Source organism: Corapipo altera, unplaced genomic scaffold (assembly GCF_003945725.1).
Source record: "Corapipo altera isolate COAL_440 unplaced genomic scaffold, ASM394572v1 0, whole genome shotgun sequence".
NCBI classification, from domain to species: Eukaryota; Metazoa; Chordata; class Aves; order Passeriformes; family Pipridae; genus Corapipo; species Corapipo altera.
This window is the reverse complement of record NW_020884872.1, coordinates 42706204-42778292: the sequence shown is the minus strand read 5'-3', so window position 1 is coordinate 42778292 and position 72089 is coordinate 42706204. Positions and strand designations below refer to the sequence as shown.

At 36.4% G+C, this 72089-nt stretch overlaps 1 long non-coding RNA gene across 1 annotated transcript; it reads right to left on the bottom strand.

Moving 5' to 3' along the window:
• Positions 1–29897: 29897 nt before the first annotated feature.
• Positions 29898–49879, bottom strand: LOC113948232. The gene is made up of 4 exons (XR_003528052.1): positions 49686–49879; positions 48778–48856; positions 48074–48115; positions 29898–29908 (listed from the first exon to the last, which is right to left on the bottom strand). It is a non-coding gene; the product is annotated as an uncharacterized LOC113948232 (long non-coding RNA).
• Positions 49880–72089: the final 22210 nt, after the last annotated feature.

Here is a 72089-nt window from a genome sequence, read left to right as displayed (position 1 = left end):
TCCAGAAAACTGGTCATACAACTGAGAAATACAAAGAAATGGAGTTCAATGGAACATGCAAATTAAAGTACATTACTGTATGAGAAAAGTATAGGTATCTAGTTATCCGTGGCAGAGAAAGTTCTGCAGGAAGTGTTGAGTCTAGAGACAGATTTTAATTACACTTATTTAAAAAAAAAACCTCAAAAAATCATCTACTATGAAATTGTTCAGATTAAATTCTTCACTGTCTCGTTGATGGATAAAATTGATTTTAAGCTTTGTAGCACAAAGACGACAAAAGAAACACTTGATTATGTTTAAATTACAGATGCTTATGATATTGACTGGAGTGGTGGAGTGCATATTGTGGATATTTACTCAATTTCACTATTCATTGCTTAGACGCAGATTTTTCTATTTACTAGGACAGCTGTGATTTCTAAATCAAATACTCAGTTAAATAACAGTGAATGCTTCTGGGAAAGGCAAGTGCTAAAGTAATGCAATTCCATGAAAGATGGATAGAGTGTTTACAAGCATTTGTTAACGTTGTTGAAGTTATAGAAGTGTCATATGATTGTCACAGAGGACTACCAATAAGGCAAGAATTTCCTGGTGATTCATCATTTCCTAGAAGGAGTATTCCTTGTGTCAGGACTTGTGTTTATTTATTTATTTATTTATTTGACAAGAACTCTCAAGAAGGCAGACAAATGAAATGTGTTTGCATAGGTAATGATGGATTAGTTTCTCTCAAAGGTTGGTACAAATGCTGAGTAAGGGAAAGCACGGTAAATTGAATCCTAATCAATTTGATAGAAAGCCCCTACGATGATACTGTTTGTTGCCAAGAGCAAGAAGAATGTGCCAAGGCCATATTTTTTAGAGCAAACTTTTCCACCTAGAATTGCAATCTGTGACTGTCCAGCTTCTTTTGTATTGTTTCCTTAATGAGTTCACACACCATGTGTGGTACTAATACCAACTAAAGCTAAGCCTCAATAAATTCCAATGCAGTTCATGAGATATGATTTGTTTGGCCTTGTTAATGTCTCCCCCCAACAAAAGTTATAAATGTTTCTAGCTTTTCAAGCAGTCATGTCAGTGATGCTCATGTTTGCAAACAAATTCCTCTTACCCTTTCCATAATATTCCCCTCAATATTTTCATTTACACTCACCCATTGATAGTGAGTGGAAAGTGTGTGAAAGATTTTTTAAAGACTGATCTTAGAAAGAGATGATATTTTGGATCAAATCTGCAATCACAAATATGTACAATGAATTTCTATATGTACACCATTCATAAACACTGCCACACTGCATCGCCTTTGCAGGTAAATCAAATATTATCACCACTTAAAAACACATACTTCTTAATAGAAACACTATAAGCTTCCCCTCAATACAGAATCTGTATCATACATAAAACTTTCATTTAAGATACAAGAATCCAGGATTAGACTCAGTGCAAGCTTGTATGGAGGTTATCTAAATTTGAAGATAACACCTTTATTTCTTTTCTTTGCTTCAGAATGTAAAGAGACTAATCTATCAGATTAAGATGCTCAGATTTAGGTGTCTACATGCAAACTGGGTGCCCAAATCAATGGAGATGTACAGTTTAATGTAGTGGCCTCAGTTAGGGCATCTACTTGCATTTGAGATATCCTAAGGTAACCTTTCAGACCTTAGGTTGACCTAAGGTAACCTCCAATCTTCACCTTAAGAGAGTCACAGATTTCCCCATATATCCTCAGCAAACCTGATAGCCTTATGTGGATATCTTCAAAACTAGCAGATATTTCAGATATCACTATATTTAGACATCAGCCTTTGACATAGAACAGGAATATGTCATCTGGGCAATCTGTTAACAGCTAAGTTTAGGGTCTGATTTAGCAGTTTTTCCACTCAAATACCTTACATGTTTTATATGCTACAATGTCCAATGAAGATTGACAGGATCAGGTTACACAAAATGTTGGATTTTTTCCATAAAGGTGGAAAGGTATATGATGTTCCTCTTTTATAAGAGGAACATAATATTGTTGAGCTTCCTGCTTCAACACGGTCTTCAGTATGTAGATACTTGTGTCTCCTACTTCCTACCAGTACGTCCTGACCTCCAGCAGATCATGGTGCACTTCCTATCTACCCACTTTAGGATATAATGCATAATGAAACATTGCCTTAGCCAAAGAGATTCAATATTACCATTAGGGAGCTCATCTGGTACTTATTCCAGATATGGCAATTCATATTATTAATATTGGCTAATAATTTCCTTTGAAAGAAAATGTCCACAGCTACAGGAAACTGTGTGTTGCTGATGTGTATTAGGTATTCTGAAGAGAGAGAGCCAGAATAATGTCTAAGGTGATATTCATTGACCAAATTTATAGTGTAGGTATCCACGTCAAAATCAGTTACCTGAAGTTGTCTTTGCTGTCAATAGGAAGAAATATATTGTTCTAAGGCGTAGTTCATCACCAATAAAATCAATGTTTATAAATGGATGATGATAGATAAGTCATCCCCAAGATAAGATCCAGTCCACCTAACTTTAGAAATCTAAGTTAGGAGAACAAATCCTTTCTCTGGTAGCATTAAAGGGAAACCATTAGGCTGTGTGTGCAAGGAATGAGTGATTGTCTTCAACTGTTTTAGGTCCCTGAAATCAAGGCACAAGTTAGGTAGTATTCTTCTCCCCATTGCTACATCTTAATGGAACCCATTTAGATGGGAAGCAAATCATGAGATTTTTAAACTGGGACAGCTCAGGCCACATTCGGAAGCATATCTTCAAGTTTCTTAGGAAATTCAGTGAAATGGAAAGGTATTTGGTAAATTGAGAGTTTTTCATGCGAGAAATGTTTTGAACTTTAGTTTTGGACTCAATTCTTAGTAAGGCTTTTATTAGCTGTTGCCTTACTCTCAATACACTACAACAGGAGCTTACCGACTAATGCAGTATTCTAGGTGACCGACTGCCTAAAATATAAGATGTTGATTTTAGGTATTGATGTCCTTGACTGGCTGCATTTCCAGTATAAAGAAACTGATACGGAAAGTATCAGTCACTGAGAAAAAAAATATGAGACTATCACATACAAGTGAAAACAGGTAGCTCATATAAAACACAGATTTAACTATGAATTTTATGATCACAGTAAGTAGAGTGTTCTTTCCTCCGAAAATATGAATAACGGTGTCAGCTTCTTACTCTAGCAGTCACTCACGGATTTGATAATAGAACAGTGATTGTTTATGTATAAGGTCCTCTTGGATGGTTTCTTGAAAGACTCAGTTGCTTGCAAAGGTACTAAGACTTGCAATAAATTACAGTTGCCATGCCAGTCTGTTCTTATAATAGTATGCCTTATATACACTTGCACAATTAGCTGAATCATACAAATTTTCCCTGCCTATTGTATTTTAATAATCATTATGAACTGGAGCTGCAGTGTAGGTTTGAGGTTACTGTAAAGCGTTCCAGATATTAGATTCACCCAATTTTCTCTTAATTCTCAATATGAAGCATTGACCTAATAAATTAATTTTGCCTAGTTGTTGGCTAGTAATTGCTTGTCTACCCTTGAGGACATATCCTTTGCAGTGGTATGAATGAAAATTGCAAGCTTCCGTAACAACCAGACCTAAACATCTGTCCAAGTAACAGAGTAAATTATCCATTTCTTCTTTTTTTCTAGCAGTTCTGGGTAAATTCCTAAGAAGACGTTTCTCTCTAACACCTGGAGTGTATTTGTAATATTAGATATGGCTTTATTCCAACAGTACAAATGCATCATCTTGGAGAAGTTCATACAGCTAAATGTAACGGCTTCTGATAATAAAAAATGCGTCCACATTTTTATTGGAACCATTTGTGTATACTACGTTCAGTTCTGTTGATGTTCAGATCAACTATACTATTATTTAGTGCCTTGGAAATGTTTTCTTTCGCACTGTGTAATAACCTTTTGGTTGACTTGGCCCCCATGGAAGATTTAGCCCTAAGTATATCCTTGGAAAAGATGACATCTGTGCCTGTAAAACTAACTTTGAGAAAAGGCAATTAAATAGTGTAGAACATTTGTGACTATGTAAACTCCATGAGGGATTCCTGATAGAACCAGGACCTTTGTGACATAACATTATGGTGATATATAAAGTCTTTAACCAGCAATTTCATTAAAGACATAGAGTATGAATCTCAATAAAGAGGAAACATTTCAAAGGAGCATTCATCCAAACAATTACAATGTTAAAAGACTATTTAGTTAGAGAAAAAAGGAGGAATTGAAAAATCATAGTAGGAAGACAGGTTATTATTCATCTTCACAGAAATTATGATTTACATAAAAAATCAGATCCTCCTGACAAATGAACTCAGGAGTGGGTGTCTAACTTACTAAGAAAGTGATTCACGCCTTTTAAAATATCAAAAAACTTAGAAATGCATTAACTTCTAAGCTTCCTTCATGTAATTACAGAACATATGAAATTGAAATTCATATTAAGAAATTGAATGGGTGACTGTTTTTATCTCATGTGGAATTTACACTGGTATTCGATGCTAAGAGGAGATAAATTTAAGTATATCATGAAAAACTTTGACCCCATCATTTAACATGAGGTTTATATGAAACATTGCTTTTTAGAGCTATAGTTCAATCTAGTACTTCCCTTATTCTAATTTAGATTTCAACAAAACAGATTCTGGGGTAGTAGTGCTTACTGTGGAAGATCTCAATCTTACAACATTAGCTTCAAGCATATAACTAACTACCACGTTCCATATAAATACCCTAATATGTGTATGTCGGATAAAGACCTAAATGAGTACAGTGGACAGGGAAGGGAAAGGAAGAGAAGGGAAGGGATCAATCTTTTGGCATCAATAACTCATGCAGTTAGATCATATGCACATAAAATCAGAGCCTTTTTTCAGTCTATTTTGTGAAACTTAGTCTTCATTGGCAAAGTAGAAATCAAAATGAGATTTTTTTACAGCTCATTGAGGAAACATTAATTAGTCACTAAATTACAGGTGATATTATCTAATCTAACAAGGAGATATCCCTAAGCGAGTGAAATAATGCTCACTTTAATTAAGAAGAATAAGCAAACTGCCTCCTAGATGAGGAAATGAAAGTTTCAGGTAGAAAAATTAAATTTGTCTGGACCCTCGGAGGATTCCAGAAGTTGGATTGGTTACTACAATTCAGCAAGAAAATCTAATCTACAGTTAATGCAAAAAATGTTAGCGCAAAAAGAGGAAATGCCTCAAAGCCATGAATTCTGGCAGAAAGTCAGATTGATAAAGGTGAGACAGAGTGCCTTTCATATACATTTGTAACACCATGATGCATTTGTAGATGTTATAGATAATATCTTTTATTTACATTCAATATTAATTTAGTTTTAATCAGGAAGAATTTTACTGTAATCACATAACATCATTTCTAATTTAAGAATTTGGAAAATCTATCAATGATGCTTCTTGGACATTTTACCGAGGAATTAAGGTATAAGTTATTTAAACAAATAACTTGAACAAGAAGTAAGTAACTTTAGTAGAGTTTTCACAGAACTTAAAGAATTCTCAAAGAGAATTTCTTCATTTCTCTTGCATTGACTGTTTGGATAGTTGTCATTACACAAATATGGAAGGTCAGAAGACCAGCAATAACTAAGAAAACAGAGTAGCATCAGGGAGAAGTTGTGCTTAATATTTGGAAGCAAAGGGTCCTCTAATAGTTTGCTACAGACTTTATTTTTCTTCCTCAAATTTAAACAAGAAATGAAACACAGAATATGGTAATATTAGGATGAAGATTAACATGCAGGAACAAATTGTCATTCAGTTTAGTGCTCAATATTTATTATACCACAGTGTAGAAGTTGTATTGATATCTGAAGTGAGGTCTTCCAATTCTCAGGCAACTGACATCCTGATTTTGCTATGTAAAACCTATAAATTGTACCAAATTCCCAAGAACAGCACTACATCCATTGTGAGGGAAGCCAATAATCTTAAGATCTTATTTCTTTTTCATTAACTACAGCAAGAAAAATCTGCACAGGACTTTATTACAAAGATTTGTGTACCATACATGGATTACAGAATATCTAACACGTCTTTTACTTATTGAAATCATTTTTTGTTACAAGTATTTAATTATATTCAAGATTTGTTCAATGGACCAAGCCAATGATATCTAAGAATTCCAGGCTTAAAATTAGGGCTGATATTTGCACCATTCTGGCCCTCAGAAACCTTTCAAGAAGGAAAAAAATTTCTACTGGGTATAAAATTTCCAGGCATTCTGGTACTAAAGTGTAGTGGAGCTACAAATCATCACAAACTCTGTCACCCCTTCCTGAAAATTAAAGTCACCTGCAGTCTAGCATAACTCCTCCAGTGTAAAAAGTGTGTTTGTCTTGCTGATTTTGAAGAGAAACAAATCTAGAAACAATCAAAGCTGCATGTGTGTTTTTAAAGAGACAATGAGAGGAGACATCTGTGAGAAACACATTTATAACAGATGTTAGTACCATTGCTTAGAATACAATAGGACACACACTGATGCAAAGAAAAAGAATAATAAAATATGAATATATACAGTATAGAAAAGAAAATGTTTTATTGTTATTGTTCAATAAATATTTTTTTCAAATCAGTGGCCACATGTTTAAAGCTTAAGATAATGCTGATTCATGAATTTTTGTCAAAAGTAGTTTATTATTCAGAAAATTTCCTCAAGCTCTATATTTAGTCTAAATAAATACTTGCTATATCTTCTGACAATTCTGTATCTAACCATTTCTTGTAAAACTATTTTGCATATATAAAGAAAGTAACAATAATTGCAGGGATTTTTTTTTTTAGGAGAAACTAACATTTGTGGTTAGGATTATAATTTAGTCTCAGACAGGGAAGTAGGTAAAAACTGAAAACAGTTCCACCTCTTAGGGAAGTAGTGGTATATGTTTATTTTCATTCCATTCTATTCTTTAACATTTTTATTTCACTCATTTCCTGATGAAATTTTTCATCAATTATAGTTTCTACATTGCACCAAGAGCCAATGTTTTTGCAATGTTTTTGCCTCTATTCAGAGGCTAAAAAGATGAGCTGATCCACTTCCGTACTTTCACAATCCAGTCAGTTATTTTTCAATCCAGCTAATTATTTTTATAATTTTTTAACATATTAATATTTGTTTGACTGTGGGTTTGATTTTTTCCTTGTGTTGTGGCTCATTTTGGATAGATTTCTAAAGTATTTTAGCTGGTTTTTTGCATCTAAAAAAATTCAAGTCTATAGCACTTCTCAAAGTGGCTGAAACTAAAAAGAAATTGTGTTCTTGGCTTGATCCTTGGGCTGTTTATCCATTTCATTCTAAACAGTAAGTTGATAAAAAGCAGAAATAACTGAAAGCACAAGGAATTTAACACAGTGCTGTGTTTTTTGCTAGATTAATTTTTTAAATAATATGTTACTGCACCTTTGTTTCCACAGCAGCCTAAACTGATGTAAATATGGGCTGCTGCAGTCCCACCCTCTGCTGCATCTCTCATTCATGCGTTCCATCTCTCTTCCTGAGCTGGCTTTGGTGTTTACTGGGCTATTCATTCACCTGTCCTGTGTTCAATGTCACAAAAATCACTATTTGGCTTTCAGGAGGAACCAACAATAACCAAATTGAGTACCAAGAAAGATGTACCAACCCACACACACTTGAGATTTGAGTTAGTGCAAAATTACAACAGCTGGCAGCCATTGACTCATAACCTGCATCATACTCTTCTTGATTGTTCTTCTCTCTTGAATTTTTGACTCTATGGGGATCTAAAGTCAGCTTAAAAGAACTGTGTTGTTATAGAGACTTATCTGGATCTCCCAAACTGTGGTAAGAATTTAGTCTAGGAAATTAAATAGTGGTTTATATAGCAGGATAGTTGATGAGCAGACTAGTTATTATCATTCTAATGACATAGCTTGCTGTATTACTGATATTTATTTTACCATTTTATTGTGACACACCATAACAACCATAAAATCTCGGAGTTGCTCATGTTAATGAAACAGCAAAAAAAGTGCACATATGCAGATATATAAAACCATACATATGTATTTTTAAATATGTATAGTTATATACACACACATATATATGTATACACATTAGTGTGGTAGACTGTTGTTGTGTTAATGCTCATTGCATCTGAACTGTGCCTGAACTGTGTCTATGCAGTTCTTAGTGTTTGAGGACAAAGAAAGTAACTGCTCACAGTGTATTTGGTTTGCCTCTGAAATAATAGCACAGAACTATTGACAAAAGGCTCACCTAACAGCAGAGCTGAGATTAGGTGCTGAGGGTTATTGTCTTCCTCTAGTCTCAAAGCTATGTGAACTGTCAGTTAATTGAAAATGGTAATTGTTCCACATAACAACATCAACTGTTTCATTTCAGGAAATGTGCTGCTCTTAAATTAATAGCCATCGATCCAGAGGTATTTCGTGATTCTTCTCCATCCCTTTCTCAAATTATCCAGCTATCAGTCCTTGGGAGAAAACCTATTTCACCATTTTTATTGACCATTCTTTACTGAGTGACCTGGCTTCCTGTTCAGATAGACTAAAATAGGTCTATCCATCTGAATGTATGTCAAGCAGACCAAGCCACCTAACTTTCAAAACATCTGCTACTTCTTACTATAAATACTCAAAATGAAAACTGTTAAGTAATAGTACAGAGTAGTTACATGGTTATTACTGATTAATACGATGAAGTACTCTCTCATGCTGGAAAATTGCTTTTGTGATAGTAAAAATTCTTCAAGTTTCTTCCAATAGTGCTCTCCAGTAAAAAAATCGGTTTGATTTTTTATGAAGAAATGCAGGTTATCTGGGGGATTTTGTTTGCCAAAGGACTATATTATTTTTACAACCTACTTGAGTAACAAATAACAATATATCTTCTGCAAAAGCTTTTGCATTACTTAGCTGTGCCTTTGAAAGCTTAATAGAGAAATTAAGTCGTGCAAAGGTATTCTTTTGTTCCATTGTAGAAACAGTTTACCTTCCTTGTGTGGTCATCAAAAATCCAAAAATATAATTCCAATAAGCAGTTGAAAACATTTATAGAGATAAAACTCAAAACATTTTGGTGTTTGCAGTTTGGTAAATTATCAGTCTAGTAAATTTAAAATTTAATTTCAAAATAAATTGTAAATTCTATCAATTAATTGTTTTTTGTAGTACTGAATAATAAGATTCATATTTTTTCAAAGCTTTCATTTCCATTTTAACTTGGAACAATTTCACTTTCACTGATAAATTTGAAAACTGTTAACTATTCATAATGTTTAGATTCCAAAGTGAAATCTACATAAAAAGAATAATTACAAAAGTGTACAGAAATATAAAGTTTTTAAATAAATGTATACTAATATATGGTTGTGCAGCAGCCTAGAAAAATGCCTCCTTTAATCTCAGAACAAAACATTGTACATTTTTGTCTTCAAGGGCTTTTTCTTATTTGGAGATACAATTTAATGCAAAGTCAAACAGTTGCTATCAGGAAAGAAAAAGCACTCTCGTGTAATATAACATACTTTGCTATTGTTTCAAAAATAATAGGCTGGTTGCAAAGAGTTTCTATGTGTGATCTTTAGTGGCTGTATTTTTGTCTTCTTTTGTTTATTAACAGACAGTTTTATATTAAAAATGGAAGGGAGAATCTGATTAAAGTTTCTAGGACAGCTACAGTATAAAATCAATTGAAATTACATCTCAATATAACATACATAATGAATTCAGATGTTATATACCAGTTTTAATGCTCAATCTGGAAGGTAAGGGAGCCAGGGAAGACTTTAAGAAAAAATTTACTGCAGCTCAGAGGGAATGGAAAAGATCCCCAGGCATATGGCTCTAAGTAAATGAAAGTGAAAATGACGGTTGTGAAGATATATAAAGGAGTCAAAAGAACTAGTCACAAAAGGTGAGCGAATTTTTGCATCATTTATGCCTGTGACAGTGAACATACACACAGTTCATCCCATTTCTTGTCAGTTCATCTCATTTCTTGTCATTTTTCCATACTTGCTCCTTCAGTGAATTTCAGCTGCATAGTTGCAAAGTACATCTGAATCAGAAATAACTGAATAAATGATTTGGTGGTTCTATGAAGCAAGGTAATTTTTAAGGCAAAAGTTCCTCTTCAAAATCAAAATATTTTCTTTTTTTTTTTTTTTTTTTTGCAGATCCTGTGTGAGTGATTTGTCTCCATGCTTTGTCTTATTCTGTTTCAAAATCTAAGCTTGCTCATTGTTTCATTCATTTTATTGGTTAAAAAAATGAACAAGGGTCATTTGAAATTATTGAAACTTCAGCATCATCCCTCATAACTTTAACTTCAAGTTATTCCAAAAGGTTACTATTTTTTTGAGAGCTTTTGGAAATCTGAACCACTTGGGCAAATTTGTGCAGCACTGATACTCAATTCGGAATATCTGAAAATATTTGCATATGTAAGCATATCTCTTTAAAGTTTATATTAGCAGTTAAAGACTGTCTTTTTCAAAGTAGTTTCACATTAAAATATCAGAAAAATAACATTAATTATAGAGATGAGGATTACAAATGTAGATAACAGCTGAACACTGCTAAACAAATCTGCAAGATAGCCATAATCACTTAATTAAAACAAAATGCATCTGTATCAAAGCACAGCAATAAAGGAAAAAGAGGTAATCCACAGTAACAAAAACATGAACAGCTCAGCTGAAGTATGTAAGAGTAGCATGTAATAGATTGGCTCAGGTAAGTCTACTTTGTGCCAACCTTAAACATTAACATTCTAATGGCTGCCAGAAATTTAGAATATGTTGTCTTTTGAATGCCAGGTAGTTTAAAGTGTAACTACCAATTACCCATAAACTGAGTAATTTCAGAAATGACTTCATGTTTTATTTCCTCCTATGGCCAAACTGGCTCTGATACCTTTGCAGTAGACTTCATTAACTCTGCTCCCTGATTTAAAGGGAAGCTGTCCTTTCCCACTTATCAAATGGACTGAAATGACCTCAACAGGGATCACTGCAAAGTTGGTGCCAAGAAACAGAGTTACATAGAGGCCTGTTCACGCTGGGTGATATTCTGTCTAGTACACATGGCTCACACATGGCCCATGCAAAGCTTATCTCCTGTCCAAGCCTGTTTTAAAGAAACCCTTACTTGTCTTAATCTTTACGTTCTGGAAAGGCAACTGTTTGTAATCTATATGCAACAACATTAGTGCTTAAAAAAAATGCATTCAATTCCTGTAACAAAGCTTAAAGGGAGTAGTATTTTCTCATCCAGATGTGGAGGGGATGAAAACCAGACTCCCTTTTTGTCAACCTTTCCTACACAGCATTTAGATGGAAAAAGGCCACAGAACCAAAGGTCACTAAAGATACAAACAGCAGTACTTGCAGTTGTTGTAGTAATCATAACTACCATTTTTGCCACTCTGCTTCCATCACAAACAGTGAGACCTGATTCAAGAAAGTACATAATACTAAAAAACATCCGGTTTTTGAAACATCACATAGCACTTGCTTTGTTTTAAGCAGGCATGTTAATGTCAAAGTGCAAGAGCAATAGCCTGACTCCCAATTATAGCAGCAGCAGGCCTAGACTACATTGGTCCACAATGTCTACCTGCAAGAAAATTGACTATCTATTTTATGTCTTATGCTGATGTTGGTCAACTAGAATGGATATACTGTAGGGACATCCAAAATATCTGATTCTGCATAGATATGCCTTGTTTTTATTTAAACATTAATATAATCCCTTGAAAACATAGAAATTAAGATTAGGGTTTTACTGTTGGTGGAACTTGCATCACTGTGATGGTACTCTGTAGACGTTTAATGATAAGAAAGAGGGGCTTTAATTTACATGTAGTGTACACATTACATTTCTCCGTGTATTATATTGAATATTACTATTAATATAGAAATCTGTATTGACCAAGATTTTTTTGAAGTGACAAAACTACACACTGTATCTAACTCACAAATTTTCATTATAATGCTAATTAATACTTTTCCTTCCCTGAAATATTTATCTTCACCTGAGAAAAAAAATAATTCCCTTTGCCTACATATGTGTCTGCCTATACAGTTCTCATATTATGTTCTGCAACTATTAAAAATTATCTCCATGAGGGAAAAATCTAATTACCTTTGTAAAGGATGATGTAATTTTCTTCCCTTGTTATAAAAAACTTTACTTTTCTATTTGAAAAAGTCTCTAAAAAATGTCAGTTTAAAATTACAGAACATTTGTTTCATGGAAAAGAGGAGTTACTTTATCTTAACAAAATATAAATAAAAAATGAACTTTTATGTGTTAAATTTTCATAAAAGTTGATTTTGCAGTCATTACCTATAGTCATACAGTTACTAGTAAATTCAGAGAAAGGCTTTGTATGACTGGGTGAATAAAAAGGAAGATTAGATCACTAGCTAGTGGAAATAGTGAAGATGCAGCCTGGATGGCTGCATTTAGAGAAACAAAAGAGCAAATTTTAAAGAAATATGAAAACAGAATATTGTATATTGACTGCTGTCTGTAGATGGATAAGAAGAAAAGTAAACTAGCTGTGTTGAACATTTGCCAAAACTAATGAGAATTAATTGTAGCACCCATAAATTCTGATAGAGTTTGAATACGCAAAGCATGCAGCATCACCATCACCATTGGGAGCACCCTCTCTGGAAGACACTTATCCTCAAGTAAACGTTAGTTTTCCATCAGTCTTTTTTGTTCAGTACAATTACTTTGCCAGGGCATCTGAACTGCATGAACTTTATAACACTAAGTTAAAAGGTCCAATTTTCCTACCTTTTTATATTGAGAGTGTCATCTTATTGAGAGAATTAGGTTTATGTGCAGTATACTCTGATAGAATATCAATTAAGTTCCACTGAATGGCTACTTCAGAGCTACTTCATTTTCAAAATATCACCGGGGTATAATTTAATTAAATTACATAAATTTCAGTCAGTGATGGAAGAAGTAATATTTGCTATAAATAGCTGTAAGTTTTTATTGAAATCCCTATTAGGAAAAAAAAATGTATGGTGATATATCACCAATGTAATTAACAGTCTTTTTATAAGTCATGGAGGAAGACACATCAAAAGTAAGTTACCTGTTCCCAGGCAGGTAAGCAGGACCATTGCTGTTTCTTCTTTCCATGCCTGTAGGGCAGAACTCATTCATAAGTCAGATAGTAAAATTTAATGATGTACAATCTGATATTAATTGTGCATATACTCATGGGTCACAGTAAGGGGTTTGTCAGAGGTGGCAGCTTGCCGCTAGTGTTTAATGTCACATGATTCATAGTAATGACTTGAAGCTCCTAAGTATCTGCAACTAAAAATAATTTCACTCTCTGCAAGTGCCCTCCAGAGCAAAGTGGCTATCTGTCAGCACAAGATAGTGGGTAGCGACTGACTTCAGTTAGCACCACCTACGAGCCATTTTTCAAGGATAAAAAAGTGATAATGGCCAGCTGTGTCATTAGAAACCATGTTCTTTGCACTGGGTTAATTTTTAATATTTTCCCTAACTAGTAATATAAAAAACTAGCTTCTATCATTATCATAAAACTGCAAAAGGACCCATAGGCCAGACTTGAAACAGAGTAGCAATTTTTTTAAGCTTCAACCCTATTTTCAAAGACAGAAGCTCTCTTCTTTTTCCCCTTTATTCCTTTAACTGAAACTGGAAGCTTTTCCTTCTGCACATCATGTCCAAAGAAAATGATGGGATGGGGGACTTTGGAGATTTTCCCTCCCTGACAGTGATAAGCACATTTGAAAATTCAGTCCTTTGACATTTTACAGTTGACATGACAACTCATGACAACTTCATGACAACTCATGGCAATTCATGACAACCATCTTACTTCTAAAATTTCTAGTGCACCTTTTGCTTCCAGTCCTGTTTAGAATGGAGAAAAGCAGTAACAGAAAGCTGAAAATAATGGTAAAAAGAGATCTTCTACTTTGAAAAATATCAATTCTTAATGACTTTCTTTTTTTTTAATAGGAACCATAGACAGCATATTCTTATTTCATATGAGCTATCTTGCTCAGCTCAGCACAGAAGATAGAATATATGTGCATAGAATAATTTTGGAATTGTAACTTTCTCTTTAGAAAGACCACTACTAAATATAAAAACTATGTCAAATGCTATTCTAGAATAGGGTTTTCTAAAACGCAGTAATGGTTAACCAGATTTCAGCATGTGTCTCTCTGAGGCAGACAAGGACACCTTGGTGTTCAAACCTTTTAAAGAAGATACCTTCCAGCACTTACCCTTGTCCTTCCAACACTGGCAAGGGGAAATACAGTAGACCTGCAGTATATTTGGCACTGAGACTTAGCGTCTGCAAAAGCATCATGAGCCAGTCAAGGGATATGATTGTCCAGCTCTACTCTGTGCTGATGCACCCTCACCTCGAGTCCTTTGTGCAGTTTTGGGTGCCAGGATATAAGATATAAAGCTATGAGAGCATCCAAAAGAAGGCTATGAAGATTGTCTAGAGGGGAAGCCATATGAGGAGCAGCTGAAGTCACTTGATCTGTTCAGCCTGGAGAAGAGACTGAGGGGAGACCTCATTGCAGACTACAACTTCCTTGTGAGGAGAGGAGGAGAGGCAGGCACTGATCTCTTCTCCCTTGTGACCAGCAATAGGACCTGAAGGAATGGCATGAAGCTGTATTGGGGGATATTTAGATTAGATATTAGAAAAATGTTCTTCACCTAGAGGGTGGTTTGGCATTGGAACAGGCTCCCCAGGGAAGTGGCCACAGCACCAAGCCTGACAAAGTTCAAGAAACATTTGCACAACTCACTCAGGCACATAGTGTGATTCTTGGGGCTTTCCTGTGCAGGTACAAGAGCTGGACTTTGATGATCCTTGAGAGTCCCTTTCTGCTCAGGTTATTCTATGATTCTATGACACTACAATAAGCCTAGGAGACTCTATAGCAAAATTTTCTGTCACATTTGCAGTGATGTTATATGTCAGTGTGCCTAAAGAGCATGAGGTACCTTCTACAACTCTGCAACCTGTCCTTTCACTAGAGGTTATTTGAACATCTGGGCATCCTCCAGATATCTAGAAATCTGGAAGATCTCTTCCCAAAGATCAGTACATAAAACTGACATTCTTTTAAGGCAGGGAAGGTACTCAGGGCTAAGTTAAGTATTTCAGATTTAGGTGTCAGAAGTTGAATTCCTCTGCCGGTGCTCAGTCACAAGATTTGCATATGTAGGCTCCAGTCAGTGGGAAAAGAAATAAAGATATTCTGGTAGTCTAGTTTAAGTACCCTGAACTGCTTTGTTCTGACTCTCCTGAGCAATGTTCTAGCAGTTAGTATAGTAAGAATAAATAGCAAGATTATTGGCAACAGGAAGATGCCTATCTCCAGCTGGGAAGGAAAAGTTTAAGGTGAATATTGTGCCACAAAACTCTTTCAAGCAGAGCAAACAGATACATGAGGGTTTTTTTAAAGTGAAGGTATGAACTCATGCTACTCCTTGTACAGTGCTTGTAATTTTGGAAAGTTTCCACTTTCTGCTGCCTCAATAGCTAATTGAAAGTGATAAACCACTCCAGAGAATTTAGGTCTACTAAATTATTCCCTGGAGGGGTGACTGGCTAGAGAGGAAAACCTTGGTAATTAAGATTGTGAATTAGACACTTCAGTTAAGAAGATTAAACACAAGCTAAGGAGATTTAAAGAAAAAATATAAAGCATTACAGCTAAATGAAGGCATTAATATTGTATATGAAAAAATGTACATCAACTGGATTTTTTTTTCATTCCCGTGGAAAACATTTTTCCTGATATAAGCATAATATGTATATTTTAGAGATCCTTCAGGCTGCTGAAACTTTTGATTTTATGTCTGTATGTGTAATCAATTTTTCATCCTTTTTTTATTACTTGTTACTGGTTATTCTAGGTATTCTTTACTATGACTGGGAGTTGGATCATATAAACCTAGAAATCAGTCATAAAAGTGCTATTGTCTGAGAAAGAGTGAAAAGGTAAACAGATACTGCTGGGTTTTTGCTAGTAAAATTGATGACACGAAACGTTACTTACAAATTTTGATAAATTTTATATATGTAAATATATATATATTTAAGAAAGAGTCTTTTTCAATCTGAAACCAAATGTGACCTTTAAAAAAAAGAGGGCAGGTGGGAGAAATGATTAACGATCTTAATGAATATGTAGAACAGGAGAACTGGAAAGGTTACAAGTTAAATTATTTTTCTACCTGTGAGTGCAAATAGTTCTTCATACAGTTGGTTAGGCAACACTGATGCAGGAATATTTACAAATATTTTCACAAATCCTATTCAAAAGCCGCAAAATGCCAGCACATACTGTTGGTCAATAAACAGATTGGAAGACACAGAGGGCAGTGTGCAATTAAAGGAAAGCATCAGAAGGCTGCTGTTCGGAGAGAGAGGAGGCGGAACAGAGCCAAGGAACTGAAGAAAAATGATATGCTAATGTATTAGAGATCTTTGTATCAAAATCTTGACAAAGTCTTCTTTCATAGCTTCTACATGCTAAAATTCTGTTGCTGTTGGAGAACTTGCTCCCTATAAACTCTTGGAAGTGGTATGAAGGTAGAAACCTTCTTTATTCAATGAAACACTTTAAGTAACTTATGATAAGAACAATTTATTGAAACAAAATAACATATTTTGGCTAAATCTACTTTTGTTCTAACACTGTTTGTAGTATTTATAGACAGGCTTTGCAGAAGTGCTCCTAATCTATTATCAAAACAGAAGCAAAATGTTGTGTAGAACAGATGTGTCATAGAAATACATATGAAGCATTAGTTGCTACATTAGAATCTGGAGAAGTGTATGACAATTTCAGAAATATTCTGAAGAAAGGAGGCAGAAAATAGTCTTTTGAGGCACATTGTAGACTCTGTGATCTTGTTGCAGCCTTTTTTTAAGCACAAAATATGGCAAAGGTTTAGAGATAATTTTGCAGATTGTCTTTAACAGTGCACACATTTGAATAATGTAATTTGGGAGATACTGACTATGCAACTTTCTCCACTAGAAATTATCTAGATCTTCCATTATTATACTGATTATTTTAATAATGAATTCACTCTGCTTGTGTAATTCTAGCTACAAGTGTAGTTCACTGTACCTGAATTTAACAGTTCAGTGAGAAGTAGATCATTCTAAAAGATAAACTACAGTCTGAGTGCTGTGCTTAACCTGGCCATGACTGTTCTAAAGAGACTTGAGGAAGATTGTCTTTGGAAAAGGTGGTTCTACAGTCACATACTATACCATTTACAAAGAGTTGGAAGGACATATGTAAGACTTTTCTGGGTGCAGCAAAATCAGCTGGCAAGGAGATATCACCTGGGAACGGATGTCAACTGGTAGGAAAAGTAAAGACAGAAAACAGAAGACACTGCAATCTAAATGTCTAACACATGCTTGTAACAGATCTGCTTACGACTTTGATCATATCTGTTACATCCTTACCCTGCACACCTCTTTGAGTGGTCAGATTACTCTTTCATCTTTGTACATTTGCTTAAAACAACCAGGTTAGTCAGACTAATAATCCCAATCAAATTTGAATAGAAAACTCACATGTTCAAATGATTTCCCTGGTTTCTTAAAATTTGCATTTGATTTCCCTAGAGGTGAATTTTTCTACATGGCCAAAGTAAAGTAATTTAAATTCTTCATTGGATCAAGTTGTCCCTCCATGTAAAAGAACCAAATAAATATTTGCAAGCAACTTATGATGTTATGAAACTCTTTTCTGTTTTCAACATCTAAATGAGAGAGCTCTGAACTTGGTATTTCTACTCAATAACAATTTCAACTTCACGGTTACTTTGAGAGCCAATTTTCAAACCCCCCATTTCTAGAGATACGTTAAAACTGCATCACTTGAACAGAATAATTCAGTCTTTGGATGCCCTGATAAGGAAATTACATTGCTATGGTGGTGCACTGGCTTTTGGAACCAGTTCACCACATAACCATTTTGAAGAAGAAACAGATGGTTGAAATGTTATACCTGTATGACCTACCTACACTCCATTAATTATTGTATTATGTGTTCTTAAAACTTACCCTGCAGCTAGAGCATTAAAGTTTGCACTTCATGATGACTATGTGGAGGAGTTATAGAAATCACAATTATTTGACATAGAATTAAAGTAGGAATAACTTTTTCTGTTATTATTTCTCTTTACATAAACACACAGTGCAGGTTCAAATGTAATTAATGGAGAGCACCCTAGAGGGAAAAAGTGATTTCCGTAGCTGAGGGAAAGTTACAGTATGAAGAAAAAAGATTTTTCTTATATACTGTATGTATTATGACTTACCACAACAGTTTACTAATGGTTAAATAAAATCCTGGAAATGGAAATTTAATAAAAAAGTTTTTCAGACTGTGGGCAGTGTTTAAAACTTAATTCTGACAGCCTAGAAAACTATCCACTATAATTAAGTAAATTTCTAACTAGCTAAGAGAAGTGGAACAGATTTGAATCTATGTGAGATACTTATCTTAATAGAATCAAATCTTACTGATTCAAAATTACCCATTGCAGATGTTGTAACTCACTGTAAGCTGTTTATCCTGTCTTAAAGCATCTGGAGGTTTGGTTACAATACATATGCAAAGGTTTCAAGAAGGAAATTAACCTGTGATGATCCTCTATTATGATGACAAGTAGCAATACTATTTTTCTCACTAAAGTGAGCTTACACATGCTTTTACAGTTTGTGAAGGATTTATTATGCTTGGCTGAACTTACATGGATAAAGTAGGAATCAGTCTGAATTTTATCCAATACCTGAACTGAATCTTCTGCATTTCTTTCTTAGAATAAACCAGATAAGATTTTCTACTTTGCACATATTGTTACAAGCCTATAAATTTTATGCATCTATAATATTGTGGTCTATATTTATTGTTGAATCCCTGCTTTTGTGCTTCCTATCATTACATGTTTTAAATGGTGGCTATTCATAAGATTTGCTAGTTGAGATCTGATGTTTCAAATTCGTTGATAACATGGTCTAAAAAGTATGGTATAAGTCCTCATATGTGTAGCAGGGCACTAATAGGAGTCTCAGAATACATCTTTCCACTCTGGATCTGTATATCAGTGTACATCCAGGGGCACAATTAACAGAAATCTCTTGAATGTTGGCAGATTTCCCGTGTGTTTTGCATTTTGCCAAACAGATGCAGGGTAAACTCCCTGTACTTCCTTCCTGAAAGAGGCAGAGAGAAAGAGTCTCATAACAATAATCATATAAATGAATGACATTTCTGCTTGAAACATTTTTGAGAGAGCACTATAAATATGCAATAAGCTGGTATAACTGACTGCAGACTGTAATTTAAAGAAATTAATACGATATAAAGCAGACCTGTCTTCCCTTCTAAAACTGAGTAAGGAGGTCACTGATTTAATTTTTTTAATGAAGTCTGTGACAGCTATTTCTGACAGAGAGCTAGTAATATCATCAAACCCAAATATTAACATTTAAGATGTCTAGCATAAATCACAGTCTTTTTTTTCTTTTTCTTAGAGATCTATTTCTTGCATGTTGTTTTTAAGCAATTGGCAGAAAAGTTAGTCTCTCAAGCTATAGGATCCACTATCATTTACACCAATTTTTTAGCAGAGAAACTTTAAGGTGGGCATTTCACAGTTCAGTGAATCAGGTAATTTTTCAGTTTTGTTCAGCTTCTTACAGAGTTCTTGTTTCTTTCACCATTCCTAGATAGTCAAGTTCAGGTAGAGGGCTCCAGGAAATATATGTCCACTGCTCCCTTGATTGATTAGGAATTAAGCAAAGTCATCATGGGAAGAAATTCTTTGCTAGGAAGAAATTCTTTAATGTGAGGGTGGTACGGCCCTGGAACAGGTTGCCCAAAGAGGTTGTGGATACCCCATCCCTTGAAGTGTTCAAGACCATGTTGGATAGGGCTTTGAACTACTCAGTCTAGTGGATCCACAATCCATAGCAGGGGATTTGGAATGGACTGGCTAGAGAGGCGGTGGAGTCACCATCACTGGAGGAGTTTAAGGAAAGTCTAAATGTGGCACTCAGTGCTATGGTCTAGTTGACATGGTGGTGTTAGGTCAGAGGTTGGACTGAATGACCTCAGAGGTCTTTTCCAACCTAATTGATTTTGTGATTCTTTGAATTAAATGGTCTTTAAGGTCGTTTGCAACCCAAGCCATTCTGTGATTCTACAATCATCAGGATCCTGGGATCATGACACCAACTCTATAAGATAAGACAAGGACAGTATCCACTGCACCCTTCCAGAATCCCTCAGGGATTCTGTGGTCCGTGTTACACCTTTCATGCAGAGTGTTTTTGAACAATGGGCTTTGCATCAGACTTTTAATGTAAATGGAATGTGCTCTGAATTGTCTTCTCTGCAAGTTGCAACCTGCACACTGTGCCAGTTTTGTTGTTCACCTTGTTTCAGTCTGTGTAAGACTTAAGTGACGAGTCAGAATATGCAGCTAGTTATTCTTACAGCTGATCATCCTTATTCTAGAGTAATATTTGAGTAGAATTATCTGTAAGCAATTAATATTTTTTTTAATTTATTTCCAGTTTATTTTTTATGCCTTAATGTATGTCATTAGAACATGTGTGTTTACTCCAGAGATCCTTTCTGTGCCTTGAAATCTCATATTGAGAATATGCAGCCCCTTTTAGAATCATGAACCATGTAGGAAAGTGCTTGTTTCGGGAATAAACTCATGGATGAATGGATTATTGTTGAGCAAGTGGGCTAAGCATTTCAACACTTTTTGACAATTGGAACCTCATTACCTTTTTTTGAAGATACAAGGCTTGTTGCAGAATTCTGATTTATTTGTTATTTTTATTCCTTATTGAACATACCATTTACCTACATTTGCCTTTTTCTATATGAGTCTTTTCCTACAGACTTTGCAAGTTCTGTATTTGGGACAAGTTCTGTCACATTAAAGGATATATGAAATTGTAATAAAAGTGTAAATGTGCCTCATGTGTATATCTGCATACTTTTACATAGACTTGTCTGGTTTCTATTCCAGGACTAGGAGGCATACAGCTTCATGATGATTTCTATAACAAACAGAACTAAATGGATATTTTCTGAGACAGCTTTCAGCAGAAAATCTATTTGCTGAGCCTAATTATTATTTTTTCATTTATTTTTATTTCTACCTCTTATTACTATATTTACTTCTATGGATTTTATAATAATTTTCTGAAATCATCCTTGGTCACATTCTTGCCTAGCTACCCTAGACCAGAAACTGAATACTTTTTTTGGGCTTAGGCAGTGTCTGGTTACTACAAGTTCCTGGTTTGAGACCCTAAAATTTTGGATCTGTGACCAGATCTAGGCAGACCACCTAGCAAGATAATTTTGAATTGTATGCCAGATGAACTGCTTATATGATGCCAGAAGCAACTATATCTAATACAACCGGGAATACTAGAGCATTTTTTGTCACAGAGATGGCAACTTAAAGAACCTGACAGACTTAAGCTTAGCCCTGGGTTCTGTTACAGCGAGCTTGGAGATCAAGAGATTTCTCTGATTTTCATCACATTATGAAAGGGTTTTGTATTATCCCTGTAAGGGTATATATTTACACAATAAGGAAACTGGAAATTAATTACATGGAAAATGCATTAGCCAATAACGCTAATACCCCCGATCAATCAGTGTTAGATGTGAGTACAACCATGTAGGTATGATTATGACCAGAAATCATTGAAAAGGTAGAAAGAAAGTACAAAGAACTTTGTTTTGACCTAAAAGTTCTGTATACAATGCAATTCTTGCAGTGAAAAAGCAGAATGCCTTCACTAAATTGAGCAAGATTAGAGAATGGACAGCTCTTTGTAAAAACAGATTAACAGGGCAGTAGCAAATATCTTCACGTTATCAGGACTGCCTTGACAATGGAAAAGAACAAATCGTACTCTGTGAATTTGAAATTGCTTTCCTAATGTTGCTTTCCAAACGTACCTGTTTATCTCTGGACTGTAGGAATTAACATCAAGCTACTTAATAGCAAAGGCTGACCTGTTGATTTATTTGAGGGATTAAGGCCAGTGTTACCATGTCTTTTGCCATAAAAGGAGGAGATGGGAGAGTAGAAGAAAGACTTGGAACCCTCAAAGTCATAACAAAGTAATCTTAAAGATACTATAGTTTTTGCGATTCGAGTTGAAAGATACAAATTGTCTTCCCAGATTGACAGTCCATTAAGAATTCAGGACCTGTTTAGTTCTCTAATTTTGGTTAACCAAGTTATCTAGTTTGTTTTTCTAGGGTGGTTAATTTGGAAGAATTTTCAATGTATGATGAAGTGAAAACTTAGTCTTATACATGTGTCCTCAACAAAAATCCCTAATTATACGTGATCAGGGAAAATATCTTTTATGAAATAAGAAAATGAGGCCCCGGGGGTTTATGTCTAATAAAATACTGGACCAACATGTGTGGTTAGGATGCTGGAGTTGAATCCATGAAACCAGATACATTTCTTAAAATCCTTACCCAGGAAGATTAATTGTAAATAGTTAACTCTCCACCTAGAATACGGACAGGGACAGATGAACATCTCAGGTTGAAGCTGGACCTTATTGTGCAACCAATAATGACAGGAAGATCTGGACCAGTGAGAAAAAAAAAAGGAAAGCGTAAGTGTATCATTGTAGATAGACCTTGTGGGAATACCAGGAACACAAAAAGGTTCTGTGTTGTGACTGTTTCTTTAATCCATTTATGAATTTTATCTCATGACTCTTGTGTAAACTAAATAAGTAATTTGACACAGTAGGAATTGAGGCACCTGCAAAAACTCAAACAAAATGTAGGTGAAGGGGTCTGGTTTACATTTTTATGTGTTAAATTTTGCATAAGTTGCGCTTGATTATAACACAAATTTGGATATAGCCCTGAAATTCTTCTGAATAATATTGTACTCAGAAATTATTTTTAAGTTGTTTATAACTTCCGGGTACTATTCCCTCTTGCTTTCTTCCCTTCACTACATATGCTTCTTAATTAGGGTTCATCCTTCTAGAAATTAGAAACTCCATTTGTTTTGGCCTAGGATTTCAATTTTTAGGGGAAAAGATAATGTCCAAAGTTATTACTGAGCAATATATACAGAAGTGTTAATTTGATGCTACTGGTTTGGGTTGTTTTGTAAAAATTCTTGTAATTCCTTGAAAGTTACTATAATACCTTTGGTACATATAATTTAGAGGCCTTGAATCTCCAAATATTTATTGTCATGATTAATTTTAAGCATCTGCTTAGCTCATTGATTTTTATGAAGTTACATTTACTTAAAGTTAAGCATGTGAATATTTTATGTAAGAACAAGGCCATGACTTGCTACAGCCTAGCAGGGTTAAATAATCAAAAGAGTTTAAAACACAACAGTTGAAAGACCTACATTACAAGAGCTCTGGTACATTAGGTTACCGCACTGTGTGAAATACTTTGAAATAATATTACTTTTTTAGAAGTGCTAAAGCCTTATTTTCACTATTTACAAAATCAAGTAAGAAATTAAAATGTAAGTATAAATATGCTGAAGATAATGCATACAAACAAATGGGGTTAATTGAAGAACTCAGGAATTTCTCCAATATTCTTTTGTTCAAAATGAGGTTTGCTGTTATATATATATATATATATATATATAATATATATATACTTACAAATATATATACTAAGCCCTGCACAGCCACTCACTCACTGCCATGCAGTGAGGTGGAGGAGAGAATCAGGAGGATCAGTGAGGAAGCTCTAGGGTTGAGATAGATACAATTTAATAGGTAAAGCAGAAGCTGAATACACTACAAGAAAAACAAAAGCTGGGGATGAATGCACCCCTCCACAACACAGGGATAGGCAATCTCATAGTCCTCAAGTGCCGTAATAGCGCAGCATATACCTGGCTGTGTGCCCATCTCCCATGGGCTGCCTTCAGCAGCCTGCAGTCTGTCCATGTGGTAGCTGGGTGCTAGAGACAGTACTGAGAAGAGGGAGACCTTCCCTTTCCCGCTGCTCATGGCCTTTCTCTGTGAAAGGATCACAAAGTCAGGCTGATCTAGGAAACAGTCCCAACCTGATCTTTGCATCCAGGACCAGCTATGTCCACAAACAGTGCATGTCCACAGCATCATGGAGGACCCCAGGGATGGCCAGGATCTCCTCAGTGAGCACCATTCCACAGGGTCTGAGCTCAGTGGACAAAGTTGGGACCAGCAGCAGGACCACTGACAGCCCCCAACACTGGTGCACCATGAGGGCAGACAGTGCCAGAGATGAGGCTCAAGATGAGCTGTCATGTGGACCCAAGAGGGAGATGAGCTTCCCACAGCATCCAGTCCAGGACTGGCTGGAGATAGCACATGTGGAATGTTGGGCGCGGGTACTTCTACAGGTCAGGGTACAGCCCAGCAGAACCAAAATGGGGTCTGTAGATCAAGGTCAAACAGTCCTGGGTAAGGCTTTCAGGGACAGTGAGTCTGAGTGGTGCACTCAGGGGCCTGAGACTACACGTGTCCTTAGTAGGTTTCTGTAGAGCTGTCTGGGCCACAGAATCAGAGAGGAACAAGGGACCTGGGAACAAGAGAATGCCAGCCCCTGGAGTGAGTGCTTGTGTCCTCCCACCTGCCATCACGTGGTTGAACTGAATGCTGAAATGAAACAGAGTATGTAATAGGAGAGGGACACTACCAAGGGCTTACAGGCCAAGAAGTGACACAAACAAAGAGCAAGAGAAAGGAATGACAGTGTACAGCTGTCATTAGGTACCTAATGTCATGTTGCTTCCATTCTTTCAATCATGTTATTTCTTCATTTGCTGCTTGGAGGAGTGTACCTATAGGAGGGTTGATTTTCCTGTTGAAAGCTGAGTGGGCTAGCCTGTTGAATATTTGGGAAGATGAAGTAGTCTAGAATGTTGCTGGGGATTTCTAACTCTATCTAGGGCTACATCAAAAGATGCAGGACCAGCAGGCTGAGGGAGATGATTCTCCTTCTCTACTCCAGTCTCATGAGACCCTGCCTGGAGTGCTGTGTCCAGGTCTGGGGCTCCCAGTATAAGAATCACATGGACCTGTTGGATCAAGTCATGAGCCACGAAGATGATCAGAGGGATGGAATATCTCTCCCATTAAGACAGACTGAGAGAGGTTGTTCAGCCTGGAGAAGAGAAGGCTCCAGGGAGACCTTCTAGCAGCCTACCGGTACCTAAAGGGGCCTATGATAAAGCTAGAGAGGGATTTTTTACAAGTACATGTAGTGATAGGACAAGGGGGAATGGCTTTAAACTAAAAGCGGACAGGTTTAAATTAGATATTAGGAAGAAATTCTTTACTTTACGTGTAGTGAAGCACTGGAACAGGCTGCCCAGAGAGTTATTCAAAACCCACCTAGACTCAGTCCTGTGAAGCAGGCTCTAGGATGACCCTGCTTGAGCAGGGAGGTTGGACCAGATGACCCACTGTGGTCCCTTCCAATCTTACTCATTCTGTGAAATGAAAATTTCCAAATCTGCAGGAAAAAATTCAAAAATATGACTTTTTAGAAATATCTTAGCACATGCAGAAGGACCTGTCTGGGAGAGTTCCTGTGACTGCCTGACAGTATACCCAGGGTATTTATCAATACATCTATCCATACAAACAGTGCCTAACAATTGGTCTAGGTCCAACAACAGCTACCTAGAGTAAGGCTATGATGGTAAGACTGTCTGAGATTCAAACCTGAAGAGGTTCTGTGACATTTTGTTGAATGCATTGTTTGAAACCAGATAGCAGTTCAGTCAGCCACTTTGTCTCAGATCAATTCCTTGTCTCATCTTTGCTAACAACAGATGTAAAGTTCTGGAACCACTCAGGGAATTGATGGCTGAGTGTCCAGGGTATGTGCACAGGCACAGGCCTGACATGCTGCTCATCCACAAATATAATTTGAATTTCCTTGTTATACAACAGTTATAACTTTCATTCAATAAATTTTGCTAGAGAGTCAACCTGTTTACAAATAGCAATTTTTTTTCAAAGACTGATTTTTTAAATACAAACAAGATAAAAAAGTTATCTCCATGTAAATATATTAATTTTCTTTTGCAAAAGCTGAATTTAAGTATTTAAATAGCAATGTCTTTAGAGTCATGCTTAATACCATTTTTCTCTGTTTCTTAATGGGCATATGCAATCTACTCCCAGGTGTAATAATGAGCTACAATTAGAATTACAGCAGTTGGAGAGGTATTCTTCCACTTTATTGAGTTAATCTTTATCAACTCTAGCAAGGTCATGCCTGACATATTTTGTCAGATATGGTCTTAAGGGCTGCCAATCTTGAGTCTCTACAATTTAACTCAGTAACCTATTTAGTTCTTAGAAATCCTTCTAATAGAAAATCTTTCTCCAAGTCTAACCTAAAGTCTTCTTCCTTTATTTTAAGTCTGATACTTTTTGACTTCTCCACTATGGACATTGAGAACAGAAGCTTTTTACATACATTAAGGCAGTTATCATGTCTTCAATTTTCTCTTCAGTCTATAGCAACTCCTCTTACTAAAACTCTTTCACTAAGCCATAGGAGTTGGAACTCTACCACCCTTATGGCTTTTTTTTGTTGGATTTTCTCTAACTGTACTACATCTTGGGTCTGAAAATATCATGAACATGCTATCTTTACAATAGAGGAAATGTATTTTGGGAATAGAAAGCAGATTTCTAAAAGGTTAAATTGCTAAATGAAAGATAAGTAAAAAAAATTATAGAGTTTTACATAGGAAATTATCATAAAACATATGGATAGAAATAGTTTTAATTGTGCGGGTTCTGCCAAATCCAGCTTTGAGTTTGAATTTTATTCAGTATGGCAAAAAATTCAGGGAACATCATCCTGTAGTCACGGATTCAGCAAAGTTACATAATCATGTACATCAAAAGTACCGTGGGAAAGAAGCTGATTTTTCATTAAGCAAGTGGACTGATGAACTGGTTCATAAAAAAAAATAGGCTAAGGACTCCTGGGTTCCATATAGTAATGTTTATTGTTTTCTTCTCATATCTTTGCCATCCTTGCCAGCAGAAAGCTTGAACATCACCTCTGATCATACTCCCAGGGTCAGTTCCTGGTTGCACTTTGTGATTTAGAATAGAGTTCTAACATGGCAGATACAGAAGGAAGGAAAGTTAGAGGAAAATATTTGTCTTGATCATTTTCCTGAACATTTTCTTCCCAGTGTTTGGGATCATAAAAGCAGCAGCAATTATTTTAGGCACATAGTTTATTGCATGAAATTCTTACACAATACTTATTCTTCCACCTAGAAAGTTCTTAAATTACCATTTGTCAGATTTTTGAGAGGCAATCTAGGGAAAGATCAATTTATACTTTCCTGTGTCTTATATTCTTTACCTACATATCTGCAATGGAAGAAAGAATGAGTTTTGTTCCAGTCCAGTATCATGGTTCTCATATTATTACATTATAAGTTTGTTTTAATGATCACTTCATTTTTTATCATTTATTTCTCTATAACAACAATCAGAAGCCATAGCTATTATATTCATCTAACATCTTAATGTTTTCCCTTTTGTCACTAAATCCTCTTCTTCATTCTTTGCTTTTTTTTGTCTTTTCATATTTTGCAGTTTCCTTTTTTCCCATTACCACTTGTCTGTTTTGTTTCACAGATAAAGGAAAATAAAGACAAGGACATAGAAAGCTATTTCCACTTTTTTTTTGGTCTATTGTGTTTCTGTAATACTTTTGCTGTCCTTATTCTTCATCTGTCTATCTTTCTTGTGTACTTTTAGGACAATGACTGTGCTTGTTTTGCTAATACTGCTAACGTTTTTAACAACAGTCATGAAGTTTTAATTTCTCTATTCCAGTTCCTATATTAGAAAAAACACACTAATAAAAACCCCAAGCTCGTACTGCCAATTCCATCTGGTATGTCACTGAGATTACACTCAGATGACACTTAGAAAAAGCATTGTCACAATGTATAAAATTCAGCAGGAACAGTAATAACTAGGATAATAATTTTTATTCCTCTGATTATAGTGGCTTTCTTGTTATGCTGTCACTGTTGGGATAACTTCTTGTTCATATTTGTAGCCTCTCTGCTAAGATGACTTTCAGCAACTGAAAGAATATTTTTGAATGTATAGAATTAGAAGGTAACATGTGGTCTTCATGGATTTAACAATTAGCCACTGCCACTATAATGCCCTTCATTTTATCTAAAAGTTTGTCCTTGAACAAATTCTAGGCCTCTTCTGTTTTCTTTGTGCTTTGTGATGATCTTTGCCTTTTCATTGATTCAGCACTTACCTTTGAGCCTTACTTTTCAAATATGTTGAATTTGCCTTTTATCAGCTTAAAAATGTGAATCTCATGCATATTTACATTGCAAGCTGTGACAGCTCTGGAAGAGGTCAGTTGTGTCAACTGTTTCATACGTCCACAAGAAATTCTATTATCTCTTGAACAGACACAGTTTTATTATGTGTAAAACTAAGCATATTTATTTTGAAACTAAGAGTTTGGGGGTATAGTTTTACAGTTTTAAATAAGAAGGGTCTTAAATGAATGCTGAAAAAGAAGAAAAGTAAAGTTTGAATGAAAAATCCACTGTAGTTTTGTGGCTGTCACCAAGGAACAGTGTTAGTTTTAAAATGATAGCTGTGACTTCCTTGTCATTGTGATATCAGGTTTTCTGATTACAGGATGATAAAGGTAAACAATTTTGATTAAAAAAAAATAAAAAATCAGACAATCATTGTTTGATAATCTGTTGAATCAGATATTTCATAGGCTAGAACCTGATTCAAAACTGTTCTTTGCAGTACAAGGACACAAAACATTTGTATGTCTTTGCTTTTAATTTTATCTCTTCTTTTATGTAGCTGGACTTATTCTGTGAACTCATTTTAAAAGCATGCATTTGTTTATGATGATCACCACTGGGGTAAATTATTGGTGAAATTGTGTTTTGTTTTGAATTGGATTTAAAGGTCATGGGGAGAACTGGGGCAAAGGAAAAGTTACTCTAGTACAGAACCTGAACTCAACCCTGACCTTCAACATTTCAAAGCAGGAGTTGCATGAAATAGGAAAAGATAAGGCTAGGGCAGCTGAAAAGCTAAAATGATGAGAAACAACTCAAAGTTTTGCAAAAATACCTAATAAAATTAACTCCTGCTGGGAACTGTTTTATTTGGTTTAGGGAAATCCTTACCTATCCATAGATATGTTCTTATAGCAATAGCAAAGTGCTGCTTGCACTGTTCCCTTTGTCACTATTTTGTTGCTTGCTATGAACACTGTGAGTGTTATTGATCACTTACTCTTACATGAACATTTCTCTCTCTTTTACAGTGACAAGATACTCTTTTACAGTGCCAATATATTTATTATGTTAAAAGATATAAAATATAAAAAATATTACGAAAGTATTTTGGAAGCATTATGGTGCTCTGATAATGACAGGCTGAATTTACCCAGAAGGAGGCTCTAATATCCAATGAAAAAGAAGCTCCAACTCTTCCCAGTGCTGGGAAAAATATTTAGAAAATATTAATCATTGACGGTATCTGGTAAACACTTTAAACCCTGTTGTGTAGCTTTAAATTCTATACATAAGTTAGTGTCGTGGCTTGAACCCTCCAAAAATCCAATTTTTAAACCTCCTACAATTTGCCTCAATGTGAGAGAAGGTTTCAGACATAACACATCTACTATCATGAGGAAATTATATCAAAATTTATTACTAACACAATAGGTACTATAATACATTTATATACAACAATCCTAACTATCTCTCCTATGGTAAAACAATATATTTACATATATCAAATTCCTCCTTTCCCTCTAATAAAAGTTCAGAAGGAAAGATGAAGATCACTTTCAGAGCAGCACAATCTCTTCTCTTCTAAGCTGCAGATTCACTTCGTCTTAGCTGGAAAATCTCTCTCTTTCTCTTCATTACAACACAGGGGTTTTCTCTCACCCCTCCTGGCCCTTCGGCTCCAACCGAAGGTCTCTCCCGTGGACTGCAAAAGCAGGGACAAAGTTAGCTTTACTACGGTCATATCACAAAGTGCAAGGCATTTTGTGAAAGTCCCTTCCTCGGGGGGTCAATTTCCCTCGAGTTAGAATGGTTTAGGGCTCTCAGTTCAGTTTTTGCCCCAAGTGTTCTAACAGAGCTCCTTTGCTCTGTCTCAGCTGCCAATGTGGCGGGGAGGGGGAAAGGCTACTTCCGTCACATTCCGTCCTAGTCCAGCTCACAGGACATCTACTAGTTCTCAGCTCTTCTTTCTCTCTCTAGTTGCTGCTGCATTTCGGGACTCCATAAAAGTTTGGAAGCCCACCCCTCCTCTTCAGGAGGTCTCTGGGTTTCTAAAGGGCTTTGGGGACATTTAATTCAGTCTTACCCCAAAACATTCTCTACTGAGTTTTCTCTACTCTGTTGCCAATTCTCCCTCCTGCAGGACATCTCTGCGTCTCTCAGCCTGGCTCTGTGCCATCTCGCTGCTTGTTGGCTATCTTCTTGGCTTTCAGCCACAGCTCTTCACTCAGCACTGCCTCTGCTGCTGCTCCGGCATCTTCCTGCCACCTACTCACAGTGGAGAAAACTCCCCCCAGCCTTTGGCCATGGCACTCAGTCCAGTTTTAATATTGTTCTGGGTCCTCCCCAGCCTGGCCGGGGCCTGGGGGACCTTGGCCCCCGGCGGGGCTCACTGGTCCCTCTCTCAAACACATGGTGTCTCAAGCTATGGCTGTCTTTCCTCCAACTACGTAATCAGGTCCTTTTCCAGTCTTAAACCAATTAATTTCACAGGGGTGAATTATAGTTCTACACCAAGAACACCACCCCCGGGGTTAACCACTTTCCAACTCCATGACAGTTAGCAATGAAAAATTAAAGTTACTAACTTAGGGAATTATTAAGGGAGATACTTTAACACAAAAATATGGAAAAGAAATTCAAAAAAAGGAAGGCAGTACATGACATTTTTTCATTGAGTTAGAACAGATTTGTGACAATTTCATAAAATATTTTGATAGAAGTAAGAACCCTTTCATCAAAATGTTTATTTTTTTTTAAAGTTCTTATTAATACATTCCTCAGTCTCCTGTTGGACTGTGGAACATATTGTTCCATGGTCTAATATAGCAGAATTCAGAAAGGATTTCTCTGTCGTGTAACAAATAATGGCACTTATTTTATATATTACGTAAATTTCATATTTGGAGAATTTACCTTCATTGACATATTGGAAAATATTCTCTACTATAGGAAGGAAATTATTACTCTTCTTCAGAAGGAGATGTTTGAAAGGACAGCATAGGAATCATCAGATATGTTTCTCATGTCACAGAACCTACATATTTTAGAAAATTACCAGTGTTATGTCTTCCATTTCTCCAGCCAAATTAAAAAAGAGAAGGGAAAAGGGGTTTTAACGTTGTTTTAGACAAAAATGTTTACTGCATTTTGAAATGCATTTTCTCAGATTTCCCTTTGGAACTTTTTCATTGCAGGAGATGCTAGGAAACAAAGTAACTAGACCTCAGTGTAAGTTCTTTACCCAGGACTGTTCATTGCACTGGGTCACTTCTTCTGCTACCATTCATGTTCTCACAGTTTCATCAGAGATTATTACAGTGACAGGGAAAGCATTCAAACTGATACAAAAACCAGCAAGAAACACATTGGTTTATTGTTCCTGTTACATATCTACCCAAGGTGTCTTTCTGTCACATTCTGATCTTTTTGGTTTGCTTTAATTAATTTGGTTTGCTTTGTTTCATTCCTATTAAAGCACAGGGTTTAGTATCTGTGGAAAGAAAATAGATATACTTGAAACAAACAAAGAAAATATGTTATTCCAAATATCCTTCATATTCTGCATACTTTAGAAAAAATATTTGCACACATTTACAGACTCATATGAATGACTTTTAACATTTTTTCATATCAAGCAGCCTTACCTTTGGTAATGAGCGTCAGTGAAAGGATCACTGAAGTAAAGATGGCTTTTATTATCAGTAACTATGAAAATCTGGTTCTCACACATCTGACATCTGTTTTTAAACTACTTGGTACCCTTAATTAGTATAACAAAAGATTAAACTTTAACCTTGTTTTGTAGACTTTTAATTTTTAAGGAAGTGATTCTAAATGGTCAGAAAGCATAAGGCATACTGTCATTGCCAATCACATGAACACTGCACCATAAACATGAGCCAGGTGCAGATTATGAAGGGTAGCTAATTTAGTTCTTCAATGTTTATAAGCACTTCCACTAAACTACATGCTATAGGGGGAAAAAGTAATCTTTTTTTTCTCTGTTAGGAAGAAAGTGGAAATGGTATTTAAAACTTAGTTGATATCTAGTAAGGACTCCATTTGGTCGCTGCATTTTTTCACTCTGTTTCTTTCTATATTTTTAATTTGTATTTTTTAATTTTCAGGGCACTTTGAAATTAATAATTCAATGTGAATTATTCCTCTATTGGAGTTTCTGCAATAAGACTGCAGTGAATATTGCTGTTTGTAGCAAAGGCTCTATCACAAGTCAAAGGAGCTTTATTTCTTTGTGTGTGCATCAATTGAAACAATTTATTTGAAGACTTTGAGAGTGAAGGAAAAAGCTACAAGCCAAAAGAGGCTAATAAAAGTCAATATCTTCCCTTTGAGCAATGTCAATCAATTTGAGTGAAATAGATTCCCTGCTTGTTCCATAAGAAAAGTACTTTGTGTCACAAATGACATGGAGAATTCTTGGGTGTCCTAATTATCAAGAAATACCTGATGTTTTGGTCTTGCATTCCCTATTTAATTGGTAAAGGATTATTTGTCTTAAGCTATCTGTTTCCATTAGAAAATTTAGAAAAAATATAATTTTATAAAATTATGTTGCACTGAAAGATAAGTAGCACTTCCCAGGACAAAAAGTGCTATAGTAAGTCTGGAATTATTTGGCATTAAAACAGCATAGTAAATTGAAAGTGTATAATGGATGTTTAATCAACTCAGCAAAGACAGGTTTGAAATTTTTGTAATACTTTGTCCTATCCAAAGAGAGATTCCATTATATTCTTATTCTCTCTTATCTGGTTCATATTTTAGTGGTAATTGTAGTAGTAAAAAATAAATGGGAAAATGTAAATTTACTTAAAGGATCTTTTGCATTTAAATGTTAAAAACATTCAGCTGGCATACCGAATCCAGCTTTCCTGGCAATATTCGTTATGTAAGTAAAAGTGAAACTTTATGGAAGTAGAAATATTATTTTAAAATACATTTGGTATTTTAAAATAAATTATTCAAATGAATATTTTATGTTTAGGTAACAAATCTGCATCTAGTTACCTAACAACACTTTTTTTTTTTTTTTTAATGTAACATATGGTTACTATGTAGTTAGGACATCAGGCTACAGTGGGCTTTAGCTGGGGAATGCTAAGGACTGCTTTGTCTGAACTTTCATAACAGGCTTGTTTTGTCTGGTTTTTAACTTAATAATTTTTCATTGTTTTTTGGTTTTAATTTCCAGTCTTTTGGCTTAGTTTTTCCTTCTTTATTTTGCTGATCAGTAAAAACATACAACCTCTATGCTAAGCAGTGCTAGAGATGGTTCCGCTGAGGCATCTAATGAGATTTTTTGTTTGTTTTTTTAAGGCTATTTAGAGTGTTTCTTAGTCCTTACTCACACCAATCTTCTTGAGGGAGACATGATAAAATCCCACACATTCTTTTTCATCCCTACCATAAATGTTATATAATACACACACTACAATACACAGCTTGACTGTAATTTGGTCCCTTGTTGATGACAGGCTCCAAAGATCTTGTTTCTGCCTATAACCCTTCGACAAATTATCCTCTTACTACAGAACCAAATTCTCTGCTAAATACTCTATTATTAATTCTGGGTAGGGGTAGAGAGGAAATAAATGTCTGGCAAAACTTCCTTATAGATATTTGATATAGGATAGCGTACCTGTTTTCAGGAATGAAAAAATGTTATATATGGGCAATTGCAGACAAGATTTGAATTATTGAAAATACCTGTGCCTGTTGGTGAAACACTAAAAATGTATTCTTAGATGACTTATCACTTTATCTTTCCTTCTTGTGGTGCTGCATGGAGGGTGTTGTATTCTGGACTATGTAATTACTCTTGTCCTTCTGCTTTGTTATTCCTACACAGGGAAAGACAACTGACCTACACAAAATTTCTTCTACAGGCCAAAAATAGGTTAAATATCTCCAACTTGAAAACATTGCATAGCATTCTTTACCCACAAGGCTCCATCTGCTCTTCTTATGGCCATGTCTATAGAGAGTAGAAGTATATTAACAAGAAATGGTTTTCTCAAACATTCACTATTTAACGGAAATTCCAAGGTGACATATGTAACTCATCTTTCTCTTCACCATTGACAACGTCTTAAAAAACACTCTGTTCTGTCATTTGCTTCACTGAAAAATACGAATACAGTTTGCCACATAGGTTTTGTAAACAAATGCTTTTCATAAGTGATAAAAAAGCTTTATATGCTTTTCTATAGGTGATAAATGAAAATGGTATTTGGTCCTGACATAGGTTAAATAAACATTCCAGATGTTCTGTTTTTTTGATTCAGCTAAAATATCCTACAGTGGGTTCAACATATGTAGAAAAGGAGTGTCCAACCAGTATCAATTAATTTAGTGCATCTTGTGCTAATATTACTCGTGATGAGTTCATTTGCTATTCCTGTAATTGTTTTAAGTGCTTTGGTAGGATTTCTAGAAAAATTCAGTATTAATTAAGTGGATCCATGTTGTTGAGAATCCCCTGATACACTGAGTATTTCAGTGTAATGGAAAACATCAAAGTCCTCATCAGAATGAACAAATCCCTTCTTGTTCAGAAAAATAACTATGCAGAAAAGGAAGTAAAGAAGTTGGGGCAGAGTAAGCCTTCCTTTCTTTCATACTCTGTTTCAGATTCTCAAACAGTTCTTCAGAGTAGACATTGTTCTCCTTACAGGTGATGACAATAAAGTGGTCATGATGGCTGAGTTACAGAAAGTTATCTAGTTCAGTGTTGTTGCTATAGGGTGGGCTAGTAGCACTGCTAGGACTTACTGACAGAGACCTTTCAATGAAAATGGGAATAGCAGGATCGGGTCTCTTATTCAGTAAATTACATGAGTGACTATTTGTGGTAGTTTGGTCTAGGCCTTCCTTGGTGACCAGTTTGTAACCAGGGAAGGGTCCAGATTTACCCAGTGTTCCCTACGATTTTTACGTAAGCCAGACTATAAAAAGAAAGAAGAGACCTTCACTCTCTTTCCTTCCGGTGGCTTGGAGGTGCAGGTTCCCTGCTGTTGAGTCTGCCGTGTTGGGGAGCGAGGCCTGGTAAGGCCTTGTCGACCTTGGGAGGCGGAGGTTGCCAGCGATCGTTCCAGAGAGACTCTAGGTTGTCCCAAGGAGAGTAGTGAGATATTTCTTTGCTAAGTCTTTTAGTGCTAGATATTGGGCTACTAATAGGGATATATATATATTATTATTTTGGTTTTGTTCCTTTTCCCTTCCCCCTTCCCTTTCCCTTGTGAAATTGTATATATTTCAATTGTATATAACTGTAACATCAGTGTAAATATATTTATATATATCACTTTAACTGTCTCTCTCTCGTTTCAGGTTTTCTTAGTTGTTTTTCTCCCTCTTCTCCCTGAGGTTTGGGGGGAGGGGACTTCTTGTGGTAAGGTTTGGAGACTTGGCAGGGAGCCAGCTTCAAACCATATCACTATTCTTTTGTCATGTTTAAATGCAAAATACATGAAATATATTTTTGTTTTCAAGTTGTTAAGTTATATGTTAATGCACCCTGTGATTTTCACAACCACGACAAAAGTTTCTTGGCATTCTAGATAAAAAAAAAAAAAAAAAAAAAAAGACAAAATTAAACCTGAAATAATTCAACTGTTGTTTGAAAAGTGGCAATCTGTGACTGAGTAGAAAACTAAGGAATTGTAAAAGGGGGAGGGATAGGAAAAGGATACTCTTGTACTGTTATTGTGAGTTATATAAGTATTTCAAGGAGACATTAATGTGCAAAACAAAAGCTGTCTTTATTCCAGTTTTCTTTACGGACAAGAAAGAAAACCAAACCAATCAAACAAAATACTGCCATTCTGTGCAGAATTGTAAAGGAGAGAGAAAGTGCCTTTCCAGTTTTCTGCTCCTATATTTCCAGAGAATTGAGATGGTTTTGCTTGAAAAGAAAAATCCCTTTAAGTAAGATTTTTGTTCCATTGTACTGGCATGCCTCAAACATTCTTCTAAAGCAAACCCCAAAGTATGGCACACCACTAAACTTAAATTTCTATTTCAGTGTTTATTGTTGGATTTTTCAACTGTATGCTTTCCTTCAGTACTTTAAATTAACTTTTGTAAGAAGAGAATAATATGTTGCTCTGTTATGTTGACCCATCGCACAACATAAAATGATGAGAAATTGAATATATAAAATGAAGTGACTCAGTTAGTATTAGAAGGGTGACCCTGAAACCTGCCATAAAAATATTAAATATCTTTGTTTTATTCCTTTTGTTAAGACACTTTTGACATGGCTTCTAAAAGGATGAACTGCAGGATAATATTGAAAATCTTTCTGGCTTAAGCTTGAGAATAAAATAGGAATTACGATTTCAAAATATCTGAGTGTATCATTATTGTCTGCTTAAAGAAAATAAAACTTGACAAAAGAGAGATTGTATAATGCAAAATGATGTCAACAGAACACATGGAACTTCCAGAAACTAGAAATTAAGAAATTGATAGGAAGTCAAGGAAAGGTTCCATGAAGAAAATCACATATCTTTGGATGCATCTGAGGCATGAGAGTAATGAAGAAAATTTGACAGTGATGCAGTGAAGAAAAATGTAGGTGGACAGCAATGTACTCTTATCAAGCTGATAGCAGAGATGGAAGAGAAAATATTGGAGGATGAGGAAATAATGGAGAACAAATAAATCAGAAAAATTAAGTGTGATTTCTGAGCAAAGAGTGTATTACCTAACACTGAAGAGAATAGTGGATAATAGGAAGTGGACTTAGGAGCTGAGAGTTCATGGAGAGATAGTAAGCAAAAAGAACAAGAATTTAAATATTTTAAAAGTACTTGTAGAGATTGCATGCTAAACAGCTGTTTGATTTTGGTTTGAGCTGAGTTTTTTGTTTGTGGATTTGTTTTCTTTTTTACTTAAAAGAACATTTCTATAGTCAAAAAATTACTTAATAGTGAAGGTTTTGGCAAGGAGTTCTTACTACTAGTTCTTTGTTGAGCTGGCATCTACCCAGAGTCTAAAAAAGACATGGTAAATCTTCTCCATTTGATTGAGATTTAAAGCCTCCTTTTTGCAATTATTATACTATATTTCTCTTCTATATCTCCTTTAGAAACCATTGCATGACCCTGGGTGGTATATAAGAGTGTTATAAATCATGGAGGTAAATAAGGAATATTGTCACTATATCATACAATATGAGAACATAGAAGGATCCAAAGAAATTCTCAGGTAATAGGCTTGAAGAAGGTAACTTCAATACTTTTTCACTCAGCAAAAAACTTTCCAAAAAGTAAAGAAATGTTTCAACAATTTCATGGAAAAATGGTCTGGCTGTGCCCATCAGACAGCACATTTCAAATACAAGTGAAGCTACAAAAGACCCACACTGTAGTTTTCTGGAAGAAGAACAAGGCCCTGTGCACATCCTGTTTTATATTCTTCCATACATACAAGTTATAGCCTGCTAATAGAGGTGATATAATTTACTATTACTGCACTTACAGCTTTATACACTTAACTTGGTAAAACTTAGGTAGCCCAGAATTTGAGAAATAATTTATTTTGGAAATAACTAATATTTGATATCCAGATGACAATTTTCTCATATAACTCTGGTTTTTTTCCCGCTACAGGAACTTTTTCTCAATAATTTCAAATTTAACTCTGTTCTTGTTTTGACTTAAAATGAGCTCTGTTTTGATTTAGCAGTGACTGGTCTCATGTTTAAACTCTTTTTATTAATAGTTTTGTTTGTATGTCTGGAACGATTCTCAATACATGAGTTTAGGAAGGAAAGGGCTAATATCTTAGGTAATGTCTAAAGTCTCTAAAAGAAGAGCTAAATCAGGTCAAGCTATAAAACACAGACAGAAGCATGTTTCATAAGGTAGTATTTACAGTTCTACTATTAGAGGAATTTATAGCATGGAGTGTCTATAATTCCTAGAAAGATTTAAATGTACATTTGCAAATATTCCAAGGACTGTGAAATACTTAGCTACTCAAAAGACATTATTCCTGTCCTATGAGTTAGCATGTAGTGATCTAAATTTATAAAACAATGTTTCTGAAAGATTCATGTTAAGGTTAATAATGAGTTTTTTATCCAGACTGCTTCTAGAAATATAAATAACAGCAGCAACAAAAAAAACAAAACAAAAACAAAAACAACAACAACAAAAAACCAACCAACCAAACAAACACATACATTGTATTTTCTGAGTTCAGATTGTTTTTAAGTAACCAGTAAATAAACAGTTTCCCTGGTATGAAAGAACAAACTTATATGTACCTGAAAGTGCCCAGACTCTTATAGTAAATGAAAAACTATATAAGGCTCAGAAAAAAGTTTCTCACATAAAACCCCTGGTCATACAAAGGTGAAGTCAAGAGAGTGGAAAAGCAATCTGTCTGAGCATTTCATCTTATAGCTGTATTGCTAAAGTTATACAGAGAGAATATCTTCTTTCTAAAAGAATACCTCATTGTTTTAGTTCATTCTTTCATTATATTACAGAAAGATCACTTTTGACATAAATCCTAGCAGGAAGATAAGGGACTCGACTGTACATTTTCAAATTACTTTAAAAGAATTATATGTTCCCAAGAAACATCTATTTCCCTAAACTTTTTACATTAAACAACTCTTCATAATACCTTTCAGTATGCCAAAAAAATAAATGGTTATCTTAATAATAATTCAACCACAAAAAATATACAACCACATTCTATAGAAGGTGAAGCAAAATGATACAGAATATGACTGGGAATTATATTATAAGTTATGCAGATATAAACTTATGAATCTTTGAATGATAATTTTTACTGCTTTTACAGCATTGCCCTTGAGAGCTAAAAGCCAGGGTTTTTTTTTAATAATGTTATGTTTGTAAATGTCTAGGATGATAACAACATATTTCAAGTTGTTTTCTAAATTCAAAAGAGCTTTAGATATCTGAACAGAGAAAAAAAAGTATTTAAGCAGGGAACAGACATAAAATTTACATATACTTTCTTCTCCGATCACATGATGAGGAATATTACAAGCTTCTGGCTGAATTATATTTGTACTGCTTATCCTTCATAACAATAATCAACAAGATACAAAATATTTACTAGCAGTATTGGATAGAGAGATTCTCTTGTATCCCAAGTTACGGACTTGAATCATACATAGTGTTCAGAAATATATTTAGGCCCTGGTGCATTATACCACTGAGAAATATGGAGTAAAATTCCATCTATAGATGTCTTTTAGTATCCTAGTCTTTCCTTTTCAGAAAAAGGCACATACATGTGCATGAACAGTGTTTAAACAAACAGTGCTGAAAACACCACAAATGTCAGTGTTTGCTTTCCTTGTAACTCTGTCTACCCATATGTAAGGCAGGATCAGGAATGTGTATCCTGAGAAACAGAGCCCTGAGAAGCCAACAGACCTTGAAACACTGTGATACCCTTTCAAAGGAATGGACTTTACAAGGTGTCTTCCTCTGACCTGTTTGGTCATTGCTGAAAGGCGATAAAACTAGTTTAAATAGATCTTTTAAACTGATGCTTGGTCAGAAGTTCAGACTGGCTACCTTAGTTCCTATAGTTGTGTATGGAGGGTGTGTGGCAAGGTTTTAGAAGTGGGTAGGCTGAAGAGTGACCTACCCTGGCTATCCTGTTTCCAGCTGGCTCCATGACACATCCACTGCAGGACACAGCTGAGCCCATCAGCCAAGTGTGTGATGCCTCTGAAAAGATGTTTAAGAAAGGGAACAAATGCCAGACAAAGAGCACTGTGAGGGGGTAAAAAAGGGAAAAACAACAATGCAAATGCCAAGGTTAGGGATGGAGCTGGGAAGGAGGTGCTCCAGGCACGAGAGAAGAGATTGCCCCGCGGACAGTGGGGGAGAACATGATGAAGCAGGTTGTCCCACTGCAACCCATGGAGAACAGTGCTGGAGCAGATATCCACACTGTGACTAGTGGACAACCCTATGCCAGAACACATGGATATTTCCTGAAGCCCGTGGAAATACACCTTATGAACAGGGGAAAGATCTGAAGAATGATCAGCAGAGAGGAGGTGCTACAGACTGATCATGATGTCCCATTCCCTATCTCCCTGTGTCACTTGAGGTAGGGAGAGGTAGAGGAGTGTGGACTGAAGGAGTGGAGCTGGATCTGAGGAAAAGATGGGGGGAAGGTGTTGTTTTAAATTTTACCTTTGCTTCTCACCATCCAAATCTACTTTAATTGCCAATAAATTCCATTAATTTTCAAAAATAAGCTTAGAATTCACCTCTGTTAACATAGTCAGTTAACAGCCCTGGTTGAGACTGTAATGTGACACCTTAAATAGCCATACTCCATCTGCTTCCAGAGAGCGGGCCAATTTACACAGGAAATGTGTCTCATCACAGATCATAGAATTGTTTGGGTTGGAAGGGACCTTTAAAGATCATCTAGTCTGACCCCTCTGTCATGGGCAGGGACAACTTCCACTAGTTCACATTAATCAAATCCCAACCCAACCTAGTCTTGAACAGTTCCAGTGATAGAATATCCACCAGTGTTCCACTACTCTCATCATAAAATCTGTCTTTATGTCCAATCTTAATCTACCTTCTTTTAATTTAAAACCATTGTCCCTTGTCCCATCACTACAGACCCTGGTATAAAGTCTCTCTTCATCTTTCTTATAAGCTCGCCTTTAAGTGCTGGAAGGCTGCTATAAGGTCTCCCTGGAGCCTTCTCTTCTCAAGCCTAAATAACCCCAATTCTCTCAGTTTTTCTTCAAAGGAGAAGTGTTCCAGCCCCCTGATAATTTTCATGGACTCTTGCTCAAGTGAAGTCTGTTTTGCTCATTGATAAGTGATATCTCTCTTTATCTTACGCACTATTTTCTCCCCCTCTCCTGTTGTGGAGTGGGAGTGACAGAGCACCTGGGTTAGTGTCTAGTGTGTTTCTATGTATCAGGACATTAAAGCTAGCAAAATTCCAACGCTGCATTGCCACACATTTCCATTTATTAGTTGTTTATATGGCATTATTTATAAGTGCAGATGAATCATCTCAAATACAAGTGGAAATCAGAAGAAAAAAAAGAGTGTAAACCCCCCAACAATAAGAAGTTTAAAGTTCCCATTGTAAGGTAAATTGTAAACATTGTTCCCTCTGGATGAGATCTACATGTTTTCTGACAGTGTTATTTCCAGATCCTTCTACCACCACCCCTGCAGTTAATATAGACTAGCATTATACTTATGTCAGTAAAGGATTATCTTGGTACATCAACATGTTTTATTTGAAAGCATTTTATTTCTATCTCCATTGTCCACTTCCAGCCAATTAGAAAATCAGTGGAGGTATTCACTGACATGCTATTTGAATTGTTATTCTTAGGCAGAATCTATGATTATGAAGTATAGTCAGATCATTGATGTGATTTTCTAGTTGCTGTGTGAAAAACAACCACTTAGAATCAGGTGGATATTTTTGGCTACAGCTCAGTCTTTATTATTGTATACTTTCTTTAAAGTATGGTTAAATTACTAACCCTGGAATCTATAATAATGAGTAAAATATTGCAAAATACAAATGTTTTTATGTTATTAAACTCATCTAGCAGCTCTGTAACAACAATCTTGAATTCATACTGTAGCATGGATGTTAATAGTAGAAATTAGAGCTGAAAATAGCTATTTGATCTTCTATTTCATGTAGTCACTAGATTGTTCCCTAAAGAATATTTTCCAGTGCTTTGTCTCGTCTAGACTTAAATGTACTTAGCAATAAAGCTTCTACTACTTTCCTTTGGAGACTGTGCCACCATGTAATAGATTTCACTACTGGGAATCTTTACCCTATTCAATCGCAGTAAAATATTGCACCTTCATTGAAATGGGAAAGAGGAAAAACATAACAAAATCAAAAATATGTATTGGCTAGAATCTAATAAGAGAGATCACTACAAACCAGGGATGTCACATCTCTTAAAAGCTCATACCTTCTGTGATACTATTTTAACTTTCTGTGAAATCTGCTGTTGCATTTTTAATCACATTTTCCTAAGTAAAGGTAAATCCTACATGTCCCTTTTGACTATATCAGTTAGCTCTCATTTAGTATTTCTTATTTGTAATTGCAAGATTGTCTTGCCCTTGAAAATGAACTGCTGAAATATCCACATAACCATCAAATTTCTGTAAGTCAGATTTATTTAAAAGAGAGAAAATGGATTTAAGACAAATGAAGTCAAGGACAAATGGATGGCTGGGCCTAGAGAGTGGTGGTGAACGGTGCTGCATCCAGTTGGTGACCAGTCACTAGTGGTGTCACCCAGGGATCAGTGTTGGGCCCAGTTCTGTTTAATATCTTTATTGATGATCTTGATGAGGGGATTGAGTGTACCATTAGCAAATTTGCAGATGATACCAAGCTGGGAGGGAGTGTTGATCTGCTGGAAGGCAGGAGGGCTCTTCAGAGGGACCTGGGCTAACTGGAGACATGGTCTGATTAGAATGGGATGAGATTCAACAAAGTCAAGCGCTGGGTCCTGCACTTTGGCCACAACAACCCCAGGCAGCGCTACAGGCTGGGGACAGAGTGACTGGAGAGCAGAAAGGGACCTGGTAGTTTGGATTGACAGGAAACTGAACATGAGCCAGCAGTGTGCCCAGGTGGCCAAGAAGGTCAGTGGCATCCTGGCCTGGATCAGGAACAGTGTGGCCAGCAGGACCAGGGAAGTGATTCTGCCCCTGTCCTCAGCGCTGGTGAGGCCTCACCTGGAGTACTGTGTCCGGTTCTGGGCCCCTCAGTTCAGGAAGGATATTGAGATGCTGAAGCAGGTCCAAGAAGAGCAACAAGGCTGGTGAAGGGACAGGAGCACAAGTCCTATGAGGAGAAGCAGAGGGAGCTGGGGTTGTTGAGCCTGGAGAAGAGGAGGCTCAGGGGAGACCACATCACTCTCTACAACTACCTGAAAGGAGGTTGTAGCCGGGGGGTATTGGTCTCTTTTGCCAGGCAACCAGTAGCAGGAGAAGAGGACATGGTCTTAAGCTCTGCCAGGGGACATTTGGGTTGAATATTAGGAAGAAATTTTTTAAAAAGAGGGTAATCAGACACTGGAATGGGCTGCCCAGGGAGGTGGTGGATTCACCGTCCTTGGAGGTTTTTAAGATGAGACTGGAAGTGGCACTTAGTGCTATGGTCTACTAACCACAGCAGTGTTGGATAAAAGGTTGGACTTGATTTCGGAGGTCTTTTTCAACCTTCTTGATTCTATGATTCTATGATTCTATAAAGTGTATCAAGGTGTCGTAACCTTTATGAGGCATTATCTTCCTAGGCCCCAGGGAGGGAACAAACTTCCATAAGTGACAGAATAAGTAATTATTTTTCAAATTAATGGAGCAAGGACAAAGATTAGGATAGTAGTTACACACATTACTAGACCACTGATTAGAAAATACCAAACTGACTGACAGATATACATACAGTCACCTATTCCTAACACGTTCCTGGCACACAGCACGTAGAATATTTTGACTGGTGCTAGGATTCAAAAAAATATGTGTTCTGGGTTATAAAATAGTCTAGGCACTCTACAACTATATGATATTAGGATACATGAAGAGAACAGAGTAAGGTAAAGGGTAGGGGAGGAAACAATAGAACTGTTTATGTAGAATAAGGCTTTACTAGCAAGTTAGTGTTACAGAGAAGAAATACATAGAAATTGCAGGGAAGGAGATACACACACACGTGAATGCACATGCACACCCTCCCACACCCTTCCATGCACAATCCTGGACAACAGCCTTAGCAGGTGTAATGGTTTGAAACAGGTTTTCCCCCAGAGGCTAAAAAAAGGTGGTAGCCCCCAAGGGGTGGTGGCACTTGAGCTTTGAACCAATCTGCGCTCCTGTGAAATATAAACATACCATGACCAGACCGGAAGAGAAGAGTTGTAGTTTTGGGTAATAGAAGTGGTAGCCATGTTCTGACACCACGAGGAAAGGGGCTCTGAGCCCTTGGGGCCTCTGGGGCCCCCCCAGCCCCGGGCTGGGGGAGCTGCAGGGATCTGGAACAGCATAAAGCTGGGCTAGGTGCCTGTAGCTATGCTGGGAGATGTTTTCTCCACCGTGGGCAGCAGAGACAGAACAGCAACAGCGGCAGTAGAAGCAACACTGGCCGGAGAAGGTGGTAGAGAGCCAGGACAGATAAGAACTGAACTAAACAGCAAATGGTATGCACTGCAGAGAGGACTCCTGGAAGGAGACAGAGAGCCAAGAGAGAGCCAACAGCAGCAGATGAGAGCAGAACTAGTTCTATAGAGAGAGTTGGGGTAAGAACTGAACCAAAAGTCCCCAGACTCCTTTGAGATCCCTCCAAAATGGAGGGGGTGGGCTCTTACTGATTAGAAGTCCTAGATGGAGTAAAGGAGCTAAGAAGCTCAGTCGTCCTGAGAGCTTAGCCAGGAAGGTGTGTGGAGGTCGACCTTGAGGCCCTCCATTGCTGCAAGCTACAAAGAAGCTCGCAGCCATCTTGAAGCAGGGCACAGAGGCTCTGCAAGGAACCTGAATTCCCTGAAGATACCAGACTGTCATGAAGACCCCCTGGGCTCGTGATATGACTGTGGTGGAACGACCTTTGTCTGGGGTGACGTAGCCCACGGAAGACCCCTTTGCCTGCGTCAAGGGGCCGAGGGGGATACCCCCTCGTGAGTGCTGGCAGAAATCCAGCCACAGCCAATACATGCAAGAAAAGAAGAGAGAGCTGCTGCTCTAAATGTGGAAGGGATCTGTCCTTCTTCCCTCCTGGACTTTTATTTGGAGAGGAGAAGAGATTTGATCCATTGTAAATACTTATGTCATGGTAGAGATAGTTGAGCTCGTGTGTAATGTATATAATATTTATTTGTACAGTCATTGTAATATATTCCATTTCCCCATTTTGAGTCCGTGTGTTTTGTCTGGAAAGAATCATCTCTCACTGAGTTGAGATGTGGGAGGGGGAATGTAGCTAGGGAATTGGATTTTGGGGTATCTCAAACCATGACAGCAGGTCAAAAGAATGAATGGTTCCTGCAACAGGCAGAGAGAGGGAGAGCTGCTGCTCTTGGAGCAGGCAGCAAAAGAAGACAGCTCCCTCACTATTCCAATGATCTCACATCAATTCTGCAGGAACAATTCCTATGATAAATACTTCTGTCTCCATACCCCATTCCAAATCCTGTCATTTTATACAATGTTTGTACTTCTTGGCAGTTTTAGCCTTTAGTCTCTGCCCACTAGACTGCAATGCAGTGAGGGTGTTACTTTCATAGGTAGATGCCTTGCCCTGTTGCTCAGCTATTTTTTCTTGCTTACTTGTTTCTTTTCTTTAGTATGCTGAAAGCAGTGTTTTCCTCACTGTCAATGTTGTACTTCTTCAATGACCAGTAATTAATTGGCCATCTATGGGTTGTTTGTAGGTCTAAGTCCTCTGCTTTCAAATAAGTTTTCAAGGCACTTGCTATTATCCTGTGTTTAAACCTGACATCATAACAAGAGACACCTGGTAGCAAGCTCAAGTTCACACAGTGAGTTCTCATAACAAGTTGGTAATATGCTTCAAAGATCAGGACAGAGTATTTGCACATTTGGCATAAGCTTTCATTTGCATTTTTACTGGACCACTGTTCTCTAAACTAGAACTTCTTTTTTTTGTTGTATACATAGATGGTAAGGAGTAGGAGGGAAATAAAAAAAAAAATTAAGTCACCTCCATTATCAGTGGGTGCGTCCCTTATTGAAAATTTAAATAGATGCTTTTCTACCTGTCTAATCAGGTCAAAATATTTCTCATCAAAGATCTTGCTCTGTTCTTGGAGAAGGCAGTTTCTTCAGTTGAAGTTTTCTACTCCAGACAAGTTTTGTACCTTAATTAAGAAATTGAAAAAGAAAAACAGGTGTTTCAGAAACATGTACTGTTTCCATTTTCAGCTTTCAAAGAATTAAACCTGTTGTCCTCCATTTCATGCAGTAAAACCTAGCTTGGCAGGCTTCATTACACTGCTCTCCAGAGCAACAGAACATGTGGAGAAGTACCCAGAATAATTACTATATCTCAAGCCCACAAGAGGCCCAGGAGAAATGCTGGGTGACAGAAAACACCTAGTCCTGAGTAGGATGCTAGGGCGTTTTCTACAAGGTTAAGGCTGTGTACTGGCAACTGCTTGTAACACAGATGAGGTGCAGAAGCTGCACTCAGAGGAGTGTTCTAGTGAGCAGGTAGTTCTGCATACTCTGACCCTACTCAGTCTCACTCCTTCAGCCTCTAAAGAGCAGCAGCTCTCTAAAACGTAATGGATATGTTTCTTAATGTAACAGGAAAGCAGAAAATCTTGAACCATTGCTAATTAAAATTCCCATTTGATTTTCTCATTAGTGTAAAAAAAAAAAAGAAGGCAATGGAAACCCAATTCTTGTGATTTAAGACCAAATCACAGTGTGGATACTGAATGCACGTGGATACCAAAATACTTTAATCATAGATATATGTAACTTTATGAATTACTCAATGTTCATGTAGCACAGCAGTCCCAGCCATGTGATGTGCATTTCTTGGACTGGGCCACAGGGTCTGAGGTGTTGGAGTCATGGTCATGGTCCCAAATCCTGTTGCACAGTCACAGGTTCCCTTCAGTTTCACAGGATCTTCTTTTTCTGGGTCCTGCTGGAATATCCTCCTCTGGCATCTCCGACTACTCTTGATTGTCCTCATTTATAGAGCTGGGTAGAAAATATCTCATTGATGATTAGTCTGATCAAATCGCACTCTTTTTCCAAATTGCAGTCAGTGTTGTGTCAGTCTGCTTGTTCTGGATAGTCCAAGACATGTTTGCACTTGATGATCAGCAGGTTGCTTTTATAGTTTGGCTATCTATCTCATTGAACTCAAATATTCTGTTGTTCGGAACAGATGGATTGTTATATTTTGTTTACCTCTACTAAAAAAGAGTTGTTACACTGCTTTTTGCTAACAGTTAGGCTAACTAGGCTAAATTCATTATACCTACCTGGGTGGAAGGGGAGAAGAGAGGTCGTTTCTGTGTGAAAAATTTTGAAGACTTTTTCCTTTTCTGCAGCAAGTATATGTATGTCTTTCTGTGAGTTGTGTTCCCACTTTAGCTTCTGCCCACAATCCATAGGCAGTTCTCTCAATAAATGGAAAAATTTACTGTAAAATACATCTGTCCATTAAAAACTCACTGAATGTGAAGCTTTCTGACATTCAGAGGTGTTTCTGTTGTGGAATGTATTACTGAAGATACCATTGCATATTGCAATGAGGTATGTTCTGAGTTCTATAACAGTCCACCTGTTAATGTGTTTTATGATCAAATGTCAATAAAATTTGAAATTGAACAGCTTTTAATGTTTAAAGAAGTAACCTTCATAACCCATGTTTCTTCACTAGTTCACTAGTTTCACAACAGTTAAAATATACTTCTTATTATCAACTTTAATTAGGCAAGACATTGCTTTGGACGTTTTTCCACTTGCCTGTGTAGTACACATGGAGGACTCATATCTTAGTCTCAAAAAGTTGACATGAACTAACATTAAAAAAGGGAACATTTTCTGAAACTGTACAAGAAAGTATACCTTTCTTATTTACTGACATAATAGTCAAAATTAAGAAGAGTATCCTGATATTAACTCATATATATCAGCTTTGAAGACATAAAATTGGTCACAGAGCTAGTGTTTAGCAATTTTAAGAAGATAATATACCAATTTTGAACAACAGTTATCTAATACTTTTTTTTTTAATCACAAGTAATTGTACTTGGGTGTGCAGAGGAGCTTTACAATGCACCCAAATTCTCTTAATATAAGTGGTTTTTCCACAACTGTTGAATCTGCTATTAAAAATATATATAACATTAATTAAATTGATAAGGTAAATTTCTCACGATTATTTTACCATTTACACTTCTGATATATTATACACCACTCGATGATATAAACTGTGACATGTCTGTGGGAAATGTTCTTATTGTGCCATTAAACTAAATCCAATATGCTCTTTATCGAACTATAGATTGTTAGTCCAGAAGTTTGATGGTATCTCTTTCTATTTTTTATTCTCAGTTAAACACATAATACATGATGTCTTCTTTTTAAAGATATGTAAACTGTGTGGAAAAATATTTGAAGCATGGGGGGAAAAAATTAGTATGGCCTCTATGTGATTTATGAAAAATGTAGTACCTACCAACTCCAAGCAGAAAAGATTTTTGCAGAGAGACTCCATGTTCAATTTCATCCCACTGGTATGAGGTGTTCCATCTGGACTATTGGGAGTTAAGAAAATGTAGTTAGTGTGAAATAGTTGAAACTAAAGAACAGTCCAAAAAAACTTATATTAAAGATAAAGGATTTTGTATTCTTCATTTCTATACTTACATGAAATTTGACAGCTTTTCTTGCTAAATTAATAGGAATTACTGTACCAGGGAAAAACTGATATAGCTGGACTGAGCAGTAAATATTTTGTTTTCCTCAGTTTTTGTGAAAGTCCAGTTATTGATTGTAAAAACATCAACAAAGTATTTTTGCTTCCCCAAGAACTACTTTTCTAATACATTTCAATATTATTTCTATTCAAACACTGATTTCCAAAGACCTGTCACCTGAGTTTCAAGTACTAAATGAACTCTTATATCCAGAATTCTTAAGCTTAGATTTCTCTCATTTAGAATAAACTTCAATTATTTTTTTTAAAAGAGGAAATCTACAAAACAGATTTTGAATGCCTGAAGAGGAGCAGAAAGTAAAGAGCAAAGAATGTTTTATGCCTCTGAAAAAAAAAATGAAGAAAGGTAAAGGTTTTATCACAATAGTAGACCTCATACTTACTATAAATCCCAGCACATAGAAATATTTATTTTTTTTTTATTATTTTAACAGCTTTGTTGGGGAAACAGACAGTGGGATAGAGGATCCCCTCAGTAAGTTTGCTGATGACACCAAGCTGTGTGGTGTGGTTGACATGCTGGAGGGATGGGATGTCTTTAAGGAGCTTGACAGACTTGAGAGGTGGGCCTGTGCAAACTTCATGGGGTTCAATAAGGCCAAGTGCAAAGTCCTGCACCTGGAGTAGAGAGTCACAAACATGGATACAAGATGAGTGATGAGTGAACTGACAGAAATCCTGAGGAGAAAGACTTGGAGGTATTAATGGATTAAAAACTGAGTATGAGCCAGCAGTGTGCGCTCACAGCCCAGAGAACAAATCATATGCTTAGCCAGCAGGTTGAGGGAGGTGATTCTTTTCTACTCTGCTCTTGTGAGAACACAGCTGGAGTACTGTGTCCAGCTCTAGGGGCCGTAGGATGAGAAAGACAAGTACCCCTGCTTGACTGGGGCAGTGGTTTTAAACTGAGAGAGGTGTTTAGAATGGAACCTATCATTGTGATTAAATTAGTGGAAGGTTTCCCTGCCTATGACAGGAGAGTCGGAACTAGATGATCTTTAGGGTTCTTTCCAACCCAAATCATTCCATTTTTCTATGATCTACACATATTTCCACTGTAAAATGTCCCACTCTCTGGAAGCAGATGGAGTATGGCAATTTAGGATGTCATTTTACCATCTCAGCCAGGGATATTAAGCCGCACTGTCTAAGTTATAAGAGGTGAATTCTTGGCTGTCGTTTTTCAGAAGCTCTGGGGTTGATATCTCTAACTGATAAGGCTTGGAACCATCTCTGAGCTTTAGATGAGTTTGTACCATTTCTGACATAAATACTACCAAGAATGCCATTACTTACAAAATCCACTATTTTTCGGGGTAAAACAGAGGAATAATATTAGATATTGAGCTCTTGGAGAACCCAATGAAATATCTCTATAATTTCAACATTGATCAATACTGGTAACATCCGTCCTCACAAAGGTAATGCAGTGATGGCTGCAAGTGGTGATTCTGCCTAAAGATGGGATGATCTGTGTTATACTATACCTACCTAATCTTTTTCTTTTCTGTCATCTCTCCATCTATAAAGACAGTAATATACTTCCAAAATAGGGTCAGGAATAGATGACAACTCATTACCTCTCTACAAATTTGCCATCACTTTGTTACAATATTCACTTTAAATTTAGAGTACTGAGGAAGAATAAAGAATCTATTGTAATCCAGATGAGGAGATGAGGATATATATTCTCTGCTTAATGTATTCATTCTACCAGTAGCTAATCTTTTAAAATTCTGAATGTTCTATGACTGAGGTGCTCATAAAATAATACATAAGGAATGGGAGTATGGTTATTTTAGCACAATGATAAGAAAACAAGTATCTTTTTCTGTTGTTTTTGTTTTGGAGTTTGGTGGGGGTTTTTTGTTGTTGATTTTTTGTTTGTCTTTTTTCACCCACAAAATATTCCACATTTAACCTCATAAAGTCATATTCCACGGTGAAATTCAGATGCTCATCTTTCTTGTTGACACATATTTTTAGTTCCTTTTTTATGTTTATATAGTCTGAAAATTTTGAAACTTTCTTCTATGGAAGGTTATACTCTGCTTGAAACTTGACACACATTGACTGAAACTTGACACATATTGGAATAAGTGTTTTCTCAGTATGTAATTGAATAGAATGTATCACTACAGTTGCTATTCCAAAGTGATCATACCCTGCTCAGTTGGCATCTAAACCTGCCTTTAAACCCAATAGGCAGGAATGTCCTTTGAGCTTATAGTCTCTATCATTTATTTTAGCTAAACATTTACATAAAGATTTTAAGCAATTACAGTTCACTTCCTTCTGTAGTTTAAGACCCCTAGTGATTTCTTGGCAATTTTTGTGTGTACTCTCTGAAGTTTTTTTTCCCAGATCCTTCATTAGCTTCAGAAATCATAATGTGTGTTTTAGATTAAATTATATGGCATCTAATTTATTGTAGACATAGTGAATACGGTGCATAAATGGGTAGCTTTTATGACCTTGACATAAAAGAACATTTCAAGCTGAGTTTTTCACTTGTCTTCTCTGACAGTTTCTATCATTTGTATGCAATTTGGGGATTTTAGTATAAACATTCAAACAACATCATGATAACCATTGTGTTGATAATGCCTACCTGATAAAGTCTAAATTTTATTAGTGTAATCTTTCTTCTGAGTTTAAGATTGATTCTGAATTTCATATTATATTTATTTTTTATCCCTGTTAATTCTATAAATACCATCAGAATCCCTGTAGCCACACAAGATGTGATTTTTAATTTTGTTAAAAATGTGAAAAATTTTTCTCCTGTCACAGTGTAGGGAAATAACACTAAGGACCAAATGCATTTTCATGACAGTAGATGTGTATGTTTGTGTACAAAAGTACATAATGAGAATAAACTCATTACACTTTTAAACTCTGCAGAAAATTAAGACTATAACCCAATGTAGGACACAAAATCACTTCAGCTTTCATCTGCTGTCCTAGTACCTGTTTAAAAGAACTTCAATCACATTGTGTTGCTTTTCATGCACTATTCACGAGGCATATAAAAATATGCCTCTTTTGTATCTTCTTGGTGATGAATATAGTGTGTCTGATTCTTGAAAAAGAGGAATTACCTACTCGATTGTATTAATTTATCTGCAGACCTGTCAGAAGATGAATATTTATAATGGATTTCAACATAGTTCCCTGAGGAAAAACTACCTGACAAAGCATCAGGTATCAGACTGAATATGCATGTAAGGTAGATTTTCTATTCCTTAAAAAGTCTATTCTGATACATAAAATTCCCTGGCTGTGAAGAATACGTCACAGGATTATCAACAAGTGAACTTGTTCCCTCATCCATAGTCTTAGAATGCTCATTAAGTAATTCTAAGGTTTAAGTATTGCTTTAACTCACCAGGCAGCTAAAGTCATCAGCAAATTAGATTAAATACCTTGGGTTTAGCCCTGCGCATGCAGTTTTTGATGAAAGTTTTGGCTGCACTACCATGTTTTCCTCCAAATTCTTTACTTGTCAATACGCTGAGGGACAGTTTGAGCTACAACACAGTTTGGAGTTTTTTCCCAGTAAGCTGTAAAAGTCCTTGTTCAACTGTTTGAATGAATCACCAAGAGGACAGTGATCAGATATATAGTGCTTGTCTGTGTGTATACTGAAGAGAGCATAAACAGCAAGACAACTGAGATGCTTTCTGAAAGAATTCCCTAAACATAAAGCACTTCTGAAACCAGACAACAATTTTCTGTGTGGATTAAGGGCAAAGGAAAAAGGCTGGAGGGAAAGCAAGAGGCTCTTGTCATGGTAGGGTCCCTGATTTAGGAAGAGTTTCAGGATGACCAAGAAGTACACAATAGGGCAGAAGTCACCAAGGCCTCTAAGATCAGTGAGTTGCTTTCCAGGCTTCCTCCTTTCTCTTCACCTGCACTGTAAGCTACACCCTCTGTGATAGGGCATCTGTTTCTCTGGGAAAAGACTGTGCGGTCTTTAAGCTGTTCACATCACTCTCTTGTTTTCTGGAGGCTACAGGAATGATGTGATTTACAGGCCAGTGGGATTTAAGCAGACCTTTGGCCCTAAAAACCTTTAATTACAATGCTGCAGCATTTTGTGGTCAGGAAATATTTCCAAACCTTGCTCTTGTTTTCCTGGCACTAGGGAAGGAGGATGCTAAAGAGAGGGCTATTTGTCATCTTCTGTGCCTTGTTCACGAATGGGAATGTCCTTCCTAAACCTGCCTGTTAGAACTTGAGAGCCTCAAAAGCAGTCTGGACACACGGTTCAAAGTAATCATCCTAAGACTTAGTCCTAGGAGCTTCTCGTAAAACAAATATACCATTTTGTTAATTAGCAAAATACATGGTGATTGAATTTGTAGGTATCCTTAACAATGAAGAAGTACATTTTAGAAACTGATTGCATTTTTGGATGTATTAGGCGTTTTTTTTGAGTTTGAAATTATTTTTGCTCAAATGAATCTCAAGACTACATGCATAGAATGAACTAAATTCACATTGAGACTAAGAGCAACAATACAGCTCCCACACGGATCTCTAAATTATTGAACACAAAGAAGAATGTTTTTCAGCTTTGATTAGGGAATTGTTAATCAGGTCTATAATAGAATGTAGGTCAAAAACCAATTAAAAGAGTCTGACTAGAATTTTTGATTAAGCAACCATTAAAAACACTGCTTATTAAAGAAAATAAAAAGATGGAATAGATCCATAAATATGAGTACTTTTTTTCTGTGCTCTGGATACAGTGTGACAGTTTGAGCAGCAATAAAGCAGTTAAGTTAGCAATCAATTACTAACTTCAGGAACAGAGTAATAGTTTGGCTGATGAAAAGCGTATTCAGCCTTTGACAAATACTTGGCTGTCACTATAGTTTATTTGAAATACCATTGTAGCAACCCCAGGTCTGGCTTTTATTTTTTATATCTTCCAAATAAATAAACTATGTATGGTGCTTTTAGTCAGGCTTTGAAGTTCAATCTGTTCTGGCAAGGAAGTGGTACTTCACAAATAGTAAAAATACAGTTCCTGCTGTTACTTATCCTGAAGAACCGTTTTCTTAACAGAAAAGCCTGCAAAACAAATGAGCAGTTGAATTTCCGCGAACTGTAAAGTTTTGTAAAACAGTAATGTGAAAATAAAAGAACATAGTAACAACTCTAGCACTTCAAAATGCACAAAAATTCCAAAGAAGAAATTATGTATCTTACCTGATTTTTTGACCAACAAAAAAAAAAAGACTGTCATATCTCTTCATCCTAACTTCATTTGTATCTCCAATAATGATGAGCATAATTTCTTCCTATTAGGACCTTTTTCAAATAATGTTTTACTAGTCAAATGTGCCTGTATATGCATAAAACACTTAACATTCAGTCTAAAATTTAGTAAACTCCATACATTTCACTTAAAAACAAACAAACAAAACAAAAACCTTATTTTTTTGTTTAGTCAAAGTTTTTTTGGAAAAAAATCAAGGAGAAAAGTAGTGTTTGATATTAGATGAAGAATGTTAAAAATGGAACATTCTTTTAAGATATGAAATGAAATTAAGTTTCAGGTGTATTCTGATGAAGAAATCCCAGATAGAAGTGAGACACTGAAGAGATTGTCATGCATGAAGTATATTTAGTCTAACAGGATTATCAGTAATGATATGCTCATGTTGAAAAGAGATTTCAGAGGAAACTAAGGGAATAAAGTGGGTGTTGGAAAAATTACAGAGCACAATGTTTGTCTCATTTCTTTCAGTGTAATATGTTTATTCTTTCATAAAAATCCAGTAATGAAGGGTGGCAATGTTGTCCCCTGATAGATCCAGTAACAGTAAATATATGAAGCTTTGAGAAAGGTTCTGGTTTTTACAGAAATAAATATGCTAATAGGAAAAAGATACAATAAAAGCAGAGGGTAAAGAATTTCATGCCTTTTGATCTTTTTAAAAATTGTCTTGATGATAAGCTATAGTATTTCTGTTATTGATTTTTAATAGATATCTGTATATATTTATTCTCAAAACAGAAACCTGAAATATTTTGAATATACATGTTCATCACAGAAGTAGTTTGGGGAACAAAACCAACCTTGTGAAGAAGATAGCTTTAACTGAATTTTTTAGGAAGAACTGATAGCAGTATTTTTTGACATGGCCCTAGAAACACCTTCACAAGATCTGAAATCAGTGCAGCACAACTGTTTTAATTTGCATTGTAAACAAGGACACACAAGCATGATAATAAATGGTCTTCTTTATCAAGACTAGAGTAGACTGGAAGCTAAAGAAGAGAATCAACAGTATTTGAGCAAACTGCTAATAGATAAGGCACATGATCTTTTTTTTCTGGCCTTGAAGACCGAGGAAAAACATATTTGTTGTGTTCTATCTTCATTGCTTCTGACCCTGGACCTCCTCTGGCCCTGAAAATGGCAACTATCTTTTGTGTATTTTTTTTTCTAAGGTAGTATGAAGACTGCCTTGTAGCTTATCACAGTGAAATCTTTCACAGCATGAAACTGAGGGTAGGAAAAGGTGTGCAGGATGGGTATGGCACAAGGTATTGGAACAGCTGAAGGTGCAAAGACTGCTCTAATAGTTTTGGAAGACTGACAAGGGTGACAAGGTGCCAGTTTTGAGCAAAACTGCCCATAAATAGTTATTTCTTCCAAGTAGTTTCCCTTGAACTGTGCCTGAGCATTGTGCAGAAGCATGTTGATCAGAAGGGTCAGGACCAAGCCAGGAACTGACAGAGTCAGTATGTGCAAACCCTGCTTGATGTTCCTCCTTTCTCTTTTATGTACAAGTACAGACACGACTAAAGGGGCTAGGACTAATTTCAAGGAGCTAATTCTCCAGAGTCTTCTTTGGAATAATGAAGAAACAGTTCATAACTTTTACATTAGGTTTCTATTCTGAATCTCTAGAAGTGTCTGTTTTTCTTCATTGACTGTAAGGAACAGCATTTGCATATATTTTTCCACCTCTCAGAAATGGCCTCAAGACCCATACGTAAATTATATATATAAAAAACCATCATGATATTAACAAATTCAAGTTAATTTAACTTTGTCTTAAAAATCAGATAAGTAAATTTTATAACATACCCTGTTTTACCTCAAGGGAAGCAGGATCAAAAGTATACTTTTGGCTGATCCAACTGTTACAACTAGTAAGCTAAATTTCAAGGAAACTGTAGATTTTTTATACCTTGTTTCAAACTCCTGGTCTATATTGTCACTACAGCTATGATGGCTAGGAAATTCTGAATAGGACATGCCCAAGTTACCAGACATGGTCTTGAATTTGGGCATGATGATTCCTGCAACTTATGTAAATCCAAGTAAGACATGTAGGAATAAATTATGCTCCGCGCAATTTAGAGATGAGAGATATCTGTGTGTATCTAAGAAGTTCCTGGTATTTGGTTTCCTTTTTTAAACACTAAATAGAGTTATATAAGCTTACAAATAGCCAGTTTCCATTTTAGCTTTCCCCTGTTGTGACTATGAACTTTCCTTTTATGTCCTTCCAGAGACACGTCTGGAGGCCATAAGGGCATCAAAATGGCACTCAAAACCTACTCTTAGGCAACTGAACTCACTACTGGATTCATTTGATTCACAATTAGAATTTTACAGGAGATGCAAAACAGATCACAGCAAGCACCAGCTCAGAAAATGAGCTATACATCTCTTTTTCATGCACATGGGTTATCCGAGGGAAATGTTTTGGTTGCAACCTCTTGGCTATATATGTAAATTTCCAAATGAGATTTTGGTTGCCTTTGGCCTTATAATAAAATGAGAGCTGTCAAGTCACACAGAACTCTGTTATTTTTCATTTTATAATAGGAACACAGAATCACAGAATTGTTAAGGTTGAAAAGGACCTCTAGAGATCATCTAGTCCAACCCCCCATGCCAAGGCAGTGTCACCTAGAGCAGGTTATACAGGAACATGTCCAGGTGGGTTTTCAATATCTCCAGAGATGGAGACTCCATGACCTCCCTGGGCAGACTATTCCAGTGCTCTGCCATCCTCAACATAAAGTTCTTCCTCATGTTGAGGTGAAATTTCTTGTGTTTTATTTTATGGCTATTGCTCCTTGTCCTGTCTTTGGGTACTACTGAAAGCAGTCTGATATCATCCTCTTGGCACCTGCCTTTGAAATACTTATATGCACTGATGAGATCACCTCCCAATCTTCTCTTCTCTGCACTTGACAAATCCAGCCCCCTCAGTCTCTCCGAACAAGACAGATGCTCCAGACCCCTAATAATCTTTGTGGTCCTCCACTGGATCCTCTCCAGTAGCTCCTAGTCTTCCTTGTACTAAGGAGCCCAGAACTGGACACAGCATTTCAGATATGGTCTCACTAGGGCCAAGTAGAGGGGAAGATCACCTCCCTCGGCCTGCTGGCCACACTCTTCCTGATGTACCCCAAGGGTACCATTGGCTCTCCTGGCCCTAGGGGCATGCTGTTGCCTCATAGTCAACTTGTCATCCACTAAGATTCACAGGTCCTTCTCTGTAGAGCTGCTCTCTAGTAGATCAGACCTGTACTAATACTTAGAGTTATTCCTCCCCACATGCAGGACCCTACCCTTGCCCTTATTGAACCTTATCAGGTTTCCTTCCACCCAATTCTCCAGCCTATCAAGGTCCCACTGAAAGGCAGTACAGCCCTCAGGTGTATAAACCACTCCCTCCCGTTCAATATCATGAGTAAATTTGCTGAGGGTACATTCTATCCCTTTGTCCAGGTTGCTGATAAATCAGTTGAATAAGGTTGAACATAGTGGTTATACCTGGGGAACGTTACTAACTACAAGCCTTCAACTGGATTCTACTCTGCTGATCACCACACTCTGAGCTCTTCCATTCAGCCAGTTCTTGATCCACCTCACTGTCCATTCACCCAACACACGTTTCCTATGTCGATGTTAAGGGAGAGAGTGTAAAAAGTTGCTGAAGTCAAGGTAGACTGCTTCCACTTCCATGACTGGGTCCTTGTCAACCAATCCTGCCATGCCATCATAGGAGTTTATCAGGTTGAGCAGGAATGATTTCCCCTTGGTTAATTCATGCTGTCTACTCATAATGATCTTTTCTTCTACATGCATGGTAACGGTCTCCAGAACGACCTGATCCATCGCCTTTCCAGAGATACAGGTGAGACTGATTGGCCTCTAGTTTCCAGTGTCCTCCTTCTTGCCCTTTTTGAGGATGGGAGTAACATTGGCTTTCCTCCAGTCATTGGGCACCACTTCCATTCTCCATGATTTTTCAAAGATGATGGAGACTGGCAGAGTAACAACATCTGCCAGCTCCCTTGGCACCTATGAGTGCACTCCATCAGGGCTCATGGATTTATGGATGTTACGTCTGTCTAACCAATATCTGACCCAACCCTCTACAACCAAGGGGAAGTTTTCCTTTCTCTGGCCTTCTTCTCTTACTTCTGAGGTCTGAGACTCCTGATGGCCAACCTCAGCAGTAAAGACTGAGGCAAGGGAGGTATTCAGTAATTCCACCTTCTCTGTGTCTTCCATTACCAGGACACCCATCTGATTCAGCAGTGGCTCCATATTTTCCCTAATTTTCCTTTTACTCCTGATATACTTGTTGTCCTTGATATTCCTCACCACACTCCATTTCAAGTGGGCCTTGACGTTCCTCCTCACATCCCTGCAGACTCTGACAATGTTCAGCAAAACACCTTTCCTTGTTAGCTCCTCCACCACTTGTATCAACAAGCTATCTTCTATGATCTGCAGGAACTTCCTGAACTGCGTGTGCCAAGTCGTGTTGTCCCTCAAACAAATATCAGGGTGGCTGAAGTCCCCCAGGAGAACCAGGGCCTGTGACTGCAAGGCTATTTCCAGCTGCCCATAGAAAGCCTATCAGCCTCCTCCGTCTGATCAGGTGGCCTGTAGTAAACACTCACAACAGTGTTACCCATATTAGCCTGTCCCTTGATTCTTACCCAAAAGCTCTTATCTTGTTCGTCTGTCCCTGATACATTCCAGTTGCTCTCTCACATAAAGAGCAACTCCACCACCTTGTCTCTCTGATCTGTACTTTTTAGAAAGTACATAGCCATCTATGACAACATTCCAGTTATGTGAGCTATCCCAGCATATCTCTGTAAGTGCAATGAGATTGTGGCTTGTGACCTCACAGATTTCTAGTTCTTCTTGCTTTTTCCCCATGCATCATGCATTTGTGTACAGGCACTTTAGAGAGGCAATCAAGCACACTGATTCTGTAGAAGGGGGGTAAAAGGAACAGTAGGAATGTTTTTGCTCCCTGAATATTTTACCATACTATTCTTCTATGCCTTAACTTTCTTAGTTTATTCTTATTACTATTACCTCCTTCATCTTTCTCAACAACTGCATTTTGTTGTTCAATAGCTATGTGAGAATATGTCATTACCTGTAAGTATCCACAAATTACCTTTCCTGTCACAGGATGCATAAGCTAAAGAGAAGGATGCGCAGAATGGATCACCTGGTTCAGTGGGACTGAATTTCTTAATTCGCAGTAAAGGTCTATGTAGTTCTATTGACTCACTGAGTTATTAGTCAGAAAAAATATAAAGCTAAGACGCAAGCAATCCAACTTTACATGTCTCCAGTGAAGAAACAATGAGAAAATTTCTGATTCCTTACCATACACTTACTCTTAAAAAAAACCCATTACAATTAAAACTTAACCTTGACAAATCAATAAGCATAATTTGTTATATATTAAAAATATAGGATATAATACTTACCACATTTCTGTTGCAATAAATTAGATGAAGAATATTTTTATTTAATATTTGATTATCTATAGATATTTATACTTTAATTTTCAGAGATAGATGTTGCTATAGAGAAATGACCAGCCTTTTGCAGCAATTTAATTTACAGATCATATCTGAAGTCTGTCTGCAGCAAGACTGCATGCTCAGTCAACTCCATCAGATGGTGCACATTGAATCTGCATTATGCTGCTTGCTTCCTCACCTAGAAATAGAGAGGGATGAGCACTTTCACTTCATAGGTTAAATATGCATGCTGATGTCTAGATTTGTTGACACAGAAAGGACAGAACTGAGCCAGAACATTTCTCTAGTGCCCATGACTGAACCCAGAGAAACACTACCTGTTACTCTTGTCTCATATGCATGCTTAGAAAATTCATATTTTTGAATGCAACATATGCACATGTACAAACATAAAAGGTCAAGTATACAACTGGAAAATGGAAATAATGTAAATTTAGCGGTTTGGATACATCTAAATAATATCTTTCTTGGGGATAGTCCATTATAAGAATATCCTTTCTGCTTGGTGTTATGCAAACTCCCAAGTCACAGTTTGTTACTATTCTACAAACTCTTAAGCTTTGCATTTTCTGAGTTAGAAAAGCAGATAGGCGTCTGTAAGGCTTGAAATAATTGCAGAGGTGTTAAATAAAAATTTGATATCATAACAATGAAAGAAACACAACAAAGAGCACACAACAGTGCTACCTATCTCTATTGATACAGTTATTCATGCCTATCCTCTTTGTCATACTACATTTAAAACCAACATGCTATAAAAATAATGATTCTGATTCTGATGGGTGTACAGTATGTTTTATGTGTGCTTTAATAATACACATGTTGTAGTGAACTATAGGGCTACAACGATACTATGAACAGTTAGGATCCTTGTCTGAAGTTGGTAGGTTCTGGTACAAATCTCAGCTGCAGGAAGTCCGTGTGGAACCAGAATTTTAATCATTTAAACAGGAGTAAATGCTTAGGATGAATACCTTGAAGCTGTCAGTTTTTAAGTGCTGGAAATATGGTAATATTACTCTTGTACTGTTTCTTGTTTTGTTTTGTTTTTTTACAAGAAAGCTGCCACCCCTTGAATATCCATAACCACAGGATTTTATTTCTGTACCATGTATGTTGTTTGAAGTCATTTATTTTTTTAGAGCCTGTGGTCTATGTCTCTAGCTGCTAAGTCAGCAGAGTATGACCCTGTCATAAACCCTGCATGATACCAGCCAGCTTTGGGCAGATATTTTGGGCACTATAGGGTTAGTTGCCTGTGTTTAGATGCACAAATCCCACCTCTGCCATCAAAACTGTTGCCAGAAACTAAAAAGGCCTATGTCCATAAAATCTCATAAGAGTCAGCTATAGTTCCTACTTTTAAGCATTCCAGTCTTTAGGAGAAATATACTGTTGGATCTGGACCTAAATGAATGTGCTATGTATGGTCTTAAATGAATAGAATATAAGTCCAAGTGCAGTATACTCAGGCACTAAAATAATACAAAGGTTAATGTTTTGTTGGCATCACTTTGTCAAAAGTAAAATTTTTGTTTGATGTGCTAATATGCATTTCAATACTTCTCTACTTCATATGTTTCCAAATTATTATCTGCAAGCAGTTCTGTGTGCAACTTGATGCATTATCAGAAATCCTGAAAATAAGTGCATATAGAGAGGGATGTAGTGTCTTAGTACCTATGAAAATTATACTTTATTTAATTTTTTTGTATTTAAAACTATATAAAGAACAAATCTAATATACAGTTCTTGTATAGTACAATCCAAGATTTATTCTTGCAAATGTCTCAGATGTGTTTGGCAATAATTGCATGAGAATAAATATTTATCAAGTACTCAAGATCAATGTTAAGGCTAAATTAGGAGTTTCCTTTTTGAACAAGTAGGTTCTAAAACAGCCTTCTCATCAAATTAGCAGAAACAGCAAAGGTAGTTGGTTTAAAAAGAGTCTACATGCTTTTCAGATTGACTAATCTAGTTGCAGGCATGTAAAGTACAAAACTTAATGACTCAGGATATGTCCTATGCTCTTATTTACCTAGACTTGTGTACGTAAATGGCAAATAGATTTATCTTTGTTTGTGTTTGCAGGATCAGAGACCAAATAGCTATTGGATAGTTCATTTTACAGGAAATCTCACTTCTTAACTTCAAAACTAAATAAAAAAATTTTTCCTTGCTTGTGTGTATAGAGATTCTATCTCAATCTGAAATACTTTTCAAATTACTTCTAAAAAGAAAGTATATAAACGGTTAATACAATACTTATTTTTAGCTTCACATGAAAAAATGGCAATTTGACTGTATTCACTGTGATTTGAAACCAGATAAATAATGAATAGTTCAAGTAATAATTACCTTATTTCAATATTTACAGAAAACTGGCACTTCATCATCATCAAAGCACATTGAGAATTGTCTTATTATCTATACAAGTGCCTGGTTTCTATAAATATTGAAATTTGGTAATTATCGCTAGCTATTTCTTCCTTATCTACTTTTCAGAATTAAGCAAATAGAAATATCATTTAGTTATTAACATTTTCCAAATACATATCTGGTTTCTTTTTAATGAGAGTGCATATATAAAGAAAGTAAATTGCAAAATAACATCAATGAAATGGAATGAAACAAATTTGTATCAGAGGCATACCAAAGAAGGAGCTAAGACTCTTGTTATTCAAATATCTAGATTTAGCCTGAGTCCATTCCTAAAAGGAAAGACCACTTCACAAAGAAAGCCTAACTGACAAAGGAGTCATTGACCATATATGCATTATGAAATCAAAACCTCAATTTTATTTCTGTGTGGTACATATTTGAGCCAGGCTGTGCAGTCATTTACCCTTCTTCACTGAGGTAAGCAAAAAGATAACATTTCCCCAAGTTGTTATTCCTTGTTAAGTTTCTTTGGGAGATGGTAGACAGGACCAGACTGAACCTGTCTCTGTGTTGCAATTGTGCTTTTTTCCAGATGCTAGTCTATGGATTTGTATCTCAGATTATGAAGAAATAATCCATAACAGAAATGTGCATCTGTTAACCTCTCATTCTCCACAACAAAAATCCAAGTAATGGAATATTGTGAAAGAAACTTTGTGTGGACTTAAGGAAACCATTCATAGCCTGAAGACAGGGCACAGATATTAGCTGCAGCTCACTGCAGATTCATTCAGTGTCCTAACTTCAAAATCTCTTTTTTTTTTTTTGTCAATGTATTTGGGCATGCTCTGGAGTCTAGCTCTAGTCTGGAGGAATCTGTAGCCATATCTCCACTAGTATGCAAATCAGGGTCTGTGAACAGCCTTGAGCACTGTCCAGTGATTGTCCATATAATTTCGTTGTTTACCTGCTCCTCATCAGGTCTGGCTCATGCCAACTTGCAAACTCCCGCACATGTTAAGAATGCTCCTGAAAGTAATTTACAGAAGTTGTTTATTTACTGTTTCACTTATTCTCCATGTTATTTGTCTTCCTCTTAAACTAGATGCAATGACCACTAAAATTTTTAATGAGACTGATTAGATGGGATTCACATCACCTAGCCTGAGATGTCAAGTGACTTTATTATTTTACTTAGTAAACTGAACTGTAACCAGAAGTCTTTCTTTCAATAAATATAGGTGGAATCAAAACAATTAATCAATATGTAGATGTCAATGACATATTATGTCTATAATATGTATTTTGAGGATGGATGAGATTAATCCCACCTTTCACTGTTTTCTTAGTTTTTCCTTTTACACCCTAAGTCTTGTTATGATATATACAGTCCTTAAAGATGAACATCCTTCACATCCTTCAAGTAATTCTTGATCATCTGCATTACAGAGGAACTCAGTCAATCTGCACTTATCAAAGCCTTCCTTCCCTAAAATAGAATCATTTGAAATAAAGAAGTATATGATTTTTTTACCACCTTTCACCACACAGATATCACAAAAGGACTTTAATGTTGTCACAGCAGTGCCTGATGCTGTAGGGGTTCAGCATGAAATTATGCCATAATTAAGACCCTACAAAATAACACTACTTCCCCTCTTTCTCTAAGATTCAAGATACAGACCTAGCTAAGACAAATGTGCATTTTTGGCATTTATTATATCTTTACCTTTGAAAGAGCAATGTAGGTAAAACCCCATCATTCACAGCTTAGTGATACATAGCCGGCCCAAGCTATCTAAAGAGAATTTATTTTCACTATGACAGCAATTTAGGAAAATAATTCCATACTTTTTATCTGAGTCCACATGCCAATATTGTACTGGTGAAATTGGTATCTCTTTGCTGCCTTTTAATTTTAAATCTACTGTGGGAGGGTTGGGAGGAAAGTTACTTCCCTGATTATTCAATATATTACAGAGGATAAATACTAATGACATTCCCCGTGCGCTTTTCAGCAACAGGTAAGCTATGAAATCCCTACATTTTCCTCAGTTACCTTTGAGGCAGGAAGAAGGAAATCAGGAAGACATAATTCTGACCTAGTATGTGGAGAACAAAATCAGAGATGCAATTTATGAAAGGAAACTAGAAGTGCAGAACACAAAGAGTGCTCATCCTTTGCACAATTCCTGTTATTAAAAATGAATTAAATGTATAAAGTCAATAATACGTGAGATCTAGGTTATGATAGTTTTACAAGGAATAGGGCTGAACCTATCAGCACTATGGAAAAATTACATATTACATTTGTGTGATACCACTTCTTGCTTGACTGAAATATTCCTTTTTCTTCCTTTTTATAAATAAATCTGTGACTGTTATTCTATAAAACAGCAGCAATACCTTTCTCAAAACGTATGTAGAGCACTGCACCCGTTCCTTCTGTCTTTGCCTTATTGCGACTTTTATCTCAGTCCCAGGGCCATGCATAAAAAAGACTCTAGACAGGAAGTAGAAGATGGAAAACAACATGAAAAACCAACTCAGTAAGGGTATATCTTGGATACAACAAACATAAGGTATGCTACCTCTTGGGAGCTCACAGTATAATGCCTGCCTATTCCTGTACTCCTGCAAGTTCCTCGCTCTTAATTCTGAGATGCTTGTGTTGGCCAGCGGCAAACAGTCCCCTGGCAGACATGTCTTTGCAGAGCCTGTAGGTGGGGCCTTCCAAACAGCACTTCCAGGGCTTGGGCAGAACAAAGATCTATCTCCCACGGCAGGCAACCCTAACATGGAAATATAGCCCTGAAGCATTTTCACAGCATCCAGTTCCTGAAATTCTACATGCATGGTAATCCACAAAATGTTTTTCTAGTCCTATTAATATACAATATCTGTAACAAAATGTAAAAGCCATAAATTATATTGTACCATAAAAAGAGACAGGAACTTCAGGGTATATTCAACAAAGTCACCTAATAAAAAGTGACGCATTCCAGTTTTCTGTATCATTTTCCAAGGTTCTCAAGGCAGCTTTACAAATATTGTGGATTCATTACTTTAGCAAGTGAAGACTGTATGTTCAAATAAAGAACATTGCATGTACTTTTATAAGGAATCAGAAGATATTCCAGAGTATCTTGACATCAGAATCTTAAAATTTATCAATAGTATATGAATCCTTCAGAGGTGTAAAATTTCATAGTATGAAAATTATGACAGAAAAATTATTTGTTTTCAAAGTACAATGCATTATCTTCCTTGTTATAAATAATTAAAAAATGTTTTTTAACTTTCATATTTAATAGATTTTTAAAATGAATATTAATTCCAAGTATTAATTGTGCCATTTTAAAATGTTACACAGTCTTGCTTTAACTGGAGAAGATAATACACTTAAATCAGAAATAGATTTCTCAAAGTGTCTTAAAGGATTGTCTGTCAATGACTTAAGACAAGTAATACATTTATAAACATGCATAACTTACAGCAGGTTTAGAGAAATGAATAATTTTAACATAACTACTGCTAATGCATTCTCTTTATTTAAAAAAATGTGTATTTCATTATAAATGGCTTACTGAATAATGAGATGGCTTTTATATCTCTTTATTTGATTTTGAATGTGTTAAGGTTTATTCTAACTTGATACAAACTACTACAACAATCCTTACTTCATTTTCAGAAAATGCCATTTTCATTACACATAGCTTCCAAATATACTTAAAGTATTTACAATGAATTTTGAAATATGAAAATACATTTTATGTTATCACAGTGGAATTCTGAGTCAACCCTAAGTACACTGTAAATATTTAGAATTATAGTTTTTAGGTGTTTGTCTATTTTTATATCCATTTGCAAATGTCTACATGTTACTAATACCGTACCTGATGTGTGAAGAACTGGTTGAGGGGCAGAGCTCAAAGGGTTGTAGTGAGTGGGGCTACTTCTGGCTGGTGATCAGTCACTGGCAGTGCTCCTGGGGGCTCAGTCCTGGGGGCCAGACCTGTTCAATGTATTTATCGACAATCTGGATGCAGGACCTGAACACACCATTAGGAAGTTTGCTGATCATACCAAAACGGGAGTTGCTGTTGACACTCTTGAGGGACAAAAGGTCTTGCAGAGAGATCTGGATACACTGGAGTATTGGGCTATGATTAATAGGATGAAATTTAACGAGTCTAAATGCCAGATTCTGCACCTGGGACAAAGTGATGTTGGGCACAAGTGAAAATTGGGAGAGCAGTGGCTGCAGAGCAGCCCTGCAGAAAGGGATCTGGGGGTGCTGGTTGGCAGCAGGATCAATGCGAATCAGCTGTGTATCCTGGCAGCCAGGAAGGCAAATCCATCCTGGGGTGCATCAAACAAAGAATCAAGAGCCAGTCAAAAGAATACACCAATGCTGTATTCAGCATCGGTGCAGCCTCACCTCAAGTACTCTGTGCAGATCTGGGCCCCACAATTTAAGAAGGATGTTGGGGTCCTTGATTGCATCCAGAGGAGGGCAACAAAGCTGTTGAAAGGGTTGAAAATTATGTCTTGTGAGGACTGACTGAGGACTTCGAGCTTGTCTAGTTTGGAGAAAAGGAGTCTAGGGAACCACTTCACTGTTCTCTACAGCTTCCTGAGGAGGCGTAGCAGAGGGGGAGGCACTGATCTCTTCTCCCTGAGATCCAGTGACAGAATATGCGTGGGAATGACCAAAGTTGCACATGGGAAGGTTCAGACTGAATATTAAGAAACATTTTTTTTATTGAGAAATAGGTCAAACCCCGAAACAGGTATCCTAGGGAGGTGGGCAATGCCTCAGTGTTTAAGAGGCATTTGGCCAAAGCCCTTAATAGCATTCTTTAACCCGATCAACCCTGAATTTGTCAAGCATTTGGACTAAGGGGTCATTGTAGATCCTTTCCAACTGGAATTATTCCATGTATTCTATTAAATGCTATGCTGTGCTATTCTGTTCTTAATGAATGAATGAAAATATAATTGATACCATTGATGAAGTGTAGAGACCGATCACGTCATGCTCATGGAAACACAGAGAATGTGATTAAAAGTTACTTAAACATTCGGGATGCTTTCATGCAGGCTGTCAGACCTCCAGCTGTGAGTCCAGAAGAATACGGTTCAGTTGTATGTCTAGTATAATATCTGTCATATCAGAGAAAATGCTCCTGGGTGCTTCAAATGGCACGGTATTCTTTTACATATCTGAAGAAAATTCCTATCAGTTGAATCATTCCCTTACTCCTCGTGGAGGTATTCCTTGAGTCTGTGTTGACTATAGTGGTAATTTAGACAAGTATAGCTCACATGTAAACATCTGCATTTTAGAAGTAGGGCAGGTCAAACCTCATGCCCACTTGAGTCATTTTTCTACAATTGTACTCTTCCATGTCACCTACAGCTGAAGTCAGAAGATGTTTGATTTCTTTGTCTCATGTATACTATGTTATTAATCTCTCAAATTCCTACAATACAATGTATTTGATTGAAAATTTGGTTGGGTAAGTGATTACCTATATTAGACTACAAATTTTTATCCCATAGGTATAAAGTGATTTTAAAGATAACCTTATGTGCAACAATTTACTAAGACAGTTCAAAAAGGAGAGAAAGGATGAGTTTTTTTCCTTTGATTTCAATAAATGCCTTTACTGTCTTCAATCTTTTCTGGCATCTGTCTTGTTAGGTTTTGTAGACATTGGCATCATTGGGGCAATTGATACTAGAACATCAAACAAGATTAACTAAAGATTAAGTTGGCACAAGGTCTTTTTTCAAAAAGATACTAAAAGCAAACGTCCAGAGAAAAACCACAACAGCATAAGGAAATACTTCTTCTAGCCTACTTAGACTATCTGAGGCAGAAAAGGTTTGTATGGATTTTTCTGACATGAATTTGTCTAGTCCTCCTATGAGCCCATTTACATTTTTATCATCCATAACACTGTGTCAAAGTGAGGCACAGTCTATCTGTAACCATGTTTTGAACCTGACAACTGACAGCTTCATTTGATGCCTACTAGTTCCTTTGCTGTCAAGGGGCAGAGAACAATAGATCAGTTCTCTACATGCTCTATCATTTCCCCCTCAGTCATTTCTTTTTCAAGCAGAAGAGTCCCAGACTACTTATTTATTCCTTGTAAAGACATTGTTTCATGCTTTTCATATTCTTTGTTGCCCTTCTCTTAACCTCATCCAATTCCTCTATATCATTTTGTTTTCTGGGTACCTACAGCACAGACAGAAAGCAAAATGCTTTGTACAACTTTATAATTACATTCTCCTTATTATACTGTGTTTCATTTCTAAAAACTCAGTAGTTTTTGTTACTGAGATTCATCTAATAACTTAAGGGTTTTCTCTGGTATAACCTCAAGATCATTTTTCTAATTGATAGGGTTTCACTCAGAATTCAGAATGTAAAATGATTCTTTGCCATGAACATCACTTTATATTTATCTAAACTTGTCTTCATTTTGGTAGTTATTTTCTTCCCTAATCCCCTAAGATTCTTTCGTGGATCCTTCATAATTGGCCCTGGTCTTTGCTACTTCAGATGACTCAGTATCATTACCAATATTTTCACTTTGTTTTTCACCTATATTTTAGGTCACTTATGAATATGTTGAACTCTTATGGACTATCGCTGATGTTGTACACCTAAAGTGAAAACTGACTATTTACTGCCATTTTCTGATTCTCTTTTAGAACCATCTCTAAATACTTACAAAGAGCTGCTACTCTGTAGTTTACTTGATAGCCTTTTGTGATACATATGGTGAGCCAGATCTCCCTCAGCGCTTGCTTATTCTAACCACAAAAAGTTAGTTGTGACAACACAGGGGTAAAATATGTGGGGATATCCACCTCTAAGAAGTGAGATAAGGTGATAAAAGGGTTCCTTGGCCCAGAGTTCTGTGAAACTCTGAAGACAACTGCCATCTAAAAATTAATAAGAATGTGAAGGGAATGAACATAGGGGATTCAGTGGCTGAGACTTGATCGTATTTATAAACTAACGAGCTCATAGAAGTATTGCAACTAGTATATTTTCATATTAAAATGCAATAAAATCATACTGAATCCTCACATTTTCCCCACATGTCCCAGAAGGCTTTCTACAGAATGAATACGAGAACAGCTATGAATCAAGTGTAATTCTGGATGCAATAAATAAGATCAACAAGCAGCCCTAAGGGTAGCTCCAGCACAGTAGTTTACCATCTTTTTTTATTAGTTATATAAACAGCCTCAAGATATTTTGTCATATGATATCCCCATGGCATCTTTAAAAAACCCAAAACCTTTTAATCTGCCTGTAAAAGCTTGTAATGTGTAGTTCAGCCTTGCAGCCCTTTGCCTTATCTCCATGTACAGCAAAGGCTAATTTGTCCCCTTTAAGCCTTTCACTGCAACCCGATGCTCTCTTAATCACCCCCTGAAAATCTGCTGTGTTTATCCCCTTTTACAAAGACAGGTGCAAGGGATTTTATTAATGCAATACCTTCTTAAGTGGTTTAGTTTTATCCGTCACTATTGATCCAATGGTTTAAACCATTAAGAGGGTGTGAACAGACACTTTATTCTTTGCTTAATAGAATCCATTCTAGAAAAAATACGACATAGTATTCAATTCTCTTTTACAACTTTAATTTTTTTTCTGTAAAACCTCAAACCAATAGCAGATTACAGAACATTGAGCTGCTATGTAATTTTGGTTGACATGTTTGTTTTTCTGTCTTTTAATTTTCAAGTGAGTTATTCAGATTTTTTTAAATTCATATATAAAATTTTTGTAATAATTTTAATATTCTAAATATTATTACATACCAAAAACCTACTGAACTTTTCATACAGGCTATATGCTACAGAGGACACAGACATACTGGAGAGACAGCAGTCAAGGGCTACAAAAGTGATTAAAGGTCAGGAACATTTCACATTTGAGGAAAGTCTGAGAGAGCTAGAACTGTTCAGTCAGGGGAAGAGAAGGCTTAGGGGAAATGTCTTCAATGTATATAAAAACCTGAAGGGAGGGTGTAAAAAGGACAGAGCTAGTCTCTTTTCAGTGATGCCTAATGACAGGACCAGAGTCAATGGGCAGAAACTGAAGGGCAGGGGATTCCCTCTGAACATCAGGAAATACTTTTTGATTATGAGGGTGATTGATCACTTCCATAGCTTGCCCACATAGGTTGTGCATTCATCATTCTTGGAGATTTTCAAAAGCCATCTGGACATAGTCCCGGGCAACCATCTCTTGGTGGCCCTGCTTGAGCAGAACAATTGGTCCAGATGACCTCTGGAGCTCCCCTCCAACCTTCATTTTCTTTTTTTTCTGTGAAGGAGTTAATGAAAATTCAGTCATATAATGTGAACGTGTAATTTTTTTTTTTTTGAGAAAGCTCAGTGGTCCCAATCATTCGAGAGAATATTAAGTCTTATCAGTCTGGGGAAGCCTTTGTACTTTCCCAATGAGTTATGATACATAGCAGAGTCAATCCAAACTTTTAGTGTGCATTGCCCTGAAAGAAATGCAATGTCCTGTCATGCAGTGTCCTGTCATGAGCATTTTAGCACCTAAAGTAAACAAGCATAGTAAGAGATGATATTAAACAAGACATATGCAATTTTTCTTTGACTTTTTAGTGCCAATAAATAAAAGTAATGAGGTTTTGAGTATTTTCTAATCACTTGCATGCTTAGCCATAGAAAACACCAAGTCTTTATGTCAATGGCAGTGGCACCATTGAAGCACAGTGTCTCCATTAACTAGACCTCAGGGATGCAGGCTTGTTTCACTGCCTTTCTTGAAGATTTTTTAAACAGTTGTTCTAGCATGATTGTCAAAGAATTATGCATCTATATATGTAAAGGAAGAGTGTTTAGAACAGTCCAGGATATTCAAATTAAAAACGATATTCAATTAGTGGCAAGGAAAAATACCAGTGTGCTACTTACACATTCAGTAGAGATGTACTGGGATGTGTGTTTGTTTGCATAACAGAGTTATTATCTATTAAAGTTAAAACAGTCCACATACATAGCAGTAGGCAAGTAGTTTTTTCATAATATATCTGTAGTTTGAAAGCTATCTATTTTTTTAAGGTATAAATTTGCTCTTTAGAGTGGAAAATCTTGTTCTTTACCCAAGTTCTATATTTATCTAAGCTTTCCAGGAGTTTTAAAATTCTGTTTCTTCTACAAGGAATTTAACATCCTCCAGGTTACGTTACTCAGAAAAAAATGTAGTATTTCTACTGAAAGAGTAGTACTCCCTTCCTGTGGGACAAGAGGAAGTTTGCAGTCTCTTGCACTTTTGCACATGCTCTCAATGAAGTTATTATGCTGCCATTGGCTCTGTGACAGACTGAAATCTGGTAAGCATGAAACAGTTCAGTTTAGGTTTGGGTAGTGGACCTAGATTTCTGATAGATAATTTGGTGGTATTTTGCATTACTGTTAGCTTCGGAAGCTCTGTTCTTGAAAATCCTTTCGACCTCTTCCAGTCATACAGATTAAACAACCATATATTTATACAGGTGTTCTCAATACCATAGAGTAGAATGGCCTTCAAATATAAAGAGAAGCAGCTGAGTAAGATGGCAGACAGAAGTATATGGATATGTTCTTTCCCCTCTCCCCCTGTATTTTCTCACCTTGCAGTCTGGTTAATGTCAGTGTGAGCTGACAACAAACAAGTGACATGTACATATTGGAATGGAGTCCACCACGTGCCAGCTGACTGCAGGTGGTACCAGCTCTCACTGAAGGCAGCAGAAAGATTCCTTCCAGCCTATTTCTCT